The sequence below is a fragment of the Gastrolobium bilobum genome, unplaced genomic scaffold (assembly GCF_033153095.1).
Source record: "Gastrolobium bilobum isolate Gb01-03AN ecotype WA unplaced genomic scaffold, APGP_CSIRO_Gbil_v1 utg7904, whole genome shotgun sequence".
Classification (NCBI taxonomy): Eukaryota; Viridiplantae; Streptophyta; class Magnoliopsida; order Fabales; family Fabaceae; genus Gastrolobium; species Gastrolobium bilobum.
In genome coordinates this window covers 242,747-314,835 of record NW_026899548.1, presented here as the reverse complement: position 1 = coordinate 314,835, position 72,089 = coordinate 242,747, and the positions used below count along the sequence as shown (strand labels likewise).

General features: G+C 33.0%; 6 protein-coding genes across 7 annotated transcripts; 4 read left to right on the top strand and 2 right to left on the bottom strand.

Annotated features, from left to right (window-relative positions):
• The first annotated feature begins 9,786 nt into the window (after positions 1-9,786).
• On the top strand, positions 9,787-11,762 carry LOC133291294 (protein S40-5-like). The gene has a single exon (XM_061489534.1). It carries the CDS (start codon positions 10,038-10,040, stop codon positions 10,593-10,595), a length of 558 nt encoding a protein of 185 aa, XP_061345518.1. The 5' UTR covers positions 9,787-10,037; the 3' UTR covers positions 10,596-11,762.
• A 14,583-nt stretch (positions 11,763-26,345) lies between these two features.
• Positions 26,346-31,198, top strand: LOC133291273 (calcium-dependent protein kinase 21-like). The gene is given in 10 exon segments (XM_061489505.1): positions 26,346-26,381; positions 26,604-27,117; positions 28,002-28,145; positions 28,267-28,419; positions 28,826-28,941; positions 29,622-29,789; positions 29,897-30,024; positions 30,712-30,811; positions 30,905-30,956; positions 30,959-31,198. Coding segments are annotated over 10 exon segments (1,479 nt in total). The 3' UTR covers positions 31,027-31,198.
• An 8,643-nt stretch (positions 31,199-39,841) lies between these two features.
• LOC133291274 (peroxidase 42) lies at positions 39,842-41,968 on the bottom strand. Its single transcript, XM_061489506.1, has 4 exons — positions 41,682-41,968; positions 41,391-41,579; positions 40,890-41,055; positions 39,842-40,602 (listed from the first exon to the last, which is right to left on the bottom strand). The coding sequence occupies exons 1-4, from the start codon at positions 41,913-41,915 to the stop codon at positions 40,181-40,183; spliced, it is 1,011 nt and encodes a 336-aa protein (XP_061345490.1). The 5' UTR covers positions 41,916-41,968; the 3' UTR covers positions 39,842-40,180.
• Positions 41,969-52,662: 10,694 nt separating this feature from the next.
• LOC133291283 (tRNA wybutosine-synthesizing protein 2/3/4) lies at positions 52,663-60,263 on the bottom strand. Of its 2 annotated transcripts, XM_061489518.1 has the most exons (10): positions 59,532-60,263; positions 58,805-59,210; positions 57,924-58,518; positions 57,322-57,815; positions 57,059-57,188; positions 56,285-56,520; positions 55,712-55,847; positions 54,475-54,551; positions 53,379-53,485; positions 52,663-53,257 (listed from the first exon to the last, which is right to left on the bottom strand). In XM_061489518.1, exons 1-10 carry the CDS (start codon positions 60,244-60,246, stop codon positions 53,151-53,153), a joined length of 3,003 nt encoding a protein of 1,000 aa, XP_061345502.1. In that variant the 5' UTR covers positions 60,247-60,263; the 3' UTR covers positions 52,663-53,150. The 2 variants fall into 2 exon arrangements, with proteins under 2 accessions (XP_061345502.1, XP_061345501.1); XM_061489517.1 differs by having other exon boundaries at positions 57,322-58,518.
• Positions 60,264-60,503: 240 nt separating this feature from the next.
• Positions 60,504-62,839, top strand: LOC133291305 (pentatricopeptide repeat-containing protein At1g11710, mitochondrial). Its single transcript, XM_061489547.1, has one exon. The coding sequence runs from the start codon at positions 60,538-60,540 to the stop codon at positions 62,497-62,499; it is 1,962 nt and encodes a 653-aa protein (XP_061345531.1). The 5' UTR covers positions 60,504-60,537; the 3' UTR covers positions 62,500-62,839.
• Positions 62,840-65,009: 2,170 nt separating this feature from the next.
• Positions 65,010-65,488, top strand: LOC133291309 (ATP synthase gamma chain, chloroplastic-like). The gene has a single exon (XM_061489551.1). The coding sequence runs from the start codon at positions 65,156-65,158 to the stop codon at positions 65,456-65,458; it is 303 nt and encodes a 100-aa protein (XP_061345535.1). The 5' UTR covers positions 65,010-65,155; the 3' UTR covers positions 65,459-65,488.
• Positions 65,489-72,089: the final 6,601 nt, after the last annotated feature.

The following is a 72,089-nucleotide window of genomic DNA, read 5'->3' as shown; positions in this document are numbered from 1 at the left end:
TATCCTTTTTATATTTTATTATTGGCCGTACTTCCAATTCAATAATATGATAGGTTCTTATTAATTCAGTAATAATACTAAACCACCTCCACACACACACACACACATATATATATACAAACGTATTAAATAAAAGTGTGATCGAGTGGTATGAACAATCAATTCTGCTTATTATTTTTACATGAATGGAAGATTGATTTTAAATAAAATTAACCTTAGACCATTCATATATATGATTGTATGATCACGATTAACTCTTATCAGATTATCACTTGATATGTCTATATATATAATATGTTGTGTTACGGATTCCTAATGCGAGAATATGTTCAAAAACTATTATTCTAATTCTAAAACTATGTTGCGAGTTGGGGTTACGAACTAGAAAGTGACCACTCGGAATTTCAATTCGAGCCATTATTGGAGTACACTGGTAGCCCAACAAGGGTGAAGCTTAAACGTTGGTAAACTCTCCTATAATACTGCCAAAGTGGCAAACCCAGGCCCACTACATTTTTTGTCCATGCCCAGGCCTACTAATCAACATAACCTTTTATGATCCAAAATTATAGCTTCTTAGTAAATACTAAAGGCCTTCTCCAAAAGCTGTTTTTTTTTTTTTTAAAGTTTTTTTCACTTTAAATTCGTTTGGATGTCTACTTTAAAAAAAAACAGAAGTCACAAAAAAAATTAAAAAATTTACTTTTTTTATAGGTTAAAAATTTTAACTTCTAAAAATAAGAAAGAGATAAAAATTACTTTTTTGGAAGGCGAAACAAAAAGGCTCTAAATGACATTACGAAGAGAGAACACGTACAGCCTTTTGACCACAAGAAATATATTTCGTCTGAACTTAGCATTTTAAATTATTCTATGGTCTAATTATAGTTCATAAGTAAGAAAAATATATATATACAAAAGATCATTGAATTTAAGTGTGTTTGAATAAATTATCAAAAAAATACTATGTTGTAAATTAATTATTTAAACGATTATTTTTTTTATGATAACAAAATGATTTTAAGATTGGATTTTACTAGGTTTCCTTAGCTCCATCCTTAATGGTTGAGAAGCTGAGCCTCCTTTGACCTTCTTGTTTGTTCCTTAGTCATTGAGAGATTAAGATAATCAGTCACCGTCCTAAGGGCTATTAAGGCTCCTAACTACTTGCCTACCCAACCGACCTAGACAACTTTAACGTTCAACGGCTACAATTACAATGAAAGATTTCCCTCCATGAATATATCAGTCATATACATGAAAGGCATGGCTCCCAAGTCCACCCCTCACCCAATAAAGAGTGAAGGTTTTTAGGGGCTTAAATACATTTCATTCTATACTGCTTTTATTATGTTAGAACTGCCACCGACTTGGTGTTAAAATATTTTCTACAAGCATATCCCCCTCTGTAAATCACCGGTATAACATGACATACCAAACTGATATATACCAAACCCCATTTAAATATGACTCCTACAACAATGTTAAAAAGTTTTGTTTTGTCTATAGTGTATTTAGAAAAAAATCACATTTTTGTATTATATTATCTAAAACTATTTAACAGTAAAAAAAAAAATCACAAATTATCATATTAAAATATATTGTATTTGACCGAAAATATCCTTTATTTGAAAAATGTTACTAGCTAGAGCCGTTTTCAATAAGGATGGATGGCAAAAAAATCTTTCAATCGTTGCCTTTTCTCCTATGTTTTGAAGTCATTCAACCTTGTTACTTTACTGATTAAGCTTGTTAAGCTTCCCACTCCTCTTACATCCATGCGTTAGTCGAAAAAACAGAATAGCCCATATAATTTTGTTTCTACTGATTACCATTTCTAAACCCAATCCAAAGCAACCGCTGATAGACAGATAGCAATGTATGCTTCTAATTAAGACAGGTGTATTTTAATTTCTAATGTACAATAGGATTAAGCATAACCACATATACCCATCCTACTATCTAGATACCATATGGTGAATATATGATTTATTTATTCATGTCGACATCATGGTACCCATAATAATTAAATCTAACCAAGTTTTTCCGCTATAAATAGCCAATTGAGACATTGATTTGATCAGCCCTGGGGACATTTTAGGGACACTAAATTTTATAATGAGATGCCAAGCATATCATTCGCATTCATGACTCGCCTTATGGCTAAACAGATAGAAGCGAGATACAGTGTTTTCTCTCTCTTCATGATTGTACCACAACCCCACCTGATCAAGAAACGCACTTGACATGAGCATGCACCACACCCACATAAGTCTATCTCTCACTCTCTCTCTCTCTCTACACACACCGAGAGACATGCAACAGAATAGCTTTAGGAAGATTTTACACATAATTTTTTTATCTTTCTGATAATTGTTTCTTCTCTATCATTGTGCCGACCATTAACAGAAACACTTAATGAGCTTTCTGTTAACTGTCACTGCAACAGAAATGAGCAACTGTTAGCTGACATAGCTACATGAGTTGTTATATGATATATTGAAAATGACATTGTACCAAACTATTTAGCTACACATAACATAATTATAAAAAAGAAAATAAGATATATATTAACCTTGAAGGCTGAAGCCACCATCGATGCTGCTTCTTTTGGTCGGTGATACCTTACCCTCGCACACGCTTGCATGTGCAATTGAGCATATATAATTACTACGATAAGATAGATTTAAAGACAACAATATCTTAACAAGCTGTAGTTTTTGGCTTTATGTTTATTATCTTAAACTGGCAGTGAAGTGGTGAAGTATAGTTAAGTTGGAATATGTTATTGAAGAAAGTATTATGTTCGATGTTCTGAAGTCATGAACTTGCAGAGACTACAATAAGCAATTATATTATAGCTAGCGCTATATATATACACAGCTATAGGGAGACAAGAAATGCATATGCAGTCCCAGACCAGGGTGGTTGATTGAGCTGTAGAAAAACAGAAAATATATAAAATTGAACCCTTTCGAGTTCTCCAATTCTCAATCTCAATAATTTCTGAATATGTGGAAAGATTCCTGTGAGTTATTTATTATATCATATGTGGTAACCGTTTACAAGAGGAAATGAAGTTGTTTAGCAAATAATTAATGCGAAAGGGAGTTTAGACTAGTTATACAAAAGCAGATAGTTTAAGGCTATAATTAATAGCGCTTGACTTAAATTTTAATTAACTAGAGTGTTAAGGTAGAAATCTTTGACTGCTACTCTTAACCTGGGTTGGGTCCTTGGTGATTACAGCGGGGTGTTTGGTAGGGGTTTTTGATAGGAATACTCAGGCAACTTCAAATCATTTTTCAACTTGACTATATTTGGTACAAGAGTTACAAAAATTTAGGTAGGAGAATTCTTTCCCCACGCAACGTGATTTATTTGCAAAATTTCTTGTTTTGCACTGTTTCAAAAAATCATATTGACGATGGTATTTTGAGTTTGATGGAGAAAGAAAAAAATGAGCACTAAATTAGAGACGAAATTGTCCCTCGTCTAAAGTGTCTTTCGACTCTCATTTGCAATAGGCAATAACACTCTTATTTGCTTGATTGACCAGAGATAAAAATTAACCTTTACACGTCATTTTTTATTCCCTGCTGATTCTCCTATCCTATTGTTATCATTAGTTAGGGATAAAAAAATTTATTAAAAGAATTCTATAAAGATATCTTCGTCACAATTCAATTTACAGGTCAACTCCTATTGAACCTTCAGACCACACGCTCAAAAAATTTTACAAGGGTTATATTCGTCATTTTAATCCATTTTTCCATTAATATTTTATCTTCAATCAAATATAGACTCCAAAAATTTAACTCAATTTTCTTGATAATATTTTGACCTACCAAATAACTTTTTTAAAATTTTCTTACCAAAATCACTTTTTCACCATATCCCTATTAATTGTATTTGCCTAGTAAAAGATAATTTCTTCTCTACCAAACACTCCCTGGATATTTTTCTTTTCCTATCAACATGACAACTAAAAGTGTTCTTAATCTTATAAGGCCATTTTTTAATTAACAGAGAAGAAGAAAGAAATATTGTGAGATAAACGGTATTTTTTCAATTTTCAAATTAGAGAATCTAATCCCTGTTAAATATATGTGTAGGGTAGGACTTGTGAATATGGCTCTAAGCCTATCTTGTTTGGTTTTTTCTTGACTGCTTTTTACACGCTTCGCTTTTTTTATTCTTAGAAAAAATAGTAGACCTTGGACACAGAAAAATGAAACCATATTTTTTGTATGAAAATCGTTGGCATATTATTTCAAAGATTATCGTTGTGATTCAAAAGTGCGGAACTGATTGCGATTTATGATCTTCAGTAAATTATCTACTGCCTTATACAAGAATGATAAAACCGGCCACCTGCATGGCAGCTGTTACCGCTGAATATCTGCTCAGAAATTAGAACAAAAGATGGAAATGGTGGACTCCATTGATAGGGACTCATTTGGCTTTGTTTGGTGGGAAGATGGCCTAGCTAACAGATTTTTATTGTTTTGTAGTTTGGATTTTGAACTGTGATATGAAAAGCATGAGACGATGCCTCTGGAATCTTGTTCATGAATTATTGGATATATAGATCCAAGTTTAACATATAGAGACAGAACATATGTAGAATCCAAGATTCAAAGAGAGATGGACATAGATACATGAAATGGATTCCATGTACAAACATTACACTAGATTTTTTCGTGTAAGCAAAAATATACTATGGGATTATATGATAGATCTAGAGCACTAGTTTTAAACTTACTTGTTTTAGAGATTCTGGATCTCAAAGGCAATGTCACGCTTGATCGGAAAATACTGGAAGTTTGAAAGACTAGAAATGTGAATGTGCACTTTGATAGTGCTTAAAATAAGAAGAAAACCTAGTTACAAATCAAATTAATCTTATGAGCCTTCTTGTCGATAGTGGGTGAAGAAATTCAAAACCAATAAAAATATGTTGCGAAAAATGGAAGTGTGAAAGAATACAGTAATATAGAATTTAGTTTAATAAAAACTTAGTTGTATAAAAAGGAAATGGGTTCATCTAATCTTACGTTACATGAGAGAAGATCTCTTATGTTGTAGACACACATGAAATGTGGTCTGTAATTTACAAAATATATATATATATATATATATAAAGAATGTTACGATTTTCGATTAATCTATTAGAAATAAAACTACTCTTAATTTGTGTATAAATAGTTTTGCCAAAGGAAATTTGTGTGTTTTGCCAAAGGTAAACAGCAAAACAAATTATAATTGACTTTCGTTGAGCAAATAAATTGAAAAGAAAGGAATGGTGATTAAAATTTTCAGAGTACCCCGACAAAGCCTTCGTGAAGATACTGTCCCGGCCTTGAATAAATTTTTGTTACTAATGTACCTAGATTCAGTACATCTCATTAATAAGAACATTACACATCAAAAGAAAGAGAAAAAAATTGACAGAAAAAAGAAAATTTTAACTAACATGTAATATTTTCATCGGTGAGATATACTCAATTTTTAATATAACAGTAGTACCAAAGATTTATTGCCCGACCTTATGCCATGTGTACTAAACTGCATACAGTGCACACCCCAATGCTAGAACACGACTGTTAACCTAATCATACAGTGTGGGCCTTCTTCCCTTTCTTCACCCAAACAAAAAACAAAAAACCTCGAAGAATTCATCTTCGTATAATCATTTCTGGCACTGGTGCTCCAGTGGATCCAAGTGTTCCAAAAAAATATAGCCATCATAAAACTAGTTTAATATCATAATAATATTTTTCTCACCTTATAGAAATTAATTTTATCTTCCTTCTCGTGCACATAAAAGTAAGTATATGGGCCCCTTATATTATTTTTTTCTATCTTTTTCTTACATGATCTCATATAAGGCTCACATAATTTTATGTATATATATATTAAATAAAATTATTTCCTACAACATGAAAAATATTAATCCCAATAATATCACGGTATATCTAATCCATATCTGTCAAGAACAATTATACATCTACCTATCTGGAAACCATGATATCACATGGAAAACTATGATTTCTGTTTTGACACTTAATTTCCCTTATTTTTTGCATCCCGGGTAGCTGCTTATACAACGGATCAGATTCTCATTCTGATATTGCAATTTAAAATGATCAAAATATATAAATATATGGATGGAGATAATTTTATATTGATGTAAGTTATACTCTCAATATTAATCTTACTTATATCAAATGATTTTGATTTGTTAAATATGTGAACCGTTAGATACAAACAAATCAATGAGATAAAACTTTTTATCCTTACACTAATCTATATATCCATTTATTATGTAGCAATAACAATATGTGAAATAATAACAATAGTATTATGACTTGGCATCAAATAAATCCCCTGCAAGTATCACAACAACTGACATAGCTAAACACAGATTGTGGCAGTTTCAGGGGTGTTTTTGTTCATAAACATAAAGTTGGCATAATAGTGTGTCAAGTTTTTGGGACTGTCCCAATTATGAATCATTCCACTTACAAATTTGTGTGTCGTTTTGCTAAGCACCAAGGGGGTTTCCTAACATGTTGGATTATTTTATTACAGTGGGCCATCCGTTATGAGCCGCCACAACCAAATTTTTAGCTTATCCAATTTACCCCCGACCCAGTTACCCACTCTCGTTCATTTTAGGCAACACAAACAAATGCTAAGTTATTTTGTAATTTAACGAAGTACAAAGTGCAATAAGGGGTAGAAAGATAAAAAAAAAAAAAATTATCTGAAAACCTTGATTTTCAAAAATATAATTTTTATATTCAGTTAATAATAATATTCAAAACTTAAAAATTAAAAAAAAAATTCAGTTTCTAAAAAATCATAGAGAATGTTGCATACCAAACGTCTCCATGAATCACGCAAATGAGAGGCCGGGAATAAAAGCAGAGCATAGGATGCTTGCTTGCACCGACGAGTCTAAGTAGCCATAGTTGGACCGAGGGTCCAGGACCCACTCCTGCTAAATCTAACCATTTCCGCTGGTTGTGAAAACTGTGTGACCCACTTTTTGCCCTCTCCACAATCTCAGGCCCAAAAATATCGTAATAACTCACTCATCATCAGTAATACATATTCAAAAATGGCTTTTTACAGAAACAGTACCATTATTCATGAGCGAGGAAAGCTGCACACCAGGACCGTAACCACCATTGGCTATTTGGGTAAAGCTTTCACATTTGTACTGGGCCTGGGCCCTAGGCCCATAAGTGTTGATGGAGAAATATTTTGAATTTTTTATACAATAATTGAGTGTTGATAATGTATATACATTGATTTTCACGACAGTCCCCACTCACCGTGGGTCCCACACGGACCCAAATCTTATTCTGAACCGCTCAATGTGCCTCTCACACTCTGCTCTTCTCTCGGAGTCTGGGAAGGGAGGATTTTGAAGATGCTTTTTTTTAAACCCATTGCCATTCACGTCACGCTGAAGTGGGATTAGTTTAACTCTAATTATCACTTTGCAACCTTCTCAAAAAATCAATTGTTTCCGTTCGGTGTCATCATCATCGTTATCCTCAGTCTTCTTCCCACAACTACAACCTTATTTTCGCAAAAAATTTCAACCTGTCATTGTGTGCCCACGTGGCTCGGATAGAGACAGCATCCACGGGCCTTATTGTGCAAGAATCTTACACGTGGTGGATTGTAAGAGGATGCAGTAGAGATGGTTAACACGCCAGTACGGCAGTACCCACGTGGAGGTGGGATCTTGATTGGATGCATTTGATGTTGTCAAACACGATATCTAAGAAATTTTTTAGTGTTCGGAATCATGATTTTTAATAATATAATGAGAAATTGAGTTTATTAAAAATGGTATAAAAAATTGTTTGGTAGACATAAATATTACTGAAAATATTGAATAATTATACTTAGTATGTGTTTGATTAATAGTAAAATATGATGAACTTACGAAACTAATCTTTAACTTTTAAAAATATCAAACCTAGGTTTTGATGTGAGCTGGGATATTTTTGTCTCACAATTTGCTTTTCAGCTTCCCCTAATGTTGGATTTCTCAATTACTACATATTTTTTGGTAATCTGAAATTTTAATTTTCTTTATAAATTTGATTACTGGTAAACGAAGATACCCAAAAAAGACATGTTGTCAACTTGTACCAAATATGACAATTCATGATTACCAACGTAATTTTATCAATCATCTTCAAAAATACCTTGTACCAAACACATCCCTATCGTAATTGTATTAGATAGTAAAAAACACACAAGGAGTGATGGACATGCATTTCTCTCTCCTCTCTACTAATTCGTTAATCCCTTTTATTTTATTTTATATAAGCTTTTTGTGAAAGTTACAAAATATATACGAAATGTTAAATGTACAATTGCTTTTTCAATGCAAGGTGATACATTTTCCTACTCAAAAAAGGAAATGTGTAATCAATTTGTGAAGGATCGCGACAGGTGTACTTTTTTAGTTGCATATTAATTTGATTATTATGTAGAGAAAGTGATATGAAAATTACAAATAGAGACACATAAATATCCTTTACCTCCGCCATCCAAATTCCAAACCAAGTAGTTGAGTTTTTTTTTCTTTTTTTCGCCTTTCAAATTTAAGCATAATGAAAAAAGAAAAAGAAAAATGAAGCCTCAAATGTGAATAATCCGAGTGGCCATAAGTAGAAAGAGAAATATGGGGACCAACGACGAAAATGGAAATTTGATTGAAGAAGCACACGTCGGTAAGCAGAATGGGCATAGCACTCCCTTCTCTTCCCAACTCATCTCCCTCCATTCATTCAACAAAATTGGCCTAATGATTTCACGCGCCATCACAGCTGCGTGCTGCTCAACAGAACAAGACATATATTCAATCTTATTAAAACCGGTTGCTGATTGTCCCGGTCGTGGTATTAGATTACTGGTTCAATTAATGAGTCACCGATTTAATTGCATGTTTTGATAATTATATATAATTCTATGATTTATATTAAAAAATTATACACATACTTAAATATCTAAAAAGATGATAAAAATTTCAAATATTTTAATATATGAAATAATAAATCACATATTATTATCCAGTAAAGGACCCAACAAAAAGTTATAATGATCGTGATACGGGGCTTCAGGTTCATTAAACAATATCTCTAACAATCAATCAAATCAAAATTTTCTGCATATATAGTGCATAACTAAGATAATATTAATGATGTAAGTACATAACTTATGTAAGTCAATAAGTAAAAAAATATTCAAATATGTCCATTATGATTTTTTTTTGGAAAAAAAATTAGAATTTTTTTTTGAGACCGGACCGGGTCACCGGTTAACCGATCGGGTCACCAATTTTCATGAAAACCAGCCGGATCGCACCGGTTCTGATGCATGGCTGGTCTATTGCTTCAATTAGACCAATTATATGACTGGTTTATCGATTTTCGGATTGACCCGACCGAGTCGATCTGATTTTATTAACCTTGGATATAATTATTTGAGACAATTGCATTTATTTTTTCAAAACAATATTTTAATACATTACACATCTTTGTTATTTGACATTTTTCAAATAAACATAGTGTAAAAATTCCTCACAATGTAAAAAATAGAGTGTAAAGGATGAAATATAATTTTATTATAAACTATCGGTAAAGTTAATATTTATTTTTCTAATATCAAAGACGAATACTTATAAATCTAGTATTTGTTTTGACATGGTTATGGTGACAGACAGCAGCTTCTTCTTTTTCACCGTACAACATAGGAGGAAATGCAGACAAAATGAAGGTGAAACTCAAATGCAAATGAAATTTGAGATGAACCCCTGTAAGAAAAAGGCTATATATACACATAGACCACTATGAACACAGCTTATGCCAAACCCAAGCCAGTTCCAAGGGGTAAAGGTAAGGGTAAGGGTAAGGGCAATGGACTTGGAATTAACATAATATTGCCTTGGCTTGGCTTCGTTTCCCTTACTAGCTACCACCGTCTAAACCCAATTCCGCCGTCGCTATATGGCCAAAGGTCGTAAATTCAGCACAAACCGTAGCGAACGCTTCTTGGGAACAACCTATACCCAAGGCTCCACTGCCAACGACCCATCGGAGCTCAGGGAAGAGGATGTCTGGTCCATGGCGGAAGACCATGGCCGCGATGTCATTGTCTCACACGGCGATTGGGAGCCACGGCGTCGGAACAGGGACCAGGACCACCGCCACGTGGGTGGTTTGTCCCAGGCGTTCGAACAACCGTCGTCGAGGATCGTGCACCACCAGTACCGTGCGCACGACGCCGTTGCATCGCCACGTGGACATCTCATGGCCACGTCAGCGCCGGTGAACGTGCCGGACTGGAGCAAGATACTCCGGGTCGACTCGGTGGAATCGCTGCATGACACGGACGACGGTTTCGACGACAACGAGTCGGAGATGGTTCCGCCGCATGAGTACTTGGCGCGTAGCCGGAAGATGGCGGCAAACTCGGTTTTCGAGGGGGTGGGTCGTACGTTAAAGGGCCGCGACTTGAGGCGGGTTCGCGACGCCGTCTGGAGTCAGACCGGGTTCAATGGCTGAGGTGGTCCGGTTCATAATTGAATTGATTGTTATTAATTATTACTGCTGTCAATCAGATTTAAGGGTGGTGGTTAATTTACAAATTTTGGATTAAAAAACAAACAAACAAACAAATAGATTTAGTTATAGTCTTTAGTTGTTCTCATTTTCGTTGTGGGTTGGTAAAATTGAATGGGTGGGTTTTTCTGGTCAATGATTGGATTGGGTCAGGGTGGACTCTTCTTAAGAGAGTCAAACTCTGTGGCCAGTGAGCCTTAGCATAAATTGGAAATTAAAATTAAAGCAGGATCATATGAGACTCAGACCGCTCTAATCCAGTTTTTGGGTAAATCTGTATTCCAGTTACCGTCCGTATATATGATAAAATCTGAACAGGAAATAACTATCCCGTGCTTGGATAAATTTGTATCCCAGTTCTGTTGTTCGCAGTAAACCCCACGACAAACAGAAAGTAAGGCATCGTCGATTTAATTGGTGGTTTGGTTTTATGAATTGTTAAGTAGTATTTGAAGGTTTGATGAGAACCGGACAAGCATGAAGCATGTAACATGAAATACTGTCAACTTAAGAAAGTGTTCCGAGGGAACTTTCGTTGGTTGGTTATTATGCAAATAATGGGAATCACATATATTCTTAAATTACCACCTTTTTGAAACCGGGACCTAATTTATCTCTTTTATTATTAGTATTATTTTTATATACGAAGGGCCGAAATCCCATGACCGGTCTATTAGGACCATTGTTTTTTGTGGGATAATAACATTTCAAATTTTATCTTAAAGTTGTACCATAAAGGAGGAGGAAAAAAGGCTGGTTAAAGACCCCAAACTACACTTCAAAAGTACGAAACCAACTAATTTTTGACTTGTTACCGTGCAAAATGTTAGCGGCTCCTTTGTCTTATGAAAATACTATTTTAAATTTCACATTCATTGAGGTAAGAGTTTCATACAGTTTTAGAGGAACGAGAGAAGTATCTTTTATGGGAAAAGTGTGTATAATTTTGAAGGATGTAAAGTTGTGTCATTTTAAGAGAGAGAAAGAGATAGATAAAGGAGGAGAGAGAGTTGACAAGAAAAATAAAGTTGTGGGTCCCACCTCTTTGTGAGAGTGAAAGGATGTAAGTTGTGTAATTTAAATGTATAGACACTTTTCCCATCTTTTATTATGGTTAAGTTAGTCTTATGCACCATTGAGAATTTATTCCAGTGACTCTTCGATATTTGTATTTGTCTTTTTCCTCTATCTTTTTTTTAAATTAACGAAGCTCACATATGTTTATTCTATTACATAAGACACCTTATCTCCTACGGCACGAGAATAATAATTTTCAAAAATATTATGTGTAAATTCAGTTTGTTTCATTATAATTAGAGAAATCATTATCTCATTTTACATGAGATAGTTATCTCATATTCTTCTCACATAAAAATTAAGCCACTATTTTTTATTTTTTTTAATTGGTGGTGGACCCATCACATCACCTCTCTATAATAGAAGATAATTATTTCCAACAATAACCCCGTAAAATTATTGTGCCACCACATGGTAAATCTTTATCGATATAACATTTTTTTTTTCTTTCCTTTTTCGTTACAAGTCGGTTAGAATTAAATAATGTTTGATATTTTATAAAATTAAAAACACCAGAATGATTTCAATGATAAATTGTCTAGATGCATAACATAATGCATTCGCTTGTGTCTAAAATTAAGAAAATGTAATAATATAAATTATGTATGTACTTATTACTTAAATTTGTTAAATTTTAAAATTAAATATTAAGTCTTAAGAATAAATTTTCAAAATATTTACATATATACCTACATGATATAATTTTTTTTTTGAGTCGATATAAAGCTAACTCAACTAAATAAGATCATGCATTGAGGCTTGTAATATACTTTAATTTTGAAATAAAATGACTTTTTCCTAATTTTTATTATATAAAAAAGCTCTCTTGTAATTCAATAAGTTTAACATTTGGAAATGCAAACGTAAAATGGGAACCAATAAGTCTTACATTAAAAAGAAATTAAGAAAGTAATGATTATAAAAGAAAAAAATTTCACAAACTTATCATTTTTTATAAGGATCAGATATGAACTGTACATTGAACATTAGGGTCACCCATATTCTCAGCATAAAGTCTTAATCCTCTTTTTTTACAATAATCAATTTTTGTTGTTGTGGGGGGGGGGGGGGGGGGGGGTGTGGGTTGAACCTTCCAAGTCTTTAACATCATGTCAAATCGAGGAACCTACCAAAAAACATTAAATCCAAACTATTTAATGTCATTATAAATAATTTGGGGACAAATATAGGGTCACCCAGTGAGAGAGGGACACCAAATGCTTTTAATGTAAAAGTGATGGATGGTACCACTGGCATTGGTACAGGTTAATTAAGGTTTAAGAATGGGAATGAGAAACATTAGGACTTAGGAGACTCAAATGGCAGGCTAATGGTTGTACCCTTTTTTGCATGAAAATGACGCAACTCTTACATGTAGGGCTAACAACTTATGTGGCTTTGGGACCATTGGTTTTGCACTCTTGGTGCCAAAGTTTGATAGAGATTTGGGTAGATATAGTTCGTGCCACGCTTAAAAATCTCTATCACAATCATCGGTCCTCCCATTGAGATAAGCACTTAAGGTTTTGACCAATGGAACAAAAGATGAGCACCGAAGGCCTCTCTCTTTTTATAAGGTGGGACATGCTTTTAACAAACCCTTTACTAAACATCCAAATTTCCAAATTAGTGCTTCGGTATTGTACTAAAAAAAAAAATAGTGCTTCGGTAAGAAAGGGAAGTGAGGACTTTAGTAAGAGGAATCAACAAACTTAGTTTGATGCCCACTTTAATCAAATTTACGTACTTTTTCTGCTTATAGTTGTACTTCTTCGATTTGTAACCGAACCAATATTTTCATGCTGACAATATATAGTACCATTTTTATAATTCTTTAAGCATAACCACGTGTTTTCTTTCTCATTTTCCTTTTCAATTTTTTTTTTTGCAATAAATATTAAAATATGCCTTTCAAATAAGAAGACAACAATAAGAAAATAACTCATAAAAAAACGAAAACAAACATTCCTTCAATTCCTTACCTTATTATTTATTGTATAAACTAGCAGAAAAATATTTCTGCAGTTAACAGATAAGTTATCTGCATTTATTTATTTTCAAAATGACGTCATTTTAGAATTGAAAGATTAAAAAATTATAATTATAAAGACTATAACAACTCTGAAATAAATTAAAATTATCAAAATACCATGATTTTCGTCCCAAAACGACATCGTATTAGGTTTACTGCAGATAACTTATCTGCAGTAACTACAGAAGAAGCGAACTCATAAATAAATAGTTTATCTTGGTAAATTCTATTATATTGTAATTTTTTTTATAGACCACAGGTATCCTCCACGGGAGATAATACTGTTCAAAGTGGGTCCAGAATTAAGACTTTAAACTCCTCTCAAATATGGTACTAAGGGGGATCGAATACATGCTCTCACCCTCACATGCTCAGCTCCCATGCACCAACTGAATTACCATCATTTGGTTTATTATTATAATTAGTTCTATTATTATTATTATCTAAAAATTAACTTTATTATTTCGTTGTTTGTTGCATAGATTCTGTCGTTAAAGAAGTATCACTCAACTATAAATAGATGCATTTTTTTAAAGGTAAATTTGGGGCACAACGATCAAAGTGCCACACTTTTTGGAAAAAAGTACCTGAATGTCATGCTCTTCAATTTTTGTTTTTTTAAAATACCACGTTACCTAACTCGCTACAACGCCTAATGAGTTAGGTGTGGACACGTGGCAGAAGGTGCATGCATGGCCACGTAAGCCTCTGAGCAGTGCAGCGAGATTATATGGCATCAAATGCTCTATGCAGCATAGCATGTTACGTGTGTGTCACAAAATAATTTAAATCAATATAGATTGAATTAAACTAAAGTAATTAACAAACATAAATTACATTTAATTCATTAATACTCCTAAATTAAATTACATTACTTAACGGTTCAAAAAAATAATATAACTTAAACTAAATGAAATGAAATTAATTAACACTCCTAAATAGTTATAAAATAATTTAAATTAATATAGACTGGATTAAACTAAAATAATTAATAAACATAAATTATATATAATTTATTAACACTCTTTAATTAAATTAAATTATTTAACAGTTAAAAAAAAACTAGCTGTTAAATAAAAACTAACATAACTTAAACTAAATTAAATGAAATTAATTAACATTCCTAAAAATAATTAATTAAAATTTATAAAATAATTTAAATTAATATAGACTGAAATAAACTAAAATAATTAATTTAAATTATTTTATAACTATAAATTAATTATTTTTATGCTGCATAACACGTTTTTCGCATGTCACAAAAGCTGACTAAACATGCTATTCTGCATAGCACGTTTGATGTCATATAATCTTGTTACACTGCGCAGCGGCTTACGTGGCCATGCACTTTCTGCCATGTGTCTACACCTCACTCACCAGGTGTTGTAGCAAATTTGATGATGTGACATTTAAAAAAAAATTGCAAAGCGTGGCATTAAGCTAATTTTCTACAAAAAGTGTGACACTTTGGTTGTTCTCCCTAAATATGGCTTCCACCAGGTTAAATTCTTGAAATTTAAACGTCATTCAAATGTGGAACAGCTAGAAAGAATTTTATGAAGTAAAACATGACTTTTATGATAAACTGTATGTTTAAATTATGAGGAAGACTACGCTAATAATATATTTGTTCTTATAATTTTTTATAATTATTCTCGACATTGTTAAATTAAAATTAAATCAATGATAATAAAATGGAGAGTTGATTGGATTTTATTATAACAATAACAAAAATAATTTAAAAAAATTATAAGTATATTCTGAGTCTTAATTTAATAGAAACGCAAAATAAAAGATGAAAGGTCCTTGATTTATAATATTGAAAATAAACGAAGTGCATCCATAATCTCAATTGTCATTTTTCAAATATTGGAAACTTGGGAATTGTAATTATGCATTAGAATGTACCGTAGAAAGAAACCATATTAGTCAATAATCAATTTTAGACATTTGTACAAAAGTAAGAGCCCAGTTATTAACAAAGAAAAGGTACAGCCCATATTTAGTGGAATCGAAATTAAGCCCAACCCCTGTCCTATAGACATAAGAACTGGAAAGTATCCAAAGGCTAATTAAACTAAGGCTGTGTTTTCTACTGGATCTATGGCGAATGTCCGATACATATACTTGAATACATATCAACCCCAGCCCTTTTTTTTTTTAGTTTCCTCCCATAACCATATGGGTTGGTGTAGTGAAATTGATGTTGAGTTGGAAGTTTGGTACTTACTAGTAAGCTTAAATTAACCAAATCTATGTGTGCTTTATTTGTCGAGTTTAGCAATTAAAGAATTATTGGTTATGTGGTTTGAGTTAAGTGTGTGTTTAAATTAGTTTATCCTGAAGAAATATATATATGTTTTTTTAATGAAAATTTGAAATTATTTATTTTGAATTGACTTTTTTCAAACATCTACTTAATATAATATTTTATATTAAATTTGTTTGTTGAGCCACTCGTACCTAACCATTTGGCACTGTTGAAACTAATTCATAGAACTGTACAACATCTTCATTTTTTGTTACCTCTCAAATGAGGTGTATTTATAAATGTCATGTTAACAACTTATCAGAATAAACAGGAACAGAAATATACAAACAAACTCTAATTTAAAATTAATTTCTTTCTTCAACAGGCACAAATATGCACAAAGCTCTACTTAAATCTATACATAGACACATACATGATTAAGCATGAATGGCTCCACAAACCATGTAAGTGCAGACACATGGATTAATCAGTATTGTTAAATTTGGACCAACCATCGATTTAATCAGAATACCAAATCACTGGTTCATCTAATTTTAATAAGATTAGCTTAAACTGTCAATAATATGATATAAAACGAACATATAAGTCTCCAAAATAATATAACTAATTGGGGTATGATATTTTTATATGGGTGTAAGAATAAGAAATTTTATCCCAAATCTTGACCATTGATTTGCTTGTATCTAACTACTCAAATATTTAATAATTCAGAACACCAAACCTAAGTTTTTTGATGTGAGCTGAGATATTTTTGTCTCACAGTTTGCTTTTCAACTTTTTCTTATGTTGTATCCCTCAACTATCACATATTTTTTGGTAATCTGAAATTTTAAATTTTTTTGTAAATTCAATTACTGGGAAACAAAGATACTCGAAAAAGGCATGTTAATTTGTACCAATAATAACAATTCATGTTTACCAATATAGTTTTACCCGCCATCTTCAAAAACACCTTCTACCAAACACACCTACAAATGGGTGTTTGTTTCAGGATTTTGTTAGTGATGCCTGCATTATCATTAATCCATATTTGGTTCATTGATTTTATGATTTTTACCCAGCTTTTCTTGTTCCCTATCTATCTTGAATTGCACGCTTTTTGTCCAAAAATCACTGTTACATTTTCCTTCCTGAAAGGTGGTATTATTTCTAAAAATCGGATAAGTTGCAAAAGTGGCAAAAGTTTTACAAATCGGTGACCGTAAAGTTGGCAAAAGTTGCAAATGTGATATTATTTTTAAAAGGATAGTTTCGTAATTTGAATGAGTTTCCCATCAATATTTACTATTTAACCAAACACACTTTTCAGGAATTTCATATAATTTTTATGATAAATTTTTTTACATTTTCCTGGCAAACTCACTTTCCAACAATTTCCTTATCAATTACATTTATCTAATATTCAAAAAATTTCTCCTCAACCAAACGTCCCCTTAACTCAAACCACATAACCAATAATTCTTTAATTGCTAAACTCGACAAATAAAGCACACATAGATTTGGTTTATTTAAGCTTAGTAGTACCAAACTTCCAACTCAACATCAATTTCACTACACCAACCCATATGTAGGGCTGTGCATGGATCAGGTCGGGTCAGGTTTTTGTCCGACTCGACCCAATTTGGTTTTTATAGGTCATGTATTTTGATCCGACCCGCTTTTATTTGATCCAAGTCAGGTCTGACTTGGTTTGGATTTTGTTGAGCTAGTTCAGAACTGGGTCGGATATGACCTGACTTGGTTTTTGAGGTGGTCTGATTTGATTTCTGAAGTGGGTCAAGTCTGAACTGAATCGTTTTTGACTTGGTTTCCTCACAAAATTTCGTCGAAATTTTTACGTTGCAAACGACGAAAATTTCTTCAAAAAATTATTTTTTCGTCGAAATACTTTTTGTCGAAAAGCGATGAAATTTTTTCTCTAATGAAAATTTTTACAAAAATAAATTTTCTATCGAAATTTAGTTTCCGTCAAAAGTTTTGACGAAAATGATTTCTTTCATCAAATGTTTTAAACGAAAAAAGAATTCTGTCAAAAAATTTGACGGAATGTTTTTCGTTCAAAATTTCGATGGGAATGTGTTCTGACGAAAATTTCGACGGAAAATGTTTCATCCGAAACTTTCTACGAAATTTAGATTCTCTAAAGAATTTTGACAGAATATTTTTTTCGTCAAAATTTTTTATCGAAATATTTTTTGTCAGAAATGTGTTCCGTTGAAAATTTTGATGGAAATAATTTTTATCAAAAAACTTGACGAAAATATTTTGTCGAAAATTTTCGATAGAAATATGTTTCGCTAAAAATTTAGACGATATTTTTTTTGTCAAAAAGTTTAACGAAAATGTTTCCGTCGAAAACTTTCGCCGAAATTTGAATTCTGTAAAGAATTTTGATGAAATTTTTTTTCGTTAAAAAATTTCGATGGAAATGTGTTTCATCGAAATTTTTGATGAATATATTTTTTTTGTGAAATATTTTGACGAAATTTAGATTCCGTAAAATAATTTGACAAAAATGTTATAAAAAATAAAATAAAATAATTTGACAAAAAAATATTCCGTCAAATTTTTTTACAGAAATATTTGTAGTCACAAATTTTGTTGAAAATATTTTCTGTCAAAATTTTTTTCCGAAATTTGTTTATGGAAATATTTTCCGTAAAAAATTTTGATGTAATTCTTTTACGTTAAAACTTTTCTTTTAATGTAATTGTGATTTTTTTTTTTCACATAATGGGTATGGGTCAAGTTTTGGGTTAATATTAAAACAAGTCAGGTCTAAAACTGTTGCAAATAAAAGTGGGTCAGTATTTAAACCAGTTCAAAAAATATAGATATTTATAGGTCAGGTCAAGGGCAAGGTAAGTGAACCAGTTTTTTTACACACCCCGTATGATTATGGGGGAGGAAACTAAAAAAATAAAGGGCTGGGGTTGGTATGTATTCAAGTATATGTATCGGACATTCGTCATAGATCCAGTAGAAAACACAGCCTTAGTTTAATTAGCCTTTGGATACTTTCCAGTTCTTATGTCTATAGGACAGGGGTTGGGCTTAATTTCGATTCCACTAAATATGGGCTGTACCTTTTCTTTGGTAATAACTGGGCTCTTACTTTTGTACAAATGTCTAAAATTGATTATTGACTAATATGGTTTCTTTTTGACTTTTTGACCCTTATAACCCTTTATTAATAATTAATTATCAAATTGACTTTCATTATAAATTATTTCAAAAATTTAACCCCCTCAAAAAACATAACACTAATCTGTCTCTGTTTGACCGTTGACTACCAAGCCTATCCGGGTACACCCCTCCCTACCCGAGTAATTTTTGAAATTTTTTACATACCCGGGTAGGGAGGGATGTACCTGGGTATTTTTCTTGGCACCTGAGAAATTGCTTGAATTATTTATCCAGGTAAAGAAAGGAGTACCCGGGTAAATAGTCAGATTGAAGAACAAGCAGAGATGGTGCCAGATAGAAGCTCTTTGGATTTTTACACTGGAAATTTTTCGGAGGGGAGGGGGACTCAAGCAAAAGACGAACAGTCTCCAAGAAAAAATAATGGGAAAAATGGTGAAATTTATTTATGACTTTCGTTTTAGCCATTATCACTTATTGATGGTTTTAAACGTTGATATCTTGATTAATGGTGATTATAAAAAAAAAAAAAAACAATCAATGGCCCAGTTTTTAATTTCAACATTAATTGACTTGGGTCTATAATTTTGTTTGACGAATGAGTGGCAGTGGTTAATCAAATTAGGCTGTTTAGAGATTACCAAAAAAAAAAAAATTAGGCTGTTTAGTTTCCAATGCATTATTGATACTGATGGATCATAAATATTTTCCACTAATTTCGAAATGTTTAATGTGCTCTTCCTTGACTCGACGTGTATGTCCAAATGGCACGTTGAAAATTAAAATTCGTAGAGATCCTTTAAAGAGACTCTTTCCTGGGAATTGAAAGGAGGTGTTGGGGTTCTAGCTGTATTAATTGTTAATTTCTTAATTGAAATTCGTAGCCATTAATTGACTAGACTTTGTTCAATGCAAAATTAGTCATCTTTCAGGTTACATAAAACAAAACTTGTTTAGTTATATTTGTAAAAGCAAGAAGTCAAGGTTGCTGGTGTTGCTATAAATTGTATTCTCGAAATAGACTACTACATCATATTATCTAGACTCAAATTCAAATCTTTTTCTTTCAAAAACGACATTTACCCGGTACACCCCTCTTTACTCGGGTAAATAATTCAAGCAATTTCTCAAGTACCAAGAAAAATATTCTGGTACATCCCTTCCTATCCGGGTATACAAAAAATTTCAAAAATTACCCGGGTAGGGAGGGGTGTACCCGGGTAGGCTTGGTAGTCAACGGTCAAATAGGGGCAGATTGGTATTATATTTTTTAAGGGGGTTAAATTTTTGAAATAGTTTATGATGAAGGTCAATTTGATAATTAATTATTAATAAAGGATTATAAGGATCAAAAAGCCTTTCTTTCTACCGTAGATTCTAATGCATAATTACAATTCCCAAGTTTCCAATATTTGAAAAATGACAATTGAGATTATCGATGCACTTCGTTTATTTTCAATATTATAAATCAAGGACCTTTCATCTTTTATTTTGCGTTTCTATTAAATTAAGACGCAGAATATACTTATAATTTTGTAAAATTATTTTTGCTAGTGTTATAATAAAATCCAATCAACTCTCCATTTTGTTATCATTGATTTAGTTTTAATTTAACAATGTCGAGAATAATTATAAAAAATTATAAGAAAAAATATATTATTAGCGTAGTCTTCCTCATAATTTAAATATACAGTTTATCATAAAAGTCATGTTTTACTTCATAAAATTCTTTCTAGCTATTCCACGTTTGAATGACGTTTAAATTTCAAAAATTTAATCTGGTGGAAGCCAAATTTAGGGAGAACAACCAAAGTACCAAATTTAGGGAGAACAACCAAAGTATCACACTTTTTATAGAAAATTAGCTGAATGACACGCTTTGCAATTTTTTTTAAAAATGTCACGTCACCAAATTCGCTACAGTACCTGGCGAGTGAGGTGTAGACACATGGCAGAAGGTGTATGGCCACGTAAACTGCTGCGCAGTGCAACGAGATTATGTGATATCAAACGTGCTATGCAGAATAGCATGTTTAGTCAGCTTTTGTGACACGCGACAAACGTGTTATGCAGCATAGAAAATAATTAGTTTATAGTTATAAAATAATTTAAAGTGTTAATTAATTTCATTTAATTTAGTTTAAGTTATGTTAATTTTTTTTTGAACTGTAAAATAATTTAATTTAATTAAAGAGTTTTAATGAATTAAATATAATTTATGTTTATTAATTATTTTAGTTTAATCCAGTCTATATTAATTTAAATTATTTTATAACTATTTAGGAGTGTTAATTAATTTCATTTCATTTAGTTTAAGTTATATTTTTTTTTGAACCGTTAAGTAATGTAATTTAATTTAGGAGTATTAATGAATTAAATGTAATTTATGTTTGTTAATTAATTTAGTTTAATTCAATCTATATTAATTTAAATTATTTTATGACACACACGTAACTTGCTATGCTGCATAGAACGTTTGCCACGTGTTAGAAAAGCTGACTAAACCTGCTATGCTGCATAGCACATTTGATGCCACATAATCTCGCTTCACTGCTCAGTGGCTTACGTGGCCATGCATGCACTTTCTGCCACGTGTCCACACCTAACTCATTAGGCGTTGTAGCGAGTTAGGTAACGTGGTATTTTGAAAAAAAAAATTGAAGAGCATGACATTCAGGTACTTTTTTGCAAAAAGTGTGGCACTTTGATCGTTGTGCCCCAAATTTACCTTTAAAAAAATACATCTATTTATAGTTGAGTGATACTTCTTTAACGACAGAATCTATGCAACAAACAACGAAATAATAAAGTTAATTTTTAGATAATAATAATAATAGAACTAATTATAATAATAAACCAAATGATGGTAATTCAGTTGGTGTATGGGAGCTGAGCATGTGAGGGTGAGAGCATGTATTCGATCCCCCTTAGTACCATATTTGAGAGGAGTTTAAAGTCTTAATTCTGGACCCACTTTGAACAGTATTATCCCCCGTGGAGGATACCTGTGGTCTATAAAAAAAATTACAATATAATAGAATTTACCAAGATAAACTATTTATTTATGAGTTCGCTTCTTCTGTAGTTGCTGCAGATAAGTTATCTGCAGTAAACCTGATACGATGTCGTTTTGGGACAGAAATCATGGTATTTTGATAATTTTAATTTATTTCAGAGTTTTTATAGTCTTTGTAATTATAATTTTTTAATCTTTCAATTCTAAAATGACGTTATTTTGAAAATAAATAAATGCAGATAACTTATCTGTTAACTGCAGAAATATTTTTCTGCTAGTTTATACAATAAATAATAAGGTAAGGAATTGAAGGAATGTTTATTTTCGTTTTTTTATGAGTTATTTTCTTATTGTTGTCTTCTTATTTGAAAGGCATATTTACTTTAATATTTATTGCAAAAAAAAAAAAAATTGAAAAGGAAAATGAGAAAGAAAACACGTGGTTATGCTTAAAGAATTATAAAAATGGTACTATATATTGTCAGCATGAAGCCAAGGCAAGGCAAGGCAATATTATGTTAATTCCAAGTCCATTGCCCTTACCCTTACCCCTTGGAACTGGCTTGGGTTTGGCATAAGCTGTGTTCATAGTGGTCTATGTGTATATATAGCCTTTTTCTTACAGGGGTTCATCTCAAATTTCACTTGCATTTGAGTTTCACCTTCATTTTGTCTGCATTTCCTCCTATGTTGTACGGTGAAAAAGAAGAAGCTGCTGTCTGTCACCATAACCATGTCAAAACAAATACTAGATTTATAAGTATTCGTCTTTGATATTAGAAAAATAAATATTAACTTTACCGATAGTTTATAATAAAATTATATTTCATCCTTTACACTCTATTTTTTACATTGTAAGGAATTTTTACACTATGTTTATTTGAAAAATGTCAAATAACAAAGATGTGTAAGGTATTAAAATATTGTTTTGAAAAAATAAATGCTATTGTCTCAAATAATTATATGCAATGTTAATAAAATCGGACCGATTCGGTCGAGTCGATCCGAAAATCAGTAAATCGGTCATATAACCAGTTCGATTGAAGCAACAGACCGGCCATGCATCGGAACCGGTGCGACCCGGCTGGTTTTCATGAAAATTGGTGACCCGATCGGTTAATCGATGACCCGGCCCGGTCCCAAAAAGAAAAAATTCCAATTTTTTTTCTTTCAAATAAAACATAATGGACATATTTGAATATTTTTTGCTTATTGACTTACATAAGTTATGTACTTAACTCACTAATATTATCTTAGTTATGCACTAAGTAAACTTTTTTGATTTGATTTATAGTTAAAGATATCGTTTACTGAACCTGAAGCCCTTATCACGATCATTATATTTTTGTTTGGTTCTTTATTGGATAATAATATGTGATTTATTATTTTTTATATTAATATATTTTAAATTTTTATCATTTTTTTTGGATATTTAAGTATGTGTATAACTTTTTAATATAAATCATAGAATTGTATATAATTACCGGATCATGCGATTGAATCGGTGACCTAGCAAACCCGGACACGTCTTTTTTTTTGAAAAATAGCGTGTCCGACACGGACACGCTCCGACACGTGGTCAACTCTCTGACACGCTCCGACATGTTTTTCCAACACGCAGTCAACTTTTTCGGACACGTGGTCAACGCTCGGACACATTTTTTTTTAGTCTTAATTTTATTTTATTAACTAAAAATAAAAAAAATCATTTACAAATAAATTTTTTTCTGTTATGAAATTTGACATGTTATTTTTGTTTATATTTTTGTTATGAAATTTAAATATTTGATTGGTTATAAGACTTATTATGGACTGTTATAACTATTAAATAGATATATTATATATATTAAAAATATTATTTAATATCAAAACGTATCTCAACGTGTCGAAATATGCTATTTTTTAGAATTAACGTGTCAGCGTGTCGTGTCGTATCGTGTCCTATGTTACGTGTCAGTGTCCGTACATCATAATCGGTGACTCATTAGTTGAACCAGTGATCCAGTATTTCGATCGGATTAGTTATCAAGCCGGTTTTAATAAGATTGATTATATGTCTTGTTCTGTTGAGCAGCACGCAGCTGTGATGGCGCGTGAAACATTAGGCCAATTTTGTTGAATGAATGGATGGAGATGAGTTGGGAAGAGAAGGGAGTGGTATGCCCATTCTGCTTACCGACCTGTGCTTCTTCAATCAAATTTCCATTTTCGTCGTTGGTCCCCATATTTCTCTTTCTACTTATGGCCACTCGGATTATTCACATTTGAGGCTTATTTTTTTTTTCTTTTTTCATTATGCTTAAATTTGAAAGGAAAAAAAAAAAAAAAAAACTCAACTACTTGGTTTGGAATTTGGATGGCGGAGGTAAAGGATATTTATGTGTCTCTATTTGTAATTTTCATATCACTTTCTCTACATAATAATCAAATTAATATGCAACTAAAAAAGTACAACTGTCTGTTATAAAAAAAAAAAAAAAGTACAACTGTCGCGATGCTTCACAAATTGATTACACGTTTCCTTTTTTGAGTAGGAAAATGTATCACCTTCCATTGAAAAAGCAATTGTACATTTAACATTTCGTAACTTTCACAAAAAGGATATATAAAATAAGGGATTTGCATTTGTCATTTAACATGACACAACAAACTTTTCTACACATAATATTTTGTGGGGCTCACACTTTTGAAGAAAATAAAATAAAATAATGACATGCAAAACGAATCTCTATAACATTACACAATCACTTTTTTTACATCATAACTCTTATAAAACCCATAGAATAAAATAAAATAAAAGGGATTAACGAATTAGTAGAGAGGAGAGAGAAATGCATGTCCATCAGTCCATGTCTGTTTTTTACTATCTAATACAATTACAGTTGTGTGTTTAAATTAGTTTATCCTGAAGAAATATATATGTTTTTTTAATGAAAATTTGAAATTATTTATTTTGAATTGACTTTTTTCAAACATCTACTGAATATAATATTTTATATTAAATTTGTTTGTTGAGCCACTCGTACCTAACCATTTGGCACAAATATGCACAAAGCTCTACTTAAATCTATACATAGACACATACATGGTTAAGAATGAATGGCTCCACAAACCATGTAAGTGCAGACACATGGATTAATCAGTATTGTTAAATTTGGACCAACCATCGATTTAATCAGAATACCAAATTACTGGTTCATCTAATTTTAATAAGATTAGCTTAAACTGTCAATAAAATGATATAAAACAAACATATAAGTCTCCAAAATAATATAACTAATTGGGGTATGATATTTTTATATGGGTGTAAGAATAAGAAATTTTATCCCAAATCTTGACTATTGATTTGCTTGTATCTAACGACTCAAATATTTAATAATTCAGAACCACTAAATAAAAATAAGATCAATGATTAAAATTACAAATATAATTTACATCAATGTAAAATGATCATAATCCTAATTAATAATCGATTCATTTTTTCTACAGTTAATATAGATAACTTATTTAAATTGAGTCTAAAATATTTTCATTTTGAGACGGAAATCAAGGTATTTTTGTAATTATAATTTATTTTAAGGTTATAATAGTCTTTTTTATTATACTTTATTAATTTTTCAACCCAAAAGGCCCAAATGATATCATTTTGGGAACAAATGTAGATAACTTATCTACATTTATTATAGAAATATTAAAACCATTAATAATATATAGAACTAGAAAAATGTTATATTTATAAATTTTTTATTTATAAATTATACTATGCCTGACCGGTAATACACTCTTAATTTAAAAAATATATTACCGATCAGACATGAGATATAATATAATTTATAAGTTTATAAAAAAAAAAAAATTATCAATAGAACTAAGGAAGAGCAAAATATCAATACATAAGTGCCCCCTTTACAAACCATCTGTACTGTAGTCAATAAAGCGAAATAATTTCTGCTATCTTTTCTTTTTCCACTGATTGCTTACGCTGTCGTGTAGCTACTTGTCTGGGATTCTAAATCTTCTCCTCTCTCTACTCTATCGTTACTCTGTCCGAATCTTCACTCACTTTGTTCCCAAAATTCAAGTACTTGATCACTTGGGTGGCCAGAAAATTACTTCCAAAGTTTCTTTTTTTACTACCCTTTTGACCACAAAATGGGTTGTCATGGTAGCAAGGAAAAAAAATCAAGGGCTGAGTTTATTGGGCATGGATCAAACACAGGTGGTGGCGGTGGTGGTGTTACTCACCGCACTGTTGAGCAGCCACCTACTAGGCAGGTTCAGACATCAGCACCCAAGCCAGTGTCACAGTCACAGTCACAGGCTCCAATGGTGACCCAACCAAATCCAAATCCAAATCCAAAACCTTCTTCTGCTCAGAATGTGAGTGTGAGTGTGAGTGCGGTTCAAAAGGCAGAAGTAACAATACTGGGAAAACCCTTTGAAGATATAAAGAAGCACTACACATTGGGGAAAGAATTGGGTAGAGGGCAATTTGGGATTACGTATCTGTGCACTGAGAATTCCACCGGGCTCACTTATGCTTGCAAATCCATTTTGAAGAGGAAACTTGTTTCCAAAGCTGACAAAGAAGACATGAAGAGAGAGATTCATATTATGCAGCATTTGTCAGGGCAACCCAACATTGTAGAATTCAAGGGTGCTTATGAGGATAGGTATTCGGTGCACCTTGTGATGGAACTCTGTGCTGGTGGAGAGCTCTTCGATCGAATCATTGCTCAGGGTCACTATTCAGAGAGTGCAGCTGCATCTATTTGCAGAGCCATTGTTAATGTTGTGCACATTTGCCATTTCATGGGTGTCATGCATCGCGATCTAAAGCCTGAGAATTTCTTGCTTTCTAGCAAGGATGAGGGAGCAACGATCAAGGCAACTGATTTTGGACTTTCTGTATTCATTGAAGAAGGTGAAGCTTTTCCTTTGCTTACGAGATATATTTATATGCACTTCAGCCATTAGTTTTGCCACTGTGTTTTACCCCTGCTAATATTCTATTTATGTGGTTCTTGTTATCTCGGATTATTTCTCATCAGAATTTCCTGCTTTAGATATTGAGGATGCAGAAGACGAATAATCATGCAAGAAATTTGGTTCTTTTTTTGTTTTCTAGTTATTTATTATGAGTAATTTTAACTGTTACTCTGCAAAAGAATGATTTTACTAGATGGGATGCTCATCTTTTGGTAGAATGCTATCCGTTTTCTATATTTGCGTGTATATTCATTTCCACTGGTAAACCCTTCAGACCTCAACATTTAGTTGAGTCATAACTCATAAGTACGTTGATAGGCCAAGCTTTCGGAGTTTAATACTAAAGCCAAACTTTATGTTTAACATGAGCTGTGAGATTTGAGAACTTCATATACCACCGCCCTCCGCAGATCATGAGGTATTAGTTTCTAATCATTTTACCTTGATAACTACCCTGTAACGACTCTTGGATTTGGAACAAACAATTCCATACTTATAACTTGTTGGAGTGAGATTGATTTTTGATGTATATGATTAATACATTGTAAAAATTGATATTTGATAATTGGTATCCTAACGTTTTGTTTGCTTTTAAGCATATTTTAGATCAGATACATTGGTTTCTATTTCCATTCAGTTGGTTGTATCAAAGTGTATTCAGCATAGCTGAAATTTTTTGTCCATTTTCATTACATTTTATCTTGAATTCTAATTGCGTTTGACTGCTATGTTAGTTCCAAAGGAATTATATGTTGTTACCTGATATGGCCATTACTTTCACGGTTGATAGTTCACAATTTTTTCTAAAATTTATGTCAGGGAAGGTTTACCGTGATATGGTGGGCAGTGCTTACTATGTTGCTCCTGAGGTATTGCGTCGTAGTTATGGAAAGGAAATAGATATTTGGAGTGCAGGCATCATGTTGTATATTCTCCTGAGTGGTGTACCACCTTTTTGGGCCGGTAAGACCAAATTGTAATCTGAAAATATTGCATATTTACAGTTTATGGTTGAGTTTCTTATTTAAAAATTAATACTTCAATGTACAATGGGGTAAGAATATGGTGTTAATATCTTTTGCAGAAACTGAAAAGGGAATATTTAATGCCATATTGGAAGGTGAAATTGACTTTGTAAGTGAACCATGGCCATCAATATCAGACAGTGCTAAAGATCTAGTCAGGAAAATGCTAATACAGGATCCAAAGAAGCGGATTACTTCTGCGCAAGTCCTTGGTATTAGACTACTATTTCTATTTTTTCTCAAGTAACTTTCATCATAGTAGTGCTTCTTTAATTAAATTAAAAGCATTCTTATTTTTGCTAGTATTAGTTTAGCAGTTTAATTGTCCTCCTTTCAGTTTTTGTTACAAATTTTGCAATTTCCTTTATCTGCTTCTACTCTCCCTCGTTATGTAATATATAGGCAGTAAGACTATTGATTTTTCAGTTAAACAGGGAAAAAAAAAGGGAACAAAAAACAAAATCCAAACTGGGAAAATGATATTAGCATAGAAACTATATGTTGCTATCACATTGTCACCAACTAAGTAAATTCTCATCATTAGTTTGCATTGGCACTGTTTTGTCTAACTTCTCTATTACACTTAACCTGACTAAGATTGATTATTTGTTTGGCAAGAACACCCATGGATGAGAGAAGGCGGAGAGGCATCTGATAAACCGATTGATAGTGCAGTTTTATCTAGAATGAAACAATTCAGGGCAATGAATAAGCTCAAGAAGCTTGCGTTGAAGGTATGGCATCAAACTTGGATCACAAGCGACTATATTCTGTGTCCTTTTTTTGATGGGTCCCTGAGATTGTTGAGGATTGCCAATTTCTCTTTTGATTGCAGTTTTTAAACTTTGCATATATTTACTTATTCTTGAATATGACTATAATATGATATTATGATAGAACTTTTGTTTGTTCTGTCTGGTATATGAGCCTTTGTTGCTTTGCTTTCACTTGAAACAAGTCAATAAAGCTTGTTCAATTAGCCGTTTGCAACTTTCATCTCAATTAATATTACAACAACAATCAAGCCTGGGTCAACTACATAGAACAGACGATGCCATTAGGCTCCTTAAAAAAACCAAAATTTCAATAAAAGCATTCAGAGCAAATTCTCTTTCTAATAGTTTGTCCTAAAGTTTCAGTCAGCATAAACATGCACAGATGAGATGAACACATTTAGACTTGTCTAGTGTATTGATACAGAACAGAAAAATTGGCGTACTGAAGGTTTAAACTTTCCAGATACTGCTTTCATTCTGGAGGGGAACCTCTAGTGCCGTCACTAAAGCTTGGATGGATGTAGAGTGTTTCCTTTTTATCACTTGCACAAGTACCGAGATTATTTTGAGTTACATGTTCCAGCTTATTTCTTCCCTGAATATTTCTCCATTATCAACGTTTGTGGAAATTTCTGTAGGTTATTGCTGAAAATCTATCAGAAGAGGAGATTAAAGGTCTCAAAGCAATGTTTGCAAATATGGACACTGACAATAGTGGCACTATCACCTATGAAGAATTGAAGACAGGCTTGGCTCGAATCGGATCGCGACTATCTGAGGCTGAAGTGAAGCAACTCATGGAAGCTGTAAGTAGTTACAGATCAAGACCAAAAGCATAACTAGTTGAACACGTGTGCATTCCTTATATCTTAAGCTCAAAAGGATTCTTGTTCTCGTGTATAATATTTCTCAGGCTGATGTTGATGGAAATGGGTCAATTGACTATATTGAATTCATATCAGCTACAATGCATAGGCACAGACTTGAACGGGATGAACATCTTTACAAAGCATTCCAGTATTTTGATAAGGATAACAGTGGGTGAGTACTATAAGATTGGTATTTTAATGTTACCCATATTGCAATTTATCTCTAACCATTTTTTCTTTAAAGCCACACACTCATCTTTTAGTTTTGAACTGTTTTATCCTCTGCCATTATTGTAGTTTGAGTTCTTCTTCAATATAATCACTCCCCATTAAACCACGACTAGCGAGGGTAGGGATGAAGACAATCCTTGTATGCAATCTTACCCTTACATATTTGTAAAGAAATTATTTTCCGATTTCGAACCCGTGACCTTTCAGTCACAAAGGAGCAGCACTAGGCTCACCCTCTTCTTCAATGTTGATTACAAATCTGCAATGAGAATATTTATTTTCAACTTCAGTCTCCAAGTCCATATCAGACAGTACCATCGCATTTGAACAAACTTGACAGCCCTTTTGGCTCGATAGCCTGATCTGTGACATGTACATTTGGTACTGTCATGTCATGCTCAGGCATTATTTTTTGCTGCAGTATGGATATTATATCAATGACGTTTCACTATTAAACTAGATTAATTTACTTTATGAATTTCTGATTTCAGGGGTACGCATAGTTGATTGATTTAAGTAGTGAATTACTAAATCAAATCTATGAAAAATTTAATAGTAGCTTAAGTTGTTGAGTGTATAAAATTTATGGCTGAGAATGACTACTTTGCTTCTTTAAATTCACGGACAGCCATATTACTAGAGATGAATTGGAGACTGCTATGACACAGCATGGAATGGGGGATGAAGCAACAATAAAGGAAATAATTTCTGAGGTGGATACAGATAATGTAAGTCGGTTCTAATTTAATCAGTGAAACTCAATGTCTATTCATATTGTTACTAATGATTCTTAAACTAACTAATGAATCTTAAACTGACAGGATGGAAGAATAAACTATGAGGAGTTCTGTGCAATGATGAGAAGCGGAATGCCACACCAGGGACAACTACTTTAAATCTACTGAATGCAATCAATTTTACAATCTCGTGTGATTCATCATGAACGCCAATTGGTTTAGTGACTTAACATTGTTGGCTAGAAGCATTATCTCTGGGAATGTGTAACGGGGCACTTCATGGATTCTTGATTTCTTTCAAGTTCTTTGCAATCCCAATTTTCGTACAAAGTTGGTTTTGTGCTGGAGTGCTAAGAATGGGTTGCATGAAGATTGTTCTGTACTTCTGTCTACATTTGGTTTCCGGCTGTCACATTTTCAAGTGTGTAACCGAAGCCTGAATTTTTATATTCAGATGCTAACTATGGTATCACATATAGAGTTTCTTTTTTATTTTGTCTGAGGAATGAATAATTGTAACGCCCGGTCGCTTCAAGAATCAATGACTATTCCCACATATTAATACGAGATTTTTCAGTGTGTTTTTTCTTCACTCGCACATTTCCTGGAAAAACTTCCCAGGAAGTTATTCATCTCAAAATTAGATGCAAGTCAAGCACGCTTAATTATGGAGTTTTTTCGTTTCGGACTACCGAAAAGTAGATGTATCTTGTTAGTATAGGGAGTACCAATTAATTATTATAAGTTATCCCCAACTGTGCAGTCTCATAGCTGCACAGTCTTTGGAATCTCTTTCTTTCGGGTGTCGATTCGATTTATTCATGTTCTCGCTGGAAGCCTGTCAGGAGCTGCTCTTTGTCTGTGTCCTTTCACACTATGCCCTTTCGCACCGGCGATCACTTTCCGCCCTTGTCAGCCCTAGGATGTTACAATAATCAGGGGAGGGAATTGATTTTCTTAACCAGTATATTGAAGTACAAACTTAAATCTTTTGTTCACATAGTGTTGATAATCTTGTGTATATCCTAGATTTCCTTCTTTCTTTTTCCTCTTCTTCTTATGGGTAAGAGCTATCTTTATAAATCATTTACTCATCCCCATGCTCCGACGCACTAAATTTAAACTAGTGTCCGTTTATTAAGCATCTGCTAAAAGGATAAACTTGATGACATGAAAATGCAGTATTCTTCAGGCAAAAGAAACATGAAATGCAGTGATCTTATTAAAAATAAAATAAAATCCCTTAGAAGCATTGTGGGCCCGAAGTTTCATATTTCAGTTCTTGGCTTTTTGGGGTAACCTCCAAGTAATCTGGCTACACTTCCTAAGAATAATCAACGGGCGCTCCAATTGTTGTAAAAGAAGAAATGCTTGCAGCTAATGGATTTAGTTTAATATTAGTAAGATGGTATCCAAGGCTTTAGCTTCATATTCCCCTGACAAAAATTGTATTAAGGGACAACCATCTAAATTACTGATCCACGTGAGGTTGTTTTATTATACTGTGTATGATGCAGCCCACAAAGCATATAATATGCACGTGTGCACGCCCTTTCTTTATGTGTATATTTGGGAAAAGGCGTCTCATAGACTCTTTAGTCAAGACAGAGTGCTTATTCTATCCCTTTTTTAGAATAATTAATTATATGCCCCACAAGCCCTGCTAATTCATTTCTTCATATATATTTTATAGCTGTCTTCAGAGCTTTTTTACCAATATGTTCACCCCAGTTTTTCAGTCATTAAAACTCTGATAGCAATAGCAATGGTAAGAATATATATATATATATATATATATATTGGAAATATTCCAATCGGTTTATTACTTCGCAATTAATCTGATTTGGGACGGATCCAGAATTAAGGCTTTAAATCCCTCCCAAAGGTGATACTGGAAAGATTCGAACACATGTTCTCACCCTCACCTGCTGAACTCCCATGCGCCAATTGAGCTACTACCATTTGATATATATATATAAGGGAATGATCCGTTTACAAATTTTTTTTGAAATTTTTTACAAATTACACTATGTTCTCCCGGAGAACATAATGTAATCAGTGTTCTCCCGGAAGAACATAGTGTAGTTTGTAAACAAAAATTTTTTGTAAATATAACTTGCTACATATATATATATATATATATATATATATATATATATATATATATATATATTCTCTTATCATCTAACAATTAAAGTAGTTTCTAAACACAGTCTAAATGTACAATTTATATGTGAAGCGTGCCTAGGATGCTGTTAAACAAGGTGACATCCTCAGGCTTTCATAACAAGACAATGAACTGTTAATAAAACGTGACGGTGAGTTGTCACTACCAGTAGCAGAGCAGTGGTTAATGCTTTGTCTAAATAAAAATGAAGGCATGGTTAATTAAAATTTACAAGTACCAAAGGTGTCCGTTCTCATGAATGCCTCTTGCATTTATTTTAATATATAACTTGTAGTGCTCTTGGATTTTGAAACATAGAAAATTCAAAACAAATAAAAACTGGAAGAAACCTTAAAAAGAACCAATTAAAATTTTCAAGAGTTTGTAAAACAACATATGAAAAAGCAACCTCTTTAAGATACCGCATTCGTACAATATGAAGTTAATAGCAAAAACGTGACCCGGAATTCAACGAAAGAGAGAGAGAGAGAGAGAAGCGCACGTGGTAAAGCCAATGCATGCCTCACCTCTCGCCATTCTCTTCTTCTTTTTATTTCACAACACTTGGTTAGAATGATATAAATCAAAACCCAAAACAAAAAAGACTCCCTTGCCTTGCGTTGAGATCACTGTCATTTGCCTCTGTCCATTAATTAACATTGGCTAATGGCTTAGTCTTCTTCTATTCTTAATATCCATGTTGCTTCCATTGTGCATTTACTTTTTCTGTTTTCCAATGCCCATTTAACATTTAAATGGTCCATTTCAGAATACATATTCGAGCTAATAATTATGAACTGTTAGGAATATATATACTTTGGTAAAAGACCTTTACGTGATATGCGTTTCCTACCGTATTAGTTCTTAACTTGAGCAACCCAAGTATTGCTTTACGTTTCATTGGTATTATTAGTTCTGTGTTTTTTTTTTCCAGTAGATTTTCGCATTGGAAGCATTTTATTCAAGTTTTTTTTTATTACAGGGTTAGAGGGTATCTCTTATTTTACGTAATTTTGAGTCCAAAAACAAAAGATTATAAGATAAAATCATTTACTTAATTCCCAATGGTAGAACTTCAATCTTGTGCTGCCTTGGTCAATGCCTCAGCATTGTGTGCTATAGAACAAGAAGTAAAGGGAGATAGTACTGTCAATGTTGTTGCTGAGATTTCAGCCGAGTTAGAAAGGGAAAGGCAGAAGAATGCGGAGCTCATGGAGAGAATATCAATGCTCGAAGCTCAGATAAAGGAAAGGAACCCCGAAACTCAAGTACGATTACTTTATTTTCTTGTTTCTACTTCTGCTTAAATAAGTGCTCGCTTGATATTGAATTTAGTGCTATATATGAAAATTCACAATTCCTTAACTTGATGAACTAGTAAAGCATGCTTCTAGAATTATATCATCCATCACATATGCTTATACTTCTACTGTGCACAATGCATGTGAAATATAATTATAATTGCTTGATACTACTCAAATCACTTGTTTATTAACAAGAAAAACATCATTACGCCTATTTTAAATTGATATAGACGACCGAGATTTAATGACACTCAGCAACTTTATCGTCATTACGCCTATTTTATTTATGTTCCCTGATTGTTGAAGTTTTCATCTGTTTTATTATTAAAGATGAAAATTTCTTCCTTGATATCAGGAAAATCATCAGCAAGCAGTTGAAAGAAGCTTAAAAATTTTCAAAAGGCAGAAGATAGAAATGGTAGATGATGACATAAAGAATAGGAATACTTTCAAAAATGAAATGGCCTCCCAGTACAAGCTTGATGCTGAAGGCATTGTTCCTAAGGAGAATAATAATCCACCAAAGAGCTTAATTAATTGGATGAGCATGGATGATAGCCAAAATTTGTATCTTGAAAAATTTGAAGACTGCGTTTCTGTTGCAGATTTCAATGAAACAGATAGTGATGATGCATGTGATAATAATTATGATGATGATATGGATAATAGTCAAAGAAATGAGGAAATTGATAACACGACTGAAACTGTTAGTGCCCAAAAAGGATACCTTGCAGATCCTATTGATGAGGAATCAAATTTAACATGCATGGCAAGTTTTTCTGGTCATGGGAGTGATCCAGAAGGTAATGTGAGAAAAGAAGATCAAAAGACAAGTTGCATATTACTTGCTCCACTATCCGTGGTGAGTGAAGTCAAAATACACAAAGGGAAAGAAAATAAAGAGGTTGCAGCATATAAGCCACCACTCGAGGTTCCTTCTTCAGGATCTGTACGTATATCACAGAATAAAAAGCCTCTTAAGGTGGCTTTTTGCCCAAAAGAAGTTAAAAGGATAATCGAGTCTGAAGCCCTTCTGCAGAAAAATGCTCACTCCCACACTGTAAGGAAAATCATAGTTTTTGCATCACTAGGCATAAGACATGGAAGTGAAGATATGTACGAGTTGGACTTCAACCATTTTAGCATTTTGAAAAAAGGAGAACCGTATGTGTCTCCAAAGAACCCTGGGGTAAGAGAAATCTGCAAACTTTTTTAAACTTTTGCGTCCTTCAAGTATACTTTATCATCTTTATATGTACTTCCAATTTCATGATAATTACATTTTCATATGACCACAGTCAATATCAAACCAAACCAAACCTTTTTTTTTTTTTTATATTACTATCAGAAATTACAATTGCCTCGTCTATTTTAGCAGACAAAGTTTCCTGTTTGATTTTAGCATGAAATGTGCGTGAAACCATGACTTTCTTTATTTTCATATCAAACACTCATGAGTGTATACTTTAACTAGTGTGCTTTAGTAAAGCAATGTATTTAAGTTGTTATCTAGCTAGGCAGGCTGGTTGGAACATACGATATATAGGTTTAATAATGGAATTTCAAGAGGGTGGTGTGATTCAGTTGTCTACTAAAAGTTGAGTTATTCACCTGTATACATAAAGAATAATATGATCTTGGGGAATAGTATGTGACTTGTAAAAGAGTGTAATTCATCTCTTTAACAATTTCAGCTACTAACATTTTGCTTAAAAACTACAGTTTATATGAGAAGCAAAGATAAATAATGTTTTTAACATAGTCAATAGTTGTGTGTCAAAAGTGGAGAATATAGGGATACTGACCAAAATGTCACTGTTCATCAACTTTTTTATCTAAATGCCACGCGAACAGTGTTATTTCCCAATCTGCCACGGGAGCAAGTTCACTTCTGACACAAGCGACCTCGGTTTGCTGACGTGTCATATTTTTAGTGGATAACAAGTATTAAATTTAAAAAAAAAAAATTCAAAAAAAATGGAGTTCGCCTACCATGTAGGCCAACTTGATTAAAATATTCTTGAAACCGAGGTCGCCTGTGTCAGAAGCGAACTCTGACTCCACCAGGAAGCTGACACATCAGCAAACCGAGGTCGCTTGTGTCAGAAGCGAACTTGCCCCGTGGCAGATTAGAAAATAACACTGTTCGCGTGGCATTTAGGTAAAAAAGTTGGTGAACAGTGGCACAATGGTCACTCTTCCGAGAATATAACCCTTTAATAAAATTATATCTGAAGCTTGTGCACCTAGTCACTAGTTTGCATGCAGACTTGAATTTTGAGCAATAAAATTTTGGCTCACATATTTCTATTCTGTAAATGTAGTGATTTGTTTTTTGATATATTATGTAGGAGCACGTTTTATATGAGAATCCTGGCGTTCGGAGGAAAATATTTTATCCAAATCGACAAAACCCAGTATTATGTCCTGTCCAGATACTAGAAGAAGAAAGAGTCATGCGTCCATCTGATGCTAGTTGTCCATCATGCTTATTCTTGTGCATTAAATATGGTGGAAGGACAAGAAATCTTCCTCAAAATGAGTAAGTTTTGGACTGGTAATGAACAGAAACACTTTTCTTTATTATAAATGGCGTTAGCTCTTGTGAGTATTGCACTTCAAAATATTTACATGCAATCTAATATGGAGTAATCTGTGGAATATTGAATAATACAGATATGTGAGGCAGCGGATGGGAAGAAACAAACTGAAGTCTTTTGGGCCACTTATGTGCCGAATGGCAATGATGGTTCATATTCGCAATGGAAGCTTTTTCTTCAAGGCCTTAGGAATTACACTCCTGTTTATGGCAGGATTTCCTGATGATCTTGTTCAGAGAGAAACCAAATACCGGAACTTAGACTTGCTTCAGAAATATTACAGGTTTATCAAATTATATACAACAAATAATCCAAGCATAAATGAAACAGCTAGCAAGATATAATTGTCTAGGCATTGCTCTAAATCCCTGCCATCACAGAAAACATATGAAAGAATGAAAAATTAAGTAGATATCATGATCACCAACATATGAAGCTCTATTTCAATTTATAGAAATTTTGTATAGAGACTTTCTGCCCCCACACCACCCTTTTTTTTTTTTGGTTAAAAAGAGGCCTTACTAATTCAGAAACTACTCTAAAAGGCAGCATTTCTTCTTCTGACACATAAGTTTCCGTGACAGGAGTGACGAGGATGCTGAAGGGGAGGAGTTGTTTGTTCGACATCCAATTGCAAGTGACAAAGTAAGATAACAAATCCCATATTATGCACCTGAGTTTGTTGTATCAGCCATCTGTCTGGTCTTTCTCTTTCAAAATCTTTTGCAATAATCTCTTGATCTTCTCGTTAGATTGCTCTTAATCTTCTGTTTTGCCTTGTGCTAGCAGGGTACTCACGAACCCCAGAATTTAACTAAAAAGAAACAACCTGGGAAATCGAGGGGCAGAAAGCACGATAATGCCATCACCAAGTCTCATAATTCACAAAAGACCCCATCTCAAGAGTCAACACCAATAAGTACAGCACCTACTCAATTTGGTTTAAGTGGCTATTCCTCTGCTCACACGTATGCAAATGCAATGGCAGCATTTCATTCAATGCCATCTCAGTTTTCTCAAGATACTTCTCATATGCCAAATCCTGCCCTTGTCCCTTCTTTTAACAGTTCATATCGTATGCTGCCACCACAGCCAGCAAGTACTTTTGTACCAGTTATGTATTGGCCACCTCCACCAAATGCATTTCTTCCATATGGATACCAATCTTTTCCTTCTACTGCAAAGTACATGTCATTCCAAACACAGCCTTATTACAATCATCCCACATGCAGTTCCTCCATACCAAAGTTGTTAGAAGGAAGTGGAAAGAATGATTTAGCCTCAGATGAAACTGACAGTGGCTCTGATTGATAGCATTTCATGTGAAACCGATCAAAATCTGAAACCCGCGTTCCACGAATAATGTACTTATTGCTACTATGTCAACCCATAAATGATATACTTGGAATATAATCATTCGCAGATAGATGGTTGAAGTGCCATGATGCATAGCTTTTCTGTGCAGCTTGTAACTCAAACTTACATGTCTTAATGTGATTTTGGTAGATCATAGATAATCAATTATTATATAGTTGGTAAAAAAATTTGTTTTTAGTTATGAGTATTGTTATTTTTGTCGTCATAGAATGACTACTAGTCTACTATAGACTACTACTATTACAACTGAAAAATAGGTGCGCTGGTGATGTTATAAGACACAGTACTAGACGAAGGAGATACTATAAAAATTAAAGCTAACTTGCAAAATATCAATATTTTTCTTCTTATTTAAGACTTTTTTTTCTCTCCCATTTTTATATGTTAATATTATCATACCCATTATCCAAGTGTTAGTATTGTATGGCATTCGTGTCTCACACGTGCACTTGCTAGATACTAATAGTGATACTGATAACAATTTTTTTTTTTTTTTATCTTTCTATTATTGGGAAAAACGAAAGGATTTCAAATTAGATTTACTGTTATCATTCAAAAATAAAAAATAAAAAGAAAAGCAGTTCTTACAATCTCATTTAACAATACAATCTTACTCTTGCAGTAAGTAGTATTTACAAATAGCTAATCAATAATTATCAACAAATCTAGATTTTTTTTATTTTTTTTTGTTGATATTGTTTGATTCTACTGGTTGATTCAACCTGGTATTCTATTTTATCCTTTTTCATTGCTTATTCTGAAAAAATTATAGTTCTCTGTGCAGAAACATAGGAATAGGCCAGCTGAGCCGAGGTGATTTCATTTTTGGCATTTTCTCCTTTGCAGGTTATCACTGATAGTTATTTTCGATGAAAACAGCAGTACTGGGCCTAACCCAGTTCAACATTCCATGTCTATGAATGTTTTGTAAACATCTCTCAAATATGATATTGGTTTGGCCCACATATCTTTTCCAATATCGCTTTTTTCATGACTACCCTACACACTGGCAATTATTTTGGTCCGAAATGCTACATGTTGTCTGCTTAAGCTATTTTCCAACCTTCAAATTGAATGAAATGAGAAATTTATGCATTTATTAGTTACTTAAAACTTGCTCTAACTTTATAGAATTTAAATAACAAATTTTGTTTTGAAGACTTTGGAAGAAATCCTCCTTCTTTCCCATCTTTCAGTACGTCTTAAATCCAGCTTCTTAAATATATGAGTTTTATAATTCTCATTTAACATGAGAATTACAATTTTTCTACACACCCTTCGATTTCCGTGCTAACATGGGTCTTACATATTATTTTTTCTAACACATGGATCCCACATGTTTTTTATCTCTACAACATGAGATTTTAATTCTCTTTCAACATAAGAATTATAAAACCCTAAATATATACTATATTAGTTAAAATGAGTGATAACGACAATTCACCTATGGCATATATTTAATGGTTCAAAACAAAAAAAAATTTGCTTGCTCGGACAACTTGATAATTCCTCAAGTCCTTATCCTCAGTGCTATGTAATGCACATGCGTTTGCACTGTCCGACGCCCATGATGTATATAGAAAGAACAAACTTTAAATGGCATGAATACCATAAACATTGTCACTGCCATCCATGCACCATACACCACCATGCATTATGCATACATAAACATAACACCTTCAACATGCCTATGCACCCAACACTGATCATGAGCTAACATACATACTAATATATTATCCTTATTGAATAAAGACATAAAAGTTACATCAGAAGATTGAAAATCAAAGGCATCTAAGTCCTCCCATCCCCATGAAATACAGTAACCTGCTAAAAGAAAAACACCTTATTTCTGCATAATATCTTATCTTACAGATTTCTTCCTTCCTCATAGACAAGTGGAAGTCGGAAGCAATTAAGGCTCCTCCTCATAGTGCTTGTTGGCAACATTGCACTGTTTTCTGATCTCACCCTTTGTGCCAGTGAGGGGATTGTTTTCAGAAAGCAAGGCAATAGCTCTAGAAAACTCCTTGAAGAAATAGTCCTGGCTCTTGGCCATTTTCTTAACATAAGGCTTGGTCCTCTTGTCTTTGGCTAATTGGTGATCCACTATCAACAGACCCTTGTTGTCCAAGATATTCCTATAATAGTTGTTGTCTAGAACCATGGGCGTGCCACGATCGTTTCTCACGTATTGCACAGCCTTAGGATCTGGAATGGCGTCAGGGCACTTCTTGAGCATGTGTGGGACATGATCAGGATTGAGCACTGGATCAACCTCTGGGTACAAACGGTGCACCAACTTCACACAGTGAGTTCGACCCACACTGTGTGCTCCTGTTCAACACAAGTTCAATCATTAAAACTTAAAACCATATGCCACAATAGTACCACATACCTGTAACCCTGCCTATTGAACACGCAGTTTCTTTTATCTTTTATATTGAAGCATGTGGACCCTACTTTATATTTATTAAATATATGATACATAATGCACCCATTTAATTTATGTATGCCTCAGCCTCATGCATATGTGTATATGGGAGCATATCATTTTTTATTTGATTTTATTTTTAATGTATAACCTATGATGGGATAGGGAGGGTGTATGTATAGTATTATACCAAGCAATGCAACCACGCCGGGGGTGTCAATTCCCATGGCACCAAATTTGTCAAGAACTGCAGAAATGGATTCATTGTGGTCTGGAAGGAACTGCTCAACCACATCTGCTCTGCTCCTTCTACCATCCCTTCTTCCAGTTTTAAGATGGATATGAGGACCTCCTAGCTGCAACAATGTTTCTAACACACTTAAGAGGCTTGTATCAAATATATGAATGAATTCTTATTTGCTTCCAAGTAATGGATAAACGATTAATTCAGTCATCAAACACTAGTTAAAACAAATCTGGACTAAATAAGCCTCCAATTGCTCTGCTCAAACTAAAAATATGTAAAATAAAATAGCAAATAGATCTGCTAAACTATATTAAGGGTAAATTATGAACATAACCTTAACCTTTCAAAGGTTTAAAAGGAAAAAAAGTAGCAGCTAATCACAGAGAGTGAGTGTGCAAAGAAAGAGACAGAATGGCAAAAAAGAGAGGGGGAGAAGGGAATTACGGCAACAATGCCATCTCTGGCAGAAAGTACAAGGATATCAGCACAGGAAACAACTCCAGGACACTCCCTCTCCACAGCTTCTTTGATGGTCTCAATGTACCTGAAATTCCTCAAACCAAAGCTCCTGTCTGTCTCCTTCTCAGACAAGCTCCTTCTTGTTGAGTCCAGCAACAGTGAAGCATCACAACTCTACCCTCATAGAAATCAACCCAAGATTAACATTTCACAAGTTCTCAAAAGGCCAAAACCTTGCAAACAAAAACAAAACAAAAAAAGTAAGGCAAAGCTTACCTGAACAGCACAATCATGGAAAATGTTCCTGAGCCAAGAGAAAGCAGTGTTCTTGTGGCGCTTGTAGAGAAGCTTGACTTGTTCTCTGATAACATCTTCAGCCTGAGGGCATGTTTCCTTGTAGAAGTTCATAACAAGGCCAGTAGTATCTTGCTCATCCCGTGCAAAAGAAGGATTCAAGGACAATGCTGAAAAGGATAACAAAGCCAAAAAGATGAAAGCTTTGGGAGCCATTCTCTCTACTCTCACCACCAGGCTAACTTGCTCTGCTCTCTGCCGCTGTTTAAATAACAATATACCAAAATAAATGTGCTAATAAAATATATATATATATATATATATATATATATATATATATATATATATCAGAAAGCTTTATTGAATTTGGGGTTATGACTTTTTGGTTAAAGCAGTAAATTTGGGGTTGTGAATTTGATGCCTTGATATTGATCAGACGCTGACAATGATAACAGACAAGGAGCATTTACTAAGTAATTGCTGCACATGTCATGTCCCAAGGTGGGGAAGTTTTTCTTATCCTATTTTTGAGGTTGAGAACTTTGAAGTTGGTGGGGTAGAAGCACTTCTGAGGGAAATGCTCAAAACGGTTGGGTTATATGGCTCATGAATGATCGAAGATTTCGGATGGGTGCTACTGGCTATGATAACAAACGGCAAAAGTTGTTTGCACATGGCAAAAGGCAACATAGCTGAGAGAAAGTAAGCTATTTCAATTCAAGTGGCTTGGCAGAGTGTGGCTCGCTTGGTGAAGTCAATTCATTTTCTGCTTCATTCAATTTCTCTGTGCCCACCAAAAATGTTCGTATAATCAAAATCATTAATGACCTACAAACGATTAATCTTGAAGTATACAAAAGAAAACTAGTCTAGTTCTTTGGTTCTATTTCGAGACAACATGATTTGAGATTCACCGTTATCAATTCTGGGACTTGACTTTGTTCTCATTGCTACACGAGATGTGTATAATAGAATAATAAGCCTCTTGTATATATAAGCGAACCTAATTTACAGGATATTATGTGTAATTGCATGTTCACATTTCTACCAAACAAATTGATAAATGACAACTTGACAAGCACAAAGTCTTTCCCACTTATATAAGTCCTCACCAAAAAAGTATAAAGTACAGAGTACAGACACCCTTTGCTTAAAAAACGAAAAAAAAAAATATTGCTTCAGAAAAGGATAATGTTTTCCTTTATTTAAAATTAATATTTTTATTTCTTAATCAATGCTCTAACAACATTCATACTTCTTGCATATTTCTAAAAAAAATATTACTTCATGTTTATATGACATAAAAATTGAACTATAAATATTAAAAATATAATAAACGCACTTACAATGAATTATTTCATATGGAATATATTTTTATATTTTAAATTAATAAATATATCTATTTCTTATTGAATATTACAAATTCATGTTTTAAGAATATTAGTTATAAAAATACTATTGCAGTTAGGGTCCGTTTGGATTGTTTTTTTTTTCCAAAAATTGTTTTTTTTCAAGAAAAAAAAAAAAGCATGTCTCACTTTAAATTTATTTGAATTTTTGTTTAAAAAAAGTAGAAGTCACAAAAAAAATCAACTTTTTTTTTTTTAAAAAGCTAAAAATTTTAACTTTTAAGTGCCTGTTTGGATGGGCTTTTATTCCTTAAAAAGTTGCTTTTTTTTTAAATAAAAGTCCTTTTGAAATTTTTTAGATGTTTGGATAACAACTTTTTAAAAAAACAAAATTTAAAATAAAAGTTAAAATGCTGATTTTTTATAGCTAATAGTTGGTTGCTTTTGAAAAAAGCAGAAATTAAAAGATAATATAAATTATTTTTTTGGAAAAAAGATAATGTAAATTTTTAAAATACAATTTTAACCTCATCCTATCATACTTATTTTATTTCTCCTTATCCTACGATCATGCTATTTTATCTCTCATTTATTGTAATTTTATATATAAAAAATGCTTTTTTATTTTAACATCCAAACAACTTTTTTTATGTAAAAGTGATTTTCAGATCATACATCTAAACATAAAATAACTTTACCTTTTAAAAAAAATTATTAAAAAAAAAAAATGCATAAAAAGTCATTTTTTTAAAAACTCATCTAAATGGGCCCTAAAAAAAAAAGTCAAAAATAAATATTTTTTTTAAAAGCTAAATAATTTTATAAAAATATAAATACTTTTAAGTTTTGTAAAAATATTTTAAAATAAGAAAGAGATAAAAATAACTTTTTTACGAAAAAAAAAAAACAAACGTGCTCTACTGCTCTTAATAGTTAATTGTAGTAAAAAGTTGTAAGAGTAAATATTATTTTCGGTCATCAGCAAATTTTATCATGTCCGCTTTAGTTCCTAACAAATAAAAAGATTATTTGTGATCCTTAAGAAATTCAAAGTTGACCCGTTTTAATTTTTTTGAGAAATTAATGTGAATCTTTTTTGAATTTATGAGGTACCATGATCTCAACTAAATGGTTCTATTTTAAAATTTTTAAGGATCACAAATAACTTTTTTATTTACTAAAGATTAATACAAACATCATCAAATTTAGCGATAATAAAAAAGATATTTACTCAAATTGTAAACAAGCGTCATTTGCGTCACACGCTGCCCCGTTGATTTTTCTTTGTTTCTTTTTTGGATCTCGAGACAACGGCACTGTTACTCTTCAATTTAATAATTGTTTGTTGTTTTAACCTTACGATTTGGGTGTGAATCAATTAATGCCCCAAATAAAGTGACCCACCCATGGGTTGAACAATAATTTATTAATCCGATATTCTGAGAGAGTCGATGGCAGGTTCGATTTTTATAATATTGGGTGGGAAAGGGTGTGAATTAACGCAAACAGTTATTTATCAGACTGTTATATTAATAGTAAAATTTTCGGAATGCCCACGTGACATAATTGCTACACTATACAGTGAATTATGCTTGCAAATAATTCGCTACATAATATGGCGAAATATGTCATGTCAAGTTGCACAGTCAGCAAAAATGACACATGTCAAGCAGACAGTAATCCGAGCATACAGTGTAGCAAATTATTGCCTGCTTGACACGTGTCATTTTTGCTGACTGAGCAGCCTGACATGGCATATTTTGCTACACTTTGTAGTGAATTGTTTGCAAGCATAATTCGTTGCACAGTGTAGCGAATTAGCTGCGTGGCATTCTGAAAATTTTTCCTACTGTTGACATGACAGTCTGATAAATAATTTGGCCAGACATGACAAAATGGTCAGGGTCCCGAATTAATGCCCCAAATAAAGGTGATTTGAGGTTAGAGCATGTATATCGTTTAAAAAAATTAAATATATATATATATATATATATATATATATATATATATATATATTTTAATAACTTTTCAAAAATAAATAATAGAGAAAACACATCATACAAATATTTTTATATTGTGTTTTCGTAGTCTTTAATAAATTTTAATATACTCTCGTAATAATATAATTGGAGTTTCATGGATATTCATATTTGATTTAATATTTTTTTTCAACCTAACACAATATATTATTAAATAGGATTTTATTAATATCACGTTAAAGGATATAAGTTATCTCATTTCATAAAGACAAGTTTGTGGGCCACCACTTGAAAAAAAATAAAAAAAATGTGGCATAATTATCGATGAGTGTGTAAAAGATAAACTTATTGTTATCAAAAAAAAAAAAAAAAAAGATAAACTTATCACATGTAGCATAAGAGTAATTTTTTCCAATTAAATAATATCATGTGTTACATTTTTATGAAATGATATAATACTCTCAAAATAACTACAAATCCCTCCCTAACATCATTCGGTTAGTATTTGCGATTATATAATTTTGATATTACTATTTCGCTACAATTAATCTTTATGCCTTTAAATTTGATATATTATTAATTTATAATTTTTTTGGTACATTAATGTATAGTATTTTAATATCACTTTATCATGTAAAAAATATGTTTTTTTTTCAAATAGTTGTTATGAAATATTTTTTTAAGTGCAGCAGCTATTGAAGAAATGGGCAACCACAAGCTGAGCACTGTGGGAAAGTGAAATTTTTCAAATGGACAAAAGAGGCTTCTGACCAGCGGAGTTGATTTGGGACTCGGTGACCCGGTGGGTTCTTCGGTCTGAACGGATAATTGAACCGCTTCAGCAGTCAACTCGGATTGGATCGGTTGAACCGGTCGAAACTCGGTGACCCGAGTTAGACCGGTTATTCCTCTTCTTCTTCTTTTTTGGTAATTTTTTTTGTTGATAAGAACTCTTGAATTAAATCATATTCATATTTTATGATGAATATGATTAAAAGTAACGTAAAAATAATAAGGTATTTTAGATTAGTGCAGTTTGTTTATGTAATTTAATTTCATCTTATAATGATCTCATTAAGTTAAGTGGTGATAAACACTGATGGTCTCATGATCTCATCTCAACGGTGGACATTTTTTTTTTAAAGTATATTTTATGCATACTATTTATTTTTGTTTTTTGTATAAGCATGCATACTATTTGTTATCATGATAACGGTGACACTTTTTTCTTAATGTATTTTTCATGCATACTATTTGTTATCATGATTTAATTTATTCGTATCATGTCAAACACAAAAGGTGAATTTAACTTATATTGCAATTTTAATTCAATATCAGGATATGGTCTAGAGCTAGAAATTTAAAAGTATATAATATTTACTATTATTGAAATCGATTTATTTTTTGAAGCTCATTGATAATTTTCTTATGTGAATTTTTATCAATATAAATAATATTTTTATATTTTTAATATTTGAATAGTAAATCCAATTCAACTCGGTTAAACCAGTGACCTAGTATCTCGACCGATTCGATGGCGCGTCCAAGTTTTAAAATACTGCTTCTTCTGGCAATTTCTCTTCGCATGTGGGCGAAAAATTTATGGTACTCTCGTGGTATAAGTGATTAAGTGTGATGGGTCAATTAAAATAAAATATTTTTTGTGATGTGTGTATAAGAACAGAATTTTCTTTTTATCCAAATATTGATTTTTTAATAGAAATCGTGACTATACCGAAAATGCTCACCCACTTGGGATAGTCCTTCTCTTTTCTTTTAAATTGATTTTCTTTTGATTCAAATTTAAAAAAGAAAAAAGAAATTAGAAAGAGTGGGTTGATTAATTTATAACTTAGCAGTATTCAATGACTCTGGATAAGAGATCTGCATCGACAATATGAGTCAGAAGTCAACATCGAAATTTGCTTACAATCTTTATGACGCGCAGATGAATAATTTTATTGTATTTTTCAAATAAAAATCTTCAATAATGCGATTTTAAAGTATATTATCTGGATTAATATTTTTTCTGTTATAAAAAATAAATTTAATTTATCTCTTATACATATATAAAAGTATGTAAGATTCATATGAGCTCATGTGAAAAAGAAAAGAAAAGAAAATATAAATCTCGCACATTTTTATATATATATATAAAATAAATTTATTTTCTGTGATATAAAAAGGGTTACATTTATCTACTTTTACATAAGATAACTACATTTCTTACACACACAAAAGCTAGGTGGGTTCCATTTCTTTTTTTTCTCTCTCTCTCCTCTTATCTATGGGTCCCACTTGCAATCTTGTTTTTACAACATAAGATAAGCATTTTCTTACAACATAAGAAAATTATTTCTCATATAAAAATTAATAAACCTTATATTATCGGGTAGTCATGTATTGAAGGTGCCAGATTGATTTCTATGGATCGTGTCACGTCGGATGCGTGTAAATTTAAGAGTTATATTTTGGAGATATTTTAATTTCCTTCGTTACTTTGCGATTAATTCGATTTGGAATAGATTCTGAAAACAAAATTTTAAATCTCTTTCGAAGGTGTTGTTGAAAATGATCGAACACATACTTTTATATCCACTTATTCAGTTTTTTGATGCTAACTGAACTATCATCAAATAATTATTTTGAATAAATATTAATTGGGAAGAATATTTTTCTATCACATAATATAAAATTATTTCCAACAGTTCCAAAATTATATCGTTTTGAGGATTGAAAGAATTAACGAAAGATATTTTATTTTGAATAAATATTAATTGGAAAAAGTTTTTTTCTATCACAGAAAATAAAAATATTTCTAACAATCCAAAAACTAAGTTGTTTCGAGGATTGATAGAATTAATGAAAGATGTTTTATAATTTTTTTTTTTGTTATATAAATTTTGTCAAAATGTCTTTCAATACGGGTTACAATCCAGCAAGTCTAGCACCCCTCTCATGCAGGACCAGACATGCACTTGCCTCGTTGGACTCTCCTTGATAGTAACTCCAATGAATACTTTGTTGAACAGAATGGATGGCATACATAGGGATGATAATTCAAGTTGACAAGATATGAATTTAACATAAATTTGATATAAATTTAAAAATGAGTCAAAATATTTAACATAAATATGACCCGCTTATTTCGTGAAAATAATCAAGATTCAAGATTTAAAATATGAATTTCATATATTTTCATGTGTGTATTTTAATGAATATTAAATAAAATTATTAATAATAACTTAAAAACTTGAAATCCAATAATTAATTAGCCTCAAAGTGTATTGCTAATTATGTGGATGATACAACACATATATCTTGAATGTTGCTTTTATCCATATCATATTTACAAGAATTAATATGGATTAATTTTATATTTATAAGTTGACACATATCATGGCATGAATTTTTTCATATTAATTTTTATCAACACGAATCCGAAAATAAATTTCTGATTTTGTGTTAAAAGTTGGCACTCATCGGATGATTCATGCATCTCGAATGACTCTATAATCAAGTCAATGCGTGATTAATGCACACTGCACGATGAATAAATTATAAATGCATACTCAAGAATAACGTCTCCGTATTTATTAGGTGATAAGAGATTGTGGAGAATCGATCCTCTCACCCGAAAAAAATTATGATATGATTATATAGGAATATTATAATTATATAAAGACTTTTTACTTGTAAATAAATACATCATTTAACTGTTTGATAATGCAGTTATGAAATTATGATACGATTTGTTAACTTATAAATAAATAATGCAAAAACGACTTTTTACTTGTAAGTTATGAAATTGAATCTAAATGAAAATTCATCTAAACAATATTTTTTGCTACATGTAAATTTAACTTTTATTTTTTTTGGAGAATGTAAATTTAACTGTTTGATTGCCTGTTTGCGCATATAATTTAGGTAGTGACGTGGATAACCCCACTTATTCAAAATAATTAGCATGAATCAGCACGACAATCCATCACTACATAAATAAAGGCTAGAAGTTTAACTATTAATCATATATTAATTTGAGTATCGAAGTGTCTTGCAGTTATCATCCAGTCGTCCAAATCAATCAAGAGATCCAACCTCAAATACTCCATCTCGCATAACATTTCGCAAAACCATCATCTCGTTACACCTATTTTAACAAAGATCCAAATCACCGTTGGACCATACCCACCTAATAAACGAAAAAAATATCTTTACTTTTATAATTCACATCATTTACTAAAGTTAAAAAGAGATTATTTATTTAAATATATTTATTTCACTTGTTTTTTTATTGTTATTGCTATATAAATTTTATTTATTTCTAATTTTAGTAAGACATATGTACTGCAAAATTTACTCATAATACGCATGCCAAACTTGGAGCTATTGGCCAATATTTGAGCTTATCTTCGGATTTGGTCTGTTATATAAGAAACGTAATAGAATTATTATGATTAAAAATTCACAATAATTTATTAATCAATAAAAAAACTGAATAACAGTAAGCAATTAAGCATATTTATAAACTATTAGTAATTATATTTTAATTACATAATAACTCCTAAAAAAAGATATGAAATCCCTAAATTAAGAAATAAGCTATTAAAATAATATAATTAATATACTTGTCATATCAATTTGTCTATTTTCCCGTTAAAAAATTTATTGTACTAATCAATTTACAACTCTAGAGTCTTCAGCTTTCCTCTGCATTCCTCTAATTGTATATGCTTTAGTCCTTAATTTATTTCTGTCTCTTATTATCACTTTCGTAGATGTAGAATAATTTCGTAATTACCAAAAAAAAAAAAAGAATAATTTCGTAATTTTAATTTCAATATTTTGATATTACGGGAATTTTTCATACATATCAAACTGTGTCATTACTTGTCGTATTCAAATTATCTTTCCATTTGCCAAATTTTTTTTTTATCCTTCTTACATACTACTTTTCAAACTCAAATCTCTAACATCATATAAGACTCGTTAAGTTAAATTTCCATTTATATTTACATAAATACAATATTAGAGAATGGTCTTATAAGTGAGCATTCTTTTAAGAAACTAATATGATTGAATGGTTATTATGAATAATATGATTGTGATTTTATAAAAACTAACTCCTTTAGTAATATATATATAGACGTTGATCTTTTTTGATCTAACGGCTTTAAAATGAGGTGTCAAAATTTTAAATAAAACACTGATGTCAAAGGATTCTGCCTATATATATGTGTGTGTGTGTGAAAAAAATATTTCTCCGGCAATTTGAAATAAGTTTATCTCCGGCCATCCCAAAATTACGTCGTTTTATTATTTATTTTTTTATATTAATTGATTCACCTTTGAATGGTTATGATTTCTTTTTTCTCTCTCTTCTTTTATAACCATTGATCCATCTTTGTATGACTATAATTTAATAGTCGGAGATAAAATTATCTCAAGCAGCTTGAGAAACGATAAGCCCTATATATATATATATATATATATATATATATATATATATATATATATATATATATATTTGTAAATAACTCCTTTAGTAATATTTACATTATTCTAAATTTGGTCTAATGAAATATATTGTGCAAATCTGTATTATCTAATATAATTATTCTATTTAAAATATGGGTAAAGGATTTCTTCGGTCACCGGAGATAAAGTTATCTCCAGTGAACTCAAAACGACATCGTTTTGAAATGGAAATCAATGTGTTTTTGTAATTACAATATATTACAGGGTTATATTAGTCTTTGTCATTATAATTTTTTAATTTTATAATCCAAAACGATGTCGTTTTGAGTTCACTAGAGATAACTTTATCTCCGATGACTGGAGAAATATTTTTTCCTTAAAATATTGATGTAAAAATCAATTTCAAGAATATACAGCGCATATAGGCATTACACACGATATGATACTTTTTCAAATGTTCTTATAAATTTTAACCATATCATTAGTATTAGGAAAATATATCATTCCTGTAATAGGAAAATTAAAAAAAATTCCTCTGGCCCCACTATAAAAGAAAAATAAAAAATAAAAAGAATTCTAGTACACTTCTTAATGAGTCTGCAACATAATTATTAAAATCGGACCAACCCGGCCGGGTCGACCCGTGAACCGGTAAACCGATCATATAACTGGTCCGATTTAAGCAACAGATCAGCCATGCATCAGAACCGGTGCGATCCGGCCGATTTCATAAAAATCGATGATCCGGTCAGTTAACCGGTGACCCGGCCCCGTCTCAAAAAAAAATTTGAATTTTTCTTTTTCAAAAATAATCATGATGGACATATTTGAATTTTTTTTACTTATTGACTTATATAAGTTATGTACCTACAACACTAATATTATCTCAATTATGTATTATGCAGAAAATTTTGAATTAATTTATAGTTAGAGATGTCATTTTCTGAACCTAAAGTCCCGTATCACAATCATTATATTTTTGTTTGATATTTTATTGGATAATAATATGTGATTTATTATTTTTTATTAAAATATTTGAAATTTTTATCATTTTTCTTAGATATTTGAGTATGTTTATAAGTTTTTAATATAAATTATAAAATTGCATATAATTATCGAGTCATGCGATTGAACCAGTGACCCAGTACCTCGACCGATCAATGACCGGACCAGTTTTAACAACATTGGTCTGCAATATTAATTTTTTTTTTTTGTTAAATACATGCACCAAATTAATTTTCGTTTTCCTATGGCAGGACGGATGTATTCCCCTTTTGGACTAATTTCCTCCTTGCTCCTTCTTGTTAATGTTCGCGAAACGGACAAATTCCTTGAAGCAAGCTTTGGTGGCTGAGGCTAAAGCCTAGTTTGGTGGCTCGACCATCTAAGCCATTGTGACCACCGACAGTCGCTGATCAATGGGACCTGAGTCATCAGCATAAACGCCAAGGACAAGGACACATCCACAAATAGTGCCACGAGTGGGGACAAAAGTGACACTTAAACTCTTCTACTATCAACACCTCAATCCCTTCCTTGGATTTTTAGAATGAATCCACGTCATACAAATTAATTTCATTTTTCGTCCAAACTATATTTTCTGCAACTTGATGTTAAATAATGAAAGGAAAAGTGCAAAATACGCCTGCTCTAGTGATGATCATGAATCGAGTTTTCCGTATCCAGATTACTTTATATGAATAAAATATACTTACCAGCTTACCATTCAGGATTAAGCACCAAATGACACCCATGCAAGGTTTTAATTCAACAAGAAAGAGTAGACAGTCGACATAAATCACTTGTTGCAGTGTAAGACAATAAGCCAAAAATGAGCTAAGGATTCTATGATAAACTGGAATTTCCAAACCAGAAAACCACACGTTAACATCACAATGGTAAAGCTGTACGAAAACATGTTTTTAAAGAATGAGCCATACCAAACTAAATGAAACTACCCTAACCAGAAAATTAATCAATCAGAGAAGTTGCAACTTATATTATGTTAGGATAATGAGTTCAACTACGTTTTAGGCCCACTTTCCAACTCTCTAAAGCATAGACGTGAGTTGCGATTACAATGTTTTGGGTCGGCAATCATGCCCGCGGATTAAACAATCACTATAGTCCCTCTGATAATCTAATAGAGACATGGAAATTATGAGCTAAAAGAATAAAATCCTTTACAACATCCAGACAAGAAACTATCAACTATGGGCCGACCAGTAGTGTAAAACTTCGTTGCAGCCCAAACTATGGTACACAAACAATTTTACTAGTTACAAAAATTCCCTGAGCACAAGCCCTCCCCTCCCAAAACATTATACAACAAACTATTGTGACACCATAAATACTGGTAACAAAGTAATATGTAGCACTTGGAATGCGGCACAAGTTTGCCATGGCCGTGTCATTGCCAAATTCAATAACTATCATGCAGTTTACCACTCGCATCTGCAAGATTTACAAGTCCGACCAATGTTTGAACAGGACTTTCTGAACTTGTGAAATCCAAACTCAGCGTTTACATGTGCCATTGGTACAAAGGTAGATCAGTTAGAATCTTGGCATATTAAAATTCCTAATGACTTTCATATTGATTGCATGCAGAAGCCAATTTTTAATCTCAAATGCCAACCCATTCGCTATCTTTGGATCTGCCTGCATCTTACATCTGCAACAACATGGCGAATGTGTGGAGCATACCATTTCACCCTTTCAACATGTTCTATAGAAACCTCCCAACAATAACCTGTGGGAATCATAATGGTGCGAGCGAATCAATTATTATTCGAGAAATCAGACCTTCAGAATTGCAGTGGGACATGGTAAAAGTTGTATAATTTAAAAAATAAATAATAAGAAGATGCTACCTTCAGATTTAGCAATTTCACATATCGACTTTGACACATGATCAGTCCACTGACACTCCTCTGAGTCCTTTGTATTCCCATGTACATGTAATATTCCACCCTCTCTCCTGCAACGTTGATTCCATAGAAAGAGTGAAATTGGTCATGAAAGTAGTGGTCCAGAGAATTTTCAACGTTGAATCTGAGCTGAATTACGCTAGTTATATCCGCACAAAGAATTTTCTCCATTGCCCTATCCGGAGCTTATGCTTCATATATTAATTCAGATTTGGATGATTATATTACCGTCTACACTAACAGGAGTCATAAATTTGGCATTTAATTAGTTAGATGCAGTGGTTTCAAACCAGGCAATTAACAGGATGAGATGTGAACTATAGCTTCAGAGGCCAATTTAAAAATTACTCACTTGGGAATCAGGATGTGAAGAGAAGGAAGCAAATGGTTTCTACTAAAATAATGCAATAAAATTAAATTCCAGCAAAAATACTGAAACTGTTTTTTCTAATAAATGACTTAGCACCTAATGCTAATATGACAGTTTCTCTCTAATTTTATTCACAATATGGCTGCACGTTAGGAGATTTTTAACATTAGTAACTTCAGAAAAGTAAGTTCAAGAACTCAGTGCCACAGTTATTTCGATGTCAATCATCATTGATATTCAGCTATTGAGAACAAAAGCAAAGAAGAATTTTTAAGAACAGAAATGCAGTAATAATAATGGGAAAAAGACTTTTCATGTTGCATGAGAAGTTGCAAGCCACTTTTTTATTTTCTATTTTTTTAAGGTGGGCCCCACTCCTTTCTCTCTTAGTAGAAAATCTCCAACTCCTCATGCAACATGAGAAGTTGCAAGCCCAATAATAATTTATTAACATTCATGAGAAGTTCAGTTATAATTAAATAATATGGTGCTGTTCACCAAAAAAAATAAAAAATAAAATGGTGCTAAATAAGCATGCAACTCATAAGATGGATGTGTAAGCAAGATGCCACCATCAATCAGAATTTAAAAATTGCCAAGATGGCTAAATGCTGACAACAGAGTAACACCGGATAAGTCTGTTGAAATATGTATCAGTATTCCAATTACCTTAAAGCCCTCACAGCTGTGACCCAGCTACACTCACTAGATGGAAGGAGACCAAGACAGACTCTATCAGCCACATTCTGTAAACCAAAAAAAATCAACATATTTAGTTATTTCCTTCTACATACATCAGTTGGTGTTAAGAATTGATCAAACTGTTTTCGTTAAGTATCACAAATGTTCATTGTCTGTGCAGAATCACTCATGGAAAAAAGTGAACATTACATGTTTCTTTCCTTCTATTTATCTTTTTACCAAACCGGGCATTTTATCTTCTTTCATCCAAAGTTGCTGGAAGAGTATCTCAAATAATATGTCAGAAGAATGCTCATTTATTTTTACTTGTGGTTAACTCAGGCTAATAATAAATTATCTTAACTAAGACAGAAAAGATAAAACATGTTTTTTCACTGGCATGTAGTATACAACCAGATTTTATTGAGGATGAATTGCGATTTGGGATATGGTGAACATATTTCCAACTTAATAAAGACTTAACAAAAAAAATGGTTAGCGAGATCAAAAGATTAACCATCTCAGAATGTTGGTGATAAATCTTTTGGTTAATCCTCCCAAAATCGGAAATATGATTGCCAGGAAATCCTAAATTGAAATTCTCCCTTTTATTCATTAAGATGATTTTCCGGAAATGTTATATAAGAATATAACAATGACATTAATTAATGCAATAACAATATATATAGATAAAGAGCAAATTCCAGTGCACAAGACTCCCCGACTTTGTGAGGGTAGGGATGAGGGTCAATTATATACAGCATTACACTAGAGACTGTTTCTCAAACTTGAACCCGTGACATTTTGGTCACAAAGGAGTAATCTTATCGCTGCTGCTAAGCTCGCCTCATAAAAATATATATAGATACAAGAAATAAATTTCCATTATTAATAAATTGGCCAGGTTAAACTAAACAGTGATGGGATGTCTAAGGGCAACTAATGTATCACTGACACTGGGTGTGAGGGATCTAATCCGTGTCAGTGGATGAAAAATGGATCTTTGGCTTCTTCAAGGAACTGGGGAACTGCAGTGAGTTTACTCCTGAGTTATGGGGAGTAGAGAAGGTGTATCTATGGCATACAACAAAGAGAGGCCAGCTGAGTTATGAATCAAATTCCTTCTTGCTAAGGACTGGATGGATCCAATGAAACCACTTTTACATGGAAGCAAACATGTGTCGGCAAATCATAGTTTATGGGTGAATAAAAACACACACTATACCTTGGGAGCTGTAATTCGGTTATCTCCTTCAAGTATAACACAACGGTCAGCCACAGAATTTGCTTGTAGATTATGTTGGAGAGCTTCGATAGCATGGGGGTTCCACTCACAAGCATATACAAGTTTTGCCTGGGCCCTGCTCAAGATCATGCAAAAACAATAAATATAGATTAATATTATTAAATATTAATAAACCTCAGAAGCAAGCAAACCCGGAATAATGGATACTAGAAAAAAAATTCAAATCCTTAATCTCTTTTTAATAAAAGTTCAGGAAGCATGCCCCTTTCCAGTCACCAAATGCTCACTTTCAGATCCAGAATGTATTTTACGAAGTTTAAAAAATTTGAATTACCAATTTTTTTTTTACATAAAGTGTCCAATGAAAAATGGAACCATATCTTCACCATATAGCACTGCATATTCATGCCTCTTGTCCTTCCTCCAATTATTACGCAATATTGAAGGCTAAAGGGTATTTTTTGTCAAACTATCCCAAAACTTCAAAACAGTACTCTATAATTAGAGATTATGTATAATGCACAGCCCTGCCTGTATAAACAGACAGAATACCTGACAAGAAAAGGCAGCACGAAGTAGCCAATGCCTGCAAACAGATCTACTATAACTTCATCTTTACAATCCAGTCTGGCCATCCGGAGCTTCTCAGAAAGATTACCCCATGAGAACATGCATTTAGTAGCATCGAAAGAATAGAGTATTCCATTTTCTCGATGATTGACCCAGCCATTATCTCCAACAAGAATCTGCAACCTGCTATCTCTTGTACCAGTTGCAGCAACTGGGCCCTATAATATACCAGATTACTCGTGTCATAAATAAATGGATTCACTGCAAAGCAATTGCAGGCAGAATTGAAAACAGCATTATGTTCAATAAACTAAAGCTATAAAACAATTGTCTCAGTAATAAAGTATTACAGGTAATTCCAAGATATTTTCCTTCCAAAGAGATCAATCACTGTAAAACATTCATGGTTTGCATATTAACAAGAAGTGCCAATTCCATCCTCCTTTAATTTTAGCCTTCATAAATTTGTTAAATATCTTTTGAAACTGGATTCCAACCTAGACTGAATTTCTAGATGTCTAATTTATTAGAGAAAAATATCTTTTAATCTTTACAATTCATTTGCTATTGGTAATTTCAGTATTTCATATATTTGTCAAATATCATCATCAGATATCCCCTTATTTGTTGGATAAAAATTATACATATTGCGTTGAAAAAATATCATATGTATTAAAAAATGAATCAGTAGATGAAACTAAAACAGGAAAAGCAAAAACACAAATTTAGGTATTACTCATGTATATATATGATTACCTGGCGAGCAAGTCGAATAGCCTTAAGTGATTTAGCAACCATGGACCAAAGCTCTTCTGCAATGGAGTCCCACATGGAATCCTTGAAAGAAGTACTTGAAAGTATAACAATATCTCCAAGCCGATCCCACCTGGAAGACATAAAAGATTACTACAAAACACACAACACTAAATGGACTGCATACAAGAACAAAAATCCAATATGAATGGAAAATAAGCATGAAGTTGGAAAGTAGCAACCGGAAGCAATTTTTAGAAAAGAACCTTGTTGGCAGTTCCTCTAGAAGCCTTGTGGGTAGGCCTTTATGCTCAATCAAAGACGTTACTGCTTCAGTCATCACTTTCAAAGGAGACTTTGCAGCTTTTTTTAAGTCAACAACTTCATCTACCAGAACAATGGCACCATATTCACGGAGAAGAGTCAATGCCTCAGAACAAGATAACTCATTTAACAAGTATCCGTCTTGTTTAAGTGGTTTCGAAAAGGGAACATCATTTTTTCCATCAATTGCATCTCCTGAATGATGATTCCTTTCATAAAATACAGAAAAAAAATCATGATGGACTGGAAAACAGATGTGTATTCCACCCTCTTCAGAGTATACCTTCCTTCCTAAATCTAACCATCCAAACTTCTTCAATATATCCTTCCCCAATTTTGCATATTTCTTTTCTAATTGCAGAACATAATGCAAAACAATCATCTGACTTTGATTATTCAAGTGAGGCAGGTTATCATTAAAATATACACTTTCATCCTCAGATATATTTGGTGCATCTTCACGTTGGGGTCCTTGAGAATTTTCAGTCTGATTCCCATTCGTCCCTTCATTTTGGTTAACCATATGCTTTCTTTGATTTTTGACAGGCATAAGATCGTTATGTGAATGCAGTAAATGGAGCAAGCTGACTTTTTTAGGCTCAGTGAACTTGGTTCCAAATGCGTAGCATGAAGCACCACCACCAAGTATAACAAGATCATCACAAATAACATTGGCTGTACTACGCACAAATAAGTCTTTCCCTACAGAATTAAGGGTGACATGCTTCCACATACGAAGCTTCAAATCAAGTAAAGCTAACTCTTGACAATGTTGTCTGACTGGGCAACCACCAAGAACTCCAAGATAATTCTTATATACAAAAATTGAGTGGGAGAACCTAGCATGTGGATTCCTTCCAACTGTCTTCTCCTTCTTCCATTGACCCCTCTGAACATCAAAGCTATACAAATCCCCAAGTGCTTCCTCACCATTGTATCCGCCAAACATAAAAATTTGAGAATCAGATGCCACCATTGCATGAGAGTGACGTGCACATGGCCAGTCCCCAGAAACTGGAATTTCTTTCCAGTGTAAACTAATTGTGTCAAGAATATAAAAGGAGGAAAAGATAATATCATTATCAAGCCCCCCAAATACATAAATGTTTGAACCCATGACAGCTGCAGCATGACGATGCCTATCCAACATGTAAACATTAAACATACAATGAGAAAATAATGTTACCAAATCAAATGATAGCAAATAATGTTACAACACCTTATACTAGAGTTACAATATACAGTTTAGTAAGTTGTAAGCATTCATGCACATGAATTAAAATACTGCGACAATTAAATATATGAAGTAGTCTTGAAATCCTACATAAAGCTTCCCCCCCTCCCCCTCTACTGCACAATTGCTTGATAAGTGTCATTCATTTGAACTGGCTACAGCTACAAGAGAAGAATGCTGTAAAGCATTACCTGGGAGGAAAGACACTGCCACCACATTGCAGTAACTTCCAACAATTCTTAGTTGTGTCGAGGATCCACACCTCACTCAGAATTTTATCAGGACCAGTCCGACCTCCAATCACAAACATAAAATCTCCAACCAATGAAGCTGTATGGCCTAAACGTGGAGATGGAGAAGCGCAGCCAAAAGTGCTGATTGTTTCAAGATTGCCAGAACATGGATCAACCAGTAACAAATCATTTCTTCTTGCATGTCTCCCCGTGCCTCCAAAGCCACCAAATACAACTACTTTCTTGTGGTAGGCATTATCCAATGTACAGGCAGAGTGGCCCCAAAGGAAAAGCTTCTCCACCGGTTCACCAACAATTTCAATATCGGCAATCGATGGACCACAACCGGGAAAACCCACAAACCCTGCCAACCATTCAAAGATTCAGACTTTCGATTGATATTAAAAGGAAATTTGTCCTGCAATCAGATACATATCAATATGTATCAGTACTGATTTCATAACCCAGCATATTTAGTCTAACAATCACATATTTACAAAAACGGTACTATAAACTGTAAAGTCAACATCATGTGCATCATAATGCTCTAATCAAATGGCACCAAGTCTAAGACTAATCCCTCTAACGCACAAGTAAAAAAAAGAATGATTTCATGATATAGTTCGAAAAATAAATTAAGTAAAGCATTGACTAAATGGAAAAAAATTATTATCTACTGAAATACCTGAATAGGTTTCTGCATTCCCGTTTCCTAACAAAGATTCATCCTCAAGTTCAAGATGATCGGAAACAAGCCCCACTTCACGCATTGGAGCATGCAAGGACCCATTGGACTGTAACATTTGAAGAAACCTCTCTGTTCTTTTCCTATTCGCTTCCATTTTGTCGTTTGCGACTTCAACAAGATAACGAACATACTCAGGCGTCACCATAACCTTCGAGGTATCCCCCAACGGCACCTCCAGACGTATCGAACACCGAATCGCTATAATCACACGCTTGTTAGCATTGGTAATGCCGGACTCTCTGAAACCACAAGATATCGCTAACGAGACGAGCGACTGAGCAGAAGAGAGGTCTTTGCACTCGACGGCGATGATGAGTGGCTCGAATCTGAAGACGAGTTCGGAAACAGGGAACAGAGTTGACTCGGAGGGGAAGAGGAGGCTGAGGACTGAGTCAGGATCGGCGAGTTCGTGGGAAACGAAGAGCCAAGAGCCTCCTCTGGCTTTCTTCTTGAGATTAGGGTTCGTTGAAAGTGGTTGAGAAAGGATAGAGATTCGGCCAGAGCAGGAACTCGTAGTGAAGTATGAAGGGTTTTGGTTTAGTGTATTGATGAGAGGGATGATTGGTGTGTCCAACGTTCCCTTTGGTGATTTGTCTGATTTCGTTGAGCTCAATGAGTCTAAAACCAATGCCTTCCTCTTCTCGAACTCCATTGTTTCTGTTAAGTTTGACAAACCCACCATAAACCTCAGAAACTGAAACTAGGGTATAGGGATAGAAGACGAGGGCAAATCGGGAATAATAATTATATTTGTCGGGTTCGGGTTATGGGCTTCTAAGTCGGGTTATGGGCCTCAAAGGTTTACCCTCGAAGAAGTTTAACTGAGTTTCAATACCTTTTATTTTCTCGAATGCCGTAATTAAATTAACGTTAATCGAAACTTGGTCTTCTCACAAACTTGAAGGTTGCAGAGGATTTGGCTATTTGATGAACATTTCTCTCTATGTTTTGGACTTTGTTTTCCAATAAAAGTCGTTGCCTTTTCTTCACTCGAGCTTTTCATGCTGGTAAGCGTTTCTCGAACCCAAGTGCTGAAGATATTGTTTTCAGGGCTGTTTGTGTTAATCTAAAACATAGGAGATGGAGTGTGTTGGAACAACTATCCCCAAAACTCACCAATTTCGTTGTGAACCGAGTTGTTTGCGAGTTTCAGAACTCGCCCCAGTTAGCTTTAGAGTTTTACAATTGGGTTGGAGAGTTATTCCCTTACTCGTTAGATTCTTGTTGCACCTTAGTTCATGTGTTAGTGAAGTCAAGGAGATTCGATGAGGCCCTGTTTCTTATGCGAAACTTGATTACTCAAGAGGGCACTCCTCCTTTGGAGTTGTTGGAGGCTTTGATTGAGAGCTATGGAAACTGTAGCTCGAGTTCTGCAGTTTTTGATGCTCTGGTGAGGGCTTGTACTCAGGCTGGGGCCACTGAAGGTGCTTATCATGTTATTTGTGAACTAAGGACGCGAGGATGTTGGGTTACAGTTCATGCCTGGAATAACTTCCTAAATCACCTGTTGGAATTGAATGAAATTGATAGGTTCTGGAAGTTGTATAAAGGAATGGGTTCTTTTGGTTATGTGGAAAATGTGAATACTTATAATTTGGTTATCTATGCCCTTTGTAAGGAATGTAGACTGGTGGAAGCTATTTCAGTGTTTTATAGGATGTTAAAGGGTGAAATTTTCCCTAACATTGTTTCTTTCAACATGATCATAGATGGGGCGTGCAAGATTGGCAACTTGGATCTTGCCTTGAAGCTCATTAAGAAGATGACCTCCATGACTGGGAATTATGTTTGGCCCAATTCTGTTACTTACAACTGTATCATCAATGGGTTCTGCAAGAAAGGGAGATTACTACTTGCAGAAGAAATGCTTCATGAAATGGTCAAGGCAGGTTTTGAGCCGAGTGTTAGGACATATGCTACTTTAATAGATGGGTATGCTAGGTGGGGAAGTTTGGAGGAAGCACTCAGGCTGTGTGACGAAATGTTAGAAAGAGGATTGTTTCCTAATACTGTTGTTTACAATTCAATTTTATACTGGCTTTATCGTGAAGGAGGTATTGAGGAAGTATCTTTGCTATTAGCCGACATGAATGATAAGCACATACACCCTGATCAGTACTCCTATGCAATCCTCACCGAAGGGCTTTGTAGAAATGGATATCTGACTGAAGCTCTTAAGCTTCATAACCTGATTTTAGAAAATGACCTAATAAAGGATGCTTTTTCTCTCAACATACTCCTCAAGTATATATGCAAAAGCAAAAATTTGGCAGTAGCTAAGCAGCTATTGGGCAGCATGATTACACGTGGTCTAGTTCCTGATGTTTATACATATGGAACTGTGATTGATGGATACTGCAAGCTAGGTAACACAGAAAAAGCACTTGTAGTTTATGATGGGATGATTAAGATGGATGAGAAGCCAAACTTGGCAATATACAATTCTTTCATCAATGGTCTGTGTAAAATGGCCTCAACAGATGTTGCAAAACTTCTAGTAGACGAATTACGAAAACGAAAATTATTTGATGCCACTACCTTTAATACCTTGATTAGTGGATACTGCATCAGCGGACAGATTGATGAAGTGTTTAGTTTGACATTGGAAATGAAGAGCTTGGGCATTTCTGCAAACAAAGTCACATATAATACATTGATAAACCTTCTCTGCAAGTATGGGTGTGATGAAAAAGCAAAAGAACTGATGAAGACGATGGTTATGCAGAGGATTCGTCCTGATTGTATAACATACACTACACTTGTTACCCATTTCAACAAGAAATGTCGTCCTGAGGAAGTAGTTGCATTGCATGACTACATGATTCTTAAGGGAGTTGTCCCTGACCAGAAAACTTACAATGCCATTGTAAGCCCACTTCTTTTAGAAGGAAAAAAAGAGACATGATTATACTATGGTATATATATATATATATATATATACTCACACACTAGTATAAAGGGTTGCCCACAGTCAGAGGTTAATGGGTCACTTTTCCCTTCTTTTTCTTAATTGAATTAAATTATGCTGAGAATTGTCGTTTTAGTGATTTTCAATGTCTCAGCCTTTCTCCACTATATGGTATAGTGGAAGCACATTTTGGTGATACTCTGTATAGCTACAAGATTGATATTATGATTCTTGTTCTGGAATTTATAGTCTTGCAAAAGATTTCGAATAGCATCCACAATCTAATTGAGCCTAGTTCTTAAATTTCTTAGTGCTGGTGTATTTTGAATAATTTCTTATTCCTATATAAAAACTGAATTGGCTCAAATTAGTGAACTATTAAACGTAATTATCTATGATGATGTTGCAATCTGCTATCTGTATAGTTTTTTATTATTATTATTATTCTAAGAATATTAAATCTAGGAAGTCAGCAGGAATGCTAGCAATACATTTATTGGAATATTGTCAGTATTGATGGTAAGATGCCATGTATGTACTGTAAAATCAATTAGGAGCCAGATTAGGATTATGTATATCAAGGACTGAATCGTTTTAATTAATACTCATCCTAATATATATCGAGATTATGTGTGGACTGCTTCATCTTATCTGATTTACCCTCTAAACTTCAAATTTGACTCTCTTTTATAAACATTTTAATTATTATTATTGGATAAAATTTCATGTTGATCCCACTAAATAACTTGTCTTCATTTTAAAAATGGTAATGAAATTGATAGTATTTCAATGATATTATTATGCCTTTTGAGATTAAGCCATCCCTGCAAGTTGTAGAAGTTTATGGATAAATGCAAAGCATAAGTACAATGATAAAGAAATATATCCATGTTGATTGTATTTCCAATGGATACTGATATTAAAACATCCCAGTAAGTTGTTCAGCCCATCCCCTTGATTTTATTTACATTTGCAGATTTCTCAAATATGCAAAGCATGAATAAATCTATCTTAAGTCATGTGAATTTGAGAATTTCAAGTGATTTTTTTTATATTTTTATTTTTGGCTAGGAATGATAATATACTTATGAAATTTTGGTTGCGGTGCTCTTCAATAGGTGCTAGCTCTAATATGATGTTGGATTGAGTAATTAAGCTGGTCGAAAAGTATGTTAAAAGTGAAGCCTCAAAGGCATTGAAGTAATGGTTAACATTCAATTTTACATTTTTTATATGGCTCTCTTTTAGTGCTGGGTAGTCCATGTCTCTATGTTTAAAATTCATGCATGTGTGAAGACTTCAAAATATTGTCAGAGAATCTTTAAATGCCGATAACATTATGGGAAACTTGAGGTTAGTTTCACTTGACCATTCTTTGGGTTACTGAAGCAGCTGATTTTCAAAGACTTGAGCTGGAGCTTATCATGGCTCTTCAATTTCTTGTATCTTTGTTCATTTCTAAACTTCAAAAAAATTTCTTATATGTCCCTTGTATGTACTATTAAAAAACTATATTTCTTGCTTAAAAATGGGTTTGAGTTAGAATAAAGAATCCATGGAGGAAAATATACAAAGTTGTCTTTTCTGTTTTTGGCACTTCTTTGCTTATAATTTATTATCATAGATGATTTCTGGGCTTAATAGTTGTTTGATGGGATTTTTATTTACAGGAACCTTGCCTGGGAGGTGTTTATTTTTTTTTGTTTGCTTGACTCACTTTCTGGTTTTTCGTATGTTAGTAACTTCTATGTAGATAAGTTTGTAATAGTTCATTGTAAAATAAGAAAAATAATAGGAACAGTGATACTTTCTTAGAATTATGTATATAAGAAAATAATAAAGAATGTGTATCTTGAGATATCTTGCTTATGTTCGCTTAATTATGGTCCTAATTATACTATTTTGACAATGAGTGAATGGACCTTTTTGAAGGGCTCTGCATATTTAATGTTAAAATTAATAACCATGGTTACTTTTTTAGTCTGAGTGAATCTTTTGATTTGCTGCCATAAAGGGAATGTTAGTTGTTAAATAACATTACGTGAAGTTTCAACATGGTCGGTCATTAGGGGGGTGTGAAAAGAATATATGCAGATAAAGGCACGACAATGTTTACTTCACTTAAGATAAGCCAGAGATGTGAATCATGCTATCTTAGTGGATTAATTAACTTCTTTAATTAATACAAACAGCTTATTTTCCTCCATTTCTATTGCTTTGTATTACCTTGCTAAATGTAACCGAGAAGTCTTTAAATGTAGCTATATCTTATTTTAGATTTGTTTCTTTGATAAATATGAATAGCTTAAGTCCTCTCAAAGCCTCTTGGACTCCCTTCCGTTACTTCTATTCATTAACACATAAGACAGTGCTAAGAAAACAACCAAACCCACATACTGACCCACTTTTACATCTTCTGTGTGTTAATATGCTTATTATTAGTGCAGAACCCAATCTCCACTGCACTAATGTCTTGCTCCATTCTAACAATGCGGGTGTCTTCCAAACCTTCTTTGTCTGATCCTTCTTCTCTCTCCTTTGGTTGTGTCCTCAACCTTTCTTAGCTTCCTTCTCAAAACTCTCCTGCTTTCACCCACTCAAGATCCTCTGTTAACACCATTCGGTGAAGAACACCCAGAAAATTACAGGGGCAATGAAGCTTGTTGCTGCTGCAAATGTCAGAAGAGCACACGAAGCTGTTGTTAATGGCAGACCTTTCTCAGAGGCACTTGTTGAAGTCCTTTACAACATCAATGAGCAGCTCCAAAATGAAGACATAGATATCCCCCTCACGAAAGTTAGGCCTGTGAAGAAGGTTGCCCTGGTTGTATGCACAGGAGATCGAAGTCTTTGTGGGGGTTTCAACAATGCAATCCTAAAGAAAGCTAAGGCCAGAAATGTTGTATTGAAGGATCTTGGTCTTAGTTGTACTGTGATTAGTGTTGGTAATAACTAAAAAGGGTAATTCTTATTTCATTCATACCAGTTGATAGCCCACTGCTAAAGAAGCTCAAGCAATTGCTGGTGATGTTTTTTCACTCTTTGTCAGTGAAAACTAGGGTTGTTAAAACAGGTTATGACACGCGGGTTGAGCCACGACACGAAAATTCGTGTTCGGGTTGACCCGCAAAATAATTCGTGTCGAAAAAAATGACCCGCAAAAAATTTGTTTCGGGCATTTTTTTAATTTTTTTTACTATTCATTTTTTAATTTTTTTTTAATTTTGACCAATTTTTGTAAAACAATTTGGTCAATTACCGTGTTGACCTCTATTTTGAATGTTATTCGTGTCGTATCGTGTCAATCTGCAAAAAAATTGTGTCCTGATCGTGTTGAAGATTTTGACATGAATAAAAATTCGCGTCGTGTTCGTGTGAACCCGTTTTGAGACCCCTAAGTGAAAATGTTGATAAAGTGGAGCCCTTATACACCAAATTTGTGTCATTGGTGAAGTCAGATCCTGTGATTCATACCTTCCTTCCACTCTCACCAAAAGGAGAGATCTGGGATGTCAATGGTAACTGTGGATGCCGATGAGGATGAGTTCTTCAGGTTAACAACCAAGGAGGGAAAGTTGAATGTGGAAAGAGATGTTGCAAGGACGAAGACAGTGGATTTCTCACCTATTTTGCAGTTTGAGCTGGACCCACTACAGATCCTGGACGCCTTGTTAGTTGTTACCTCTATTTGAACAGCCAAATTTTGAGGGCATTGCAGGAGTGACTAGCCAGTGAGCTAGCTGCTAGAATGAGTGCCATGAGCAATGCAACTGATAATACAGTGGAATTGAAGAGGAACTTATCAATTGTATACAAGAAGGAACGTCAGGCAAAAATCACAGCCGAAATATTGGAAATTGTTGCTGGTTGCCCAAAGTTCTTGTCTCATCGGCGGCTGGATTTCTTTGTAGGTATCATAATGGATATTACCCTTTTCATTCAGCTATGGCTGTCCAAGAAAGTTATGCAATTTTTCATTGCCTTTATCAAATGCGCAAACCCAGTGCGCTAGGAGAACTGCAGTGTAAACTGAAACAGAAGAGCTTTCCAACTTTCTTTGTGAGTGTAATCTCAAACAGAGTTTCTGTGTTGATTTGTTCTCAACTTCACGGTGGCTATACATATAAAGTAGTTTTTGGCTTACTTCGTATGAATCACAAAATGTTCTTGTGTAATGTGACAAATGCGTTTGATACATATAAATGTAAGATAACGGGATCTGCTTTGATGGATACTACACACACACAAGCACAACGATAAGCTTTCTGATTTTAAATGGGCTTTCGCATTGGATGAGTTCATCAATAATCATTCCTCACTATGCTGAATCTCATTATTTTATAGCTTTCAGGCTTCTTTCCTTTAAGTTAAACTGGCTTAGAGGTTTTTGCATTACACGTTACATCATATCCAAACAATTAGAGCAGGTCAGAAAATAATAAACCTCCCTGACTTTTAATTCTATTTAATATACATGGTAGATAATTATTCATCAAAAAATGTATAGTACATACATAATTCATGGCTCGTACAATGAAATGCACGTAGTAATTACATGCTTCCTTGCAATGAGGTTATGTAGCAAAAAGAACAGTTGGACATAATTTGTCAAAAATAATTCGATTGTGTGTTCTTTAATATGACTATATGTGAAAGGATCGTAACCATTAATAAATAGATCAACAATGATGATTTTGTAACTTCTTATCTTAATATTTTTTTCCCTTATTACCATTTATTCACCATTGCATGATTAGGAGCTTCTCACGTAACATGATCATATTAATTAACACACGAGAGAAATCACTCCCTAATTTGTCATTGATTAATCAAAACGTGTGACTCTGAAACGCAGAGATGTAGCAATTCTAAACTCAGACGGTTGAAGGTTTATATTTGACCTCATAGGAAAGCTCAAATTGCTCCCATGCTTTCAAAAGGCAGGACTATACGTGGTTGATTTTCTGTGTAATACACAGTTTCTATTTTAGACAAAATATGACCTGACCGCCTAGTTTTCTCTGATTGTCATTTTGTTGCCAACCACAATGACACACAACAAACAAACAACTACAGATTCATATAGACGACATCATTAAACTGTTCTTTTCTATTAATCTGAATCTGTGTTTAAAGCAGTAACATTTTTATTGATGAATGCCATGCTGGAGGGAGAAAAAGGATTTATAGAACACAAATTCTAAACAAGTTAAGAAAGAATAGTAGAGAGAGTTGGTTTTGTGATTGAAACTTCATAGACTATAATAGCTAAACAAAGCTTCGCCATTACCCCAAGTTAATGATACCACTAAAATGAAAAAGGGTAAAAAAAAAATTGGTTGAAATCTTGAGTGTAGCAAGTTAAGGATAATTTGAAAGAAAACATGACATCAACCGAGCACAAAGGTAAAAACGCCATGGATACCTTCACAGTTATTTTCAATACAGAAGAAGGGATATAATAAACTAAACCAATAATAGCATTTATCTTGTTCCATCCATATATATGTATTGAACATTCAGAGTGCTGACTGCCGAGCAATGCAAATTACTTGCAGAGTATAAGACATGTGTAGTCTAATCTATTTATTTCTGCATGCATAAATCGATGTAATAAATGCTGTGAAGGGTTATATGAATCTTTGGCCATCTATTGACATTCAAATTATGTTACCATGAATAGAAGAAGCTTTCTTCGGAACAGTCGGGTCAATCATGTTTTCTTCAATATCATTCCGCATATGCCACATGATGAAAGAATTCTTAGATCGCGTTCATAGAAACAGGATGGAGCCATCTTTGAAGTCTTCCCAGGAGCACCACTTGTCGTTGATGATGGTTTGACATTGATTCTACTAACTAATATATGATATTAAACTTAGCATATACTGAAACTTTCCCCCATTTTTATTCTGATTTCTTCACTCGAATTAATTAGATAAGACTTGGTGTTTACTCATTATGATCCTAAACATATCAACAAGTCTAATATTCTAATATTTAAAACACAATCCAATATCAATTTTATCTTGATTTAATACCTATTTCCACATTTCATTCGATCAAAATAGAACATTCTTTAATGACAACCAATTCAGGCTATTCACAGTATGATGATTCTAGGTCATCAGACATTGGAATAGGCAGATAAAAACACAATATATTCGTTTAACAGATTGTTCTCACAGCTGGTGGTGATATTAACAGTATAAAATATCAAATCCAAACTCTTCTGAAGAAGCAGGACTATACTGAACAGCATGAAGAATAACAAAGAAGAGAAAAAAAGAAGAAGGAAGAGGAAGTAGAAGAGCCACCTTAATGTTTTTGGATTTACTTGCTAGATCACCAGAAAGGCAATGCAAACACAAAGCATGAAGAGCAGTAGAGGAACATGATTGCATCAGACTCCTATTTCGAAAAGAGGGAAACAACAATGAATTGAGAGAAAATTGTCTACAAAAAACAACAACAAAATTGGACTCGGGTTCATCATGTTCTTGACTCTCTTTATCCAAATTGGGCCATTTCGTTGGTAGATAGATAGATATTCATGTTACTCTTTTGATTTGGTTTAGGGATTATGTTGCTTAGTTTTACCTCATTCTATTAACGGCGCAGAATGCTCATCTTATTAATTAACCTTTTAACCCAACTGCATAATATGCATAGGGATTTTACAGTCTACCAATTTGTTCTCCCTGCAAAAAAAAAAAAAAAAAAAAACCCTATCCCTCAATCGAAGAAGATCCAAGGAACTCAATTCACAATTAATTCCCGATATTTTTCTTTAGGATTACCTCCATGAGAAATTAACAAAAGATGCGATTTCTCGAGCGCAATAGATGTATTTAATTTAAAACTGCCAAATTTTCACGCTTTGTATTAAATTACACATCGAAACATTTCTGGTTGATCTCATTTTCTGATGCACACTCAAATTTACGAAACAAATAACCCAACAACCATACACGATATTGATAGTGGTCGACCTTCAAGACGCGCATGGATCTATTTAATTAATTAATTTAAGATCACAAATATATGATGGCGAAGATCATTTACATAAAGGGGATCCGCAAAAGAAATTCGATTTATTAAATATATTGGAGAACAGAAGAAAAAAAATAAAGGTTACATGAAATCACATCGTCTCGATCTGTTGTGTTGCGATGGATCAAGACCTAAAAATGGCATGGTGTCATAGTGGGGTGAAATAGGGAGTAACAGCGAAGAGTATCTTTCTGTGGAGGCAGCGGGGGCGATTGAAATTGATGGTGGGACTGGGAGCAAAGCAAGGGACCCCGTTATCCTGATTCAGTGGCTGTTGGTGTTGTGTGGGAAAATGAGAAGTGGATGATGGTGATTGTAAGAGCTGAGAAAGAGAAATCTGGGTGCGTCTGGCAGTGATTTTGGAGTCCCTGAGTTTGGCAAGAGCTCCTGGTTTCAGATACCTATGGCTACTGATATGATAACATCTCTTTGGAGATAATTTTGATTTGCAATCCTTTGTTCTTGTCATGGTCATGGTCATGGTCATGGATACTACTATCTATGTCTATCACAAAGTGACAACACAAACACAACGATAGCTGAAAAGAAATGAATGAATGAATGAATGAATAGGTGTGAGAAAATAGGCTAAAGGGTGTCGACATTTAAAGAGCAAGTTGGTGGCGGGAAACAACGGGTCGTGCCGCGAAGTATTCAGAGTGCCGTAATAAGTTGGACTTAACCTACTAGGGCAACTTTGGCTTGGGTTTAACCACGCCTCCACGTGTCTATTACATAATTCCCTCACCATCTTCTAACTTCTTCTACCTATAAAAATATAAATTAAAAGAAAATATGATTGATTTAAATTAAATTTTAGAATATAAACCAATAGATATAATTATTTAAGGGTTTGTCTATTTTCATGTAACAAGGAAAAAACATATTTGATACTATGACACAAAGTGGTGGAGTCCACCATTAAAAAAGAGAAAGAGAAAATGACAACACAACTATCAACTGGTCCATGGTATAAGATATAAGCCTTCTACAACATGAGACTTGTATTTCTTGTTATCTAAAGAGAAAATAATTTCTCAACGATGAAATCTTCTGCAAAAAAAAATTTCAAGGTATTTTGAAAAAGTTTACTTTCATTTTATATAATGAATTATTTTATTAAAATATTCTACATTGTATTTTTCAAAGTCCAAAATGAAATAATTTTAAAAATTACATAAGATAATTTTATCTCATGTTACGGAATAAACGCTATACTTTTATTTAAAAATATAAATAAATAAATTTCAGAAAAATTAAAATTTTAAAAAATTAAAATTAAGAATAACAAATGTCATTAAAAATATTATAATTTAATGCATAAGTATAAATTTATAAAAATACATCTAACACGAAAAATGCCGACTTAATTGATTTTGATTAATATAAAAGGTGACATGGTGGTGATTATTATTATATATGAAAATGAAGACGTATATAATAACATAATGATTTACGTAGAATTTTATGTGAACTTAAATATAAAATTAATAGTCATAAAAACTTTGAGTGCGGATGGAATATTTCTTAAAAAATTTACTAGGGGTGTTAACAAGCCGAGCCGAGCTTTGATTTTAATGGGCCGAGCCTGTGTTCAAATGTGTCAGACTATTCTTAGTCTGTTACCTGTTACGAATATAATATCAGTCTGTGGCCTGACTCATTTACAAAAAAATAAAAGTCTTGTTTAGCCTGTTTAAAAAAAATAAAACACAAAAATTTATCCAAACAAAATATACAATCATCAGCACTAGTAATTCCATAAATATTCATAAATTTAATGTATATCTAAATAGCATAATATAAAACAAAATCATTTAAAAAGTCTGTTTAATTAATAAAATGAGATGAAATGAATTGAGAAGAGAGAGAGCTATCACAAGTAGTATAAAAAAATAAAAAAATAATATATTAGGCAAGCCTGAGAGGCTCTAAGGCCGAGCTTTTGAATTGGAGCCTGAAGCCTTTTTATTAAACGGTCTTTTATACAAGTCCAAGCCTGGGTCCAACAATCAATTTTAAACATGTAAGCTCAAGCCTTCACGAGCCGAGCCAAAGGCCCCTGTAAGACCCCTAGCTCGTTTATCACCCTACTCGTATGTTTGTGAATGTAATTTTAATCATTCTATCATGACAACATTTTACACGGTGATATAATTATATTAGTGCCTTTTATTTTAAAATATCTTTTGTAACATGTTCATAAGCATAGATAACTATCGAGTGCGTGTATCTTCAGGCCACGAATTTTAATTTGTCCTTATGAGCTTGCTGCAATGAACACAGAAGAGGGAGCCATCTTTAAGCCAATGACAACAGCAAAATTCGAAGCAAATGTGAAGGTTCATGGAAATTGGTGCTCGGTGGAAGTGTAAATAGGTTAGGTTTAGGTTTTAATTTAAATAAGTTAGTTCTTGTAAAAAAATATTGAGTTGGTCTGATCTATTAGTTTATCTAGATCTCAAATTACAAGTCTGACTTAGCCTATATTTAAAAAATAAAAATTTTGATCTAGGCATGTTAGCATGTTTAAG

Excerpts from the sequence above, each read along its gene's own strand:
- LOC133291294 (XM_061489534.1), top strand. The coding sequence starts at position 10,038 with ATGGCCAAAGGTCGTAAATTCAGCACAAACCGTAGCGAACGCTTCTTG.
- LOC133291274 (XM_061489506.1), bottom strand. The coding sequence starts at position 41,915 with ATGGCTCCCAAAGCTTTCATCTTTTTGGCTTTGTTATCCTTTTCAGCA. Across the intron at positions 41,580-41,681 it reads TCCATGATTGTGCTGTTCAG|AGTTGTGATGCTTCACTGTT; the intron begins GTAAGCTTTGCC and ends CTATGAGGGTAG. Across the intron at positions 40,603-40,889 it reads CGGCGTGGTTGCATTGCTTG|GAGCACACAGTGTGGGTCGA; the intron begins GTATAATACTAT and ends TGTGTTGAACAG.
- LOC133291283 (XM_061489517.1), bottom strand. The coding sequence starts at position 60,246 with ATGGAGTTCGAGAAGAGGAAGGCATTGGTTTTAGACTCATTGAGCTCA. Across the intron at positions 56,521-57,058 it reads CTATTCGACTTGCTCGCCAG|GGCCCAGTTGCTGCAACTGG; the intron begins GTAATCATATAT and ends GGTATATTATAG. Across the intron at positions 53,486-54,474 it reads ACAGCTGTGAGGGCTTTAAG|GAGAGAGGGTGGAATATTAC; the intron begins GTAATTGGAATA and ends TCAACGTTGCAG.
- LOC133291305 (XM_061489547.1), top strand. The coding sequence starts at position 60,538 with ATGTTTTGGACTTTGTTTTCCAATAAAAGTCGTTGCCTTTTCTTCACT.
- LOC133291309 (XM_061489551.1), top strand. The coding sequence starts at position 65,156 with ATGAAGCTTGTTGCTGCTGCAAATGTCAGAAGAGCACACGAAGCTGTT.